Source organism: Centroberyx affinis, unplaced genomic scaffold (genome assembly GCF_046629955.1).
Source record: "Centroberyx affinis isolate AG114_WGS23_722 - 3 ecotype Tasmania unplaced genomic scaffold, CSIRO-AGI_Caff_v1 ptg000025l_1, whole genome shotgun sequence".
NCBI lineage: Eukaryota > Metazoa > Chordata > Actinopteri > Beryciformes > Berycidae > Centroberyx > Centroberyx affinis.
Window position 1 is genome coordinate 1 of NW_027278739.1, and position 56051 is coordinate 56051.

A 56051-nucleotide genomic window follows, 5' to 3' on the forward strand; every position below is an offset into this window, starting at 1 on the left:
TTCACTTCCACTTTACAGAAACAATCTACAAGAAAGAAGACAGGTGAGCTCCTGTCTTCTGATTGAAGTTGCTTTGCGTGCATTTTCATTTATCCTGTATTGTCAGGAAGTCTCATTGACATTGAGATCTCTTTTTCATAAGAGATCTGAGAACAAAAAACATTCATTAAAAATGACAAAGAATGCAAATCAGAAGTCTGATAATGCTCAGTCATTTGGTTTATGGAAGTCATATGTGGTCAACTATGCCAGTAACACTTAATACTTTTTTTTTTATTAATCGTTGTTGAATATTAACTCTAAAAGTGAAAATAGGTTTATATTTAATAGGAATAGAGGTTTGAGTAAGTCTGATGTAAATACAGGCTTTTGCCATCCAACATTCATCCATGAGTGAATGTCAGAATCTCACTGAAATGCCAAATACCTGTTTCAACATTTGATAAGAAATAGGCAATAAATTGAATCGCTACTGTATCTCTCTTTCAATCAATGGCCTTTTCAGAGAACCTAACACTGTACTGTCAATATGTGTGTGTGTGTGTGTGTGTGTGTGTGTGTGTGTGTGTGTGTGTGTGTGGATAAAGGGGGACATTACAGTGGATGTGGAGGAATGTGGTGGTGTATGGAGACTTGCCACAGGGCAGTTTGCCTTAATACCTCCAATCACAAGTTGGTAACGAGGAGCAGATACCACAGAGAGGACAGCACATGGAAGCCCTGCCAGAACATGCACACACACACACACACACACACACGCACACAGACACACGCACACACACACACACACACTTTAGAGTTATGGTATAAAAGCACTGTCCTGATGGAGAGTGCTTTTATTCCATACCTCTATCGATGGTTAAATCTCTCTTCATTTATTCTTTGAATGAAGAAGAATTTTGTAATATGCTTAAAAGGGTATTAAGTAATCTATGACCTTTATTGACCTTTATTGACCTCTATTGACCCCTATTGGCGACCAGTCGGAACTGCAACAACATTGATAACCCCCCCCCCCCCCCTTCTTCACGAGAGGAGCAAGCTGGCTAATTAGAGCAGAGATTGAAAGCTGTTGAAAATGCCAGTAGGTGCTGGAGGGGAGGGAGGGGGGGTGATTATGATTAGTCGAGTTGAGTATTGATCAACAATCCTATCAACCTCCTGCAGTTATATTACCATAATTTTGTGCTATGGGACAGTGAAAATATTACTTATTGCAGCTTTAAGCACAGTGGATTAATAGTATATATAGTAGCAGTGCAGTACCTACGTCCATGATCAGAGAAAAGAAACTTATTCTTCATGAGCATAATGACTCATGATAATGACACCAACAATGTCACCTGCCAGTGTTAATGTGACAAGAGAGATCTGTTGCATTTCAATAGGTGTTATAGTTTCATTTCAATGCAATGCAATGTGTATGGTCTTATATTCTGCTGCGTTAACTCAAACTCCAAACTCTGAAGCTTGCATAACTCTGAGGTTACATGGAGGACAAAAACATTGACTTTGATTGGCCTACTGTAGAAGAAACAAACAGAACGAGCCTGCCAGTAATAGGCCTGTCTCATTCTTTAATGTATTATGCCAGCGAGCGAGTCTCTGTATGTGCGCGTGTGTGTGTGTGTGTGTGTGTGTGAGACAGTCGTGATAGCCAGACCTGGATTAATGAATTTTTTGTTTGTCTTTCCTCTTGCAGAAAATTGGTGTGCAGTGTTCTCTTAAAGAGCTGCTTTAACCGAGGAGAGCAATTAATCATTCCTCCCAAATGGTGCAGTAAGGAATCATTCGGCACTATCGCAGGGTGATCTCACTCTCCAGATGGCACCTCGCGAAATGTGTGTCTGTCTGTGTGTGTGTGTGTGTGTGTGTGTGTGTGTGTGTGCTTGCAACCATGTGTGCGTTTGTGCATCTGTGTGTGTGCCTTTCTGCGTGACGCAGGGACAAAAAGCTTGTTGGGATGCTGAGGCCTTAATGGCTGCCACAATGCTTAATCCCCAAGGAGGCTGTATAATCACACTTACATCGGCTTGTTTACCTCCACTTTCTCAATATCACTGGTCACATCCATAAACCCCTACTGGGTCAGTGGTGCACCCAGTGGGTTTGCCACCCTGTGGCCATTTTAAACAGTGCAGCCACTTTCTGCTATTACATAATCACTGTGTGGTCCGCTGTAAAACAGCACTACCACCCTCTTTATTTTGCCCTATTGCGTCTAAAGTAAGCATATCCGTGTTTCATGTGTCTGCAGGTTGATAAATACACTGTGATGGGACAGATGGAAAGTGGCACAGTAATATTTCTTCATGGAGTCTGAGTTGAATTCTGCAGATGTAGGCACTCCTGTAGAGAGCAGACAGCCCTGTCAACACTGTATTCTCATTTCATCCAGTAAAGATGGATTATTTGCTTACTGGGTCTGGTGTGGTTGTGTTTACCCGTCGTAATTATACCTGAGGGAGCCAAGATACAGGTCCACTTCAAACAGCTGGTCAGCTAAATTCATGTTCCTTTCAGCTCCCCGGAGTGCATCAGCACTTTATTTTTGTGAAGACGCAGTCTTAAAACGCCCTATTATTGCAATGTGAACAGTATTGTCCGCCTCTCAAGTATGACCTTCAAAAGAATATGTATTTGTTGCAGAGAGCGGTTTCAAAAACTGCTTTCAAGCACTTATAGCCATCTTAAACATCACTGACCGTAAGTTTATCCTTCCCATGCAGGATTGTTCAACTTTTTCCTCCATACTGAGTCACAATAGTTTGGGTTGTTTGAGCTACGTGACGCATTCTCTCAGTTACAATGTGCTATTCCAGGCTTTATAATCAGTGTCTGGTCTCAGATGGCCTATGACACAGAGCAAAAACAAACGACAGCCTCCACCTTCACAATGACAACAAAGAGGTTGGTTTCCTCCTGATCCTCTCATATGTATTTTAATATAACTCAACCACAGCATATCAGAATGGCCAACTGGCCCTGTCATGTTCCTATAGTTTTTAACTGGCTCCCTGAGCTTAAGGCTGCAACATGTTTGACATTAAAATACCAATAAATAAAAAGGATATATTATACATTATCAGTATGTGTGCATGTCCTAAATCCCCCCGTTTGCCTGAAATGGCTTTTCAGGGATGTTGGTACGTTTCGGGGTGTACACCATTTGCTGTGAGCGTGTTGTATGGGTGTGGCCAGCAGTGAGCTGGTTGTGGCTATTAAGGTGAAGAATGGAGGAAAGCAGTAAGAAAAGAAAAGCCAGTGAAGCTAAACATGCAGCAGATAAGACCTGCTGAAAAACATGGTGAACATTACATAACATAAAACATTTTTTTAATGCAGATTGGCTGCGTTCTGTGGAGGCTTTACGGACGCCGGTTACCTCATCTTCAGGCTAGATGACACCTCATCAAGATGAGTGACAAGTGTTGGGGCGGGAACTTGACCAACTGAGGGTGGAGGAGGGCGGGACTCACGATACACTTCCTATCCCAAGGCAAAAAGTTGCATACTGTAACTTGGACGGTTGGATTGCTGACTAAACTGTTTCATTCATACGGTTTTCTTCTAACAGCCTGAACAAAGTGGAGTCAAAGTTTCTGCTGTGTCGTGAACTGGGTGGAATCTCTTGACTGCGATAAATACCCTGCGTGAAGTCACATTCTTAATCCGGCTGTATGGGGGGATGTGGTGCAGGATTAATGAAGCGCTGTTGTTGTGTGAAAGATGTATAGGCTGTCACAGAGGAAGTGGCAGCTGTGGCCTTTCTGTGGATGTTGTGGCTAAATGTTATTCCACGCCGCTCCCTGCTTCCCCATTTCTGTGTAGGATAAGGCTGCCGTTTCAGACAGCGCCACAGTAATGCTTCAGCGCAGGAGACGGTAAATCGACTGTCCGTTGCAGCATTGCCTCAGCTGCAGAAGAGGCTGTTAGACAGTTAAGATGGCATTTCCTCTTCACCTCGAGACAGGAGTGAAGGCCTCTGCTCATTTCATGGCCAAACGGCACAGTATATCGAGCCGAATGCGACGGTAAAGTTTCCTCGTTACGTAACTGCCGTTTTCGTGGCCTCGTTCAGCTATTCTTCCACTGCTCTTCTCAGCCTTTTTGTCTTTTTTTTTTATCTGCTATTGTCGCTTTTCTTCTCCTGTTTCTTCATTCCTAGCCCTCATCTTCCCACTCCCTACCTGCTAATAAAGAGATCTATGAGTGACTTATATTGCCGCTGGTGACAGTGTGCAGTGACAGGTAACATTTCAGAGTTATTGCTGCATACTGGTCTGGGGCCACAAAGCCCCCTGTCAATCACTGTTGTGAACACACACACACACACACACACACACACACACACACAAATGTGCACACACACATACACACATATCCATAGTGTGATGAATGCAAATTTGCTCTGTTGCAGGCAGAGCCCCACAGTTTTGCATAAAAATCTCGCACAATAATTCATATTCCAGAACATCATGCTCTATCTGGAAATCATTATCATGAGAAATCAGTCCATACATTCTTAATGTGATGCTACTATGTTTTTACCTGTTTATTCACAGATAGAAGAACAATGTTGATGACACACCAACTCATCTTTCCTATCTGAAAATAGAATATTGCAGGTCCATAGGTGTAATAATCTTAAATGTTATGATCTCCCACATATCCCAAATCTGTAAACAGTCATTCTCAGCTATAGTAGAGATAATGAGACATGTTATAATAAAGCTCAAAGAAATGATGTAGATGGAGAAAGACTGTTGATTATAAAAAAATAGTTTGAGTAATTAGTTGGATTACAGACTTTATAGACATTGTGATAGCACAGGATGATTAGGGATATCACAGATTAGAGCTTTGTGTTTATGTTTTCAAGGTTTGGGAGAGAGTGGTCATAAATATTGATATAGGAACGATATTGATAGGAATATGTGTATTCTGTCTTATGATGGTGTGGAACTGAGCAGTCCGCCAGTAGTCCATGGTTAAATCCAATGTTAATAAAATCGAGCAAACCGATCCCAGCTAACCAGCTAACGATCCAGGAGTTTGTCAACATTGGGCATTGGGTAGGCATCAAGCTTGACACCGTAATCACTTTGCAGGAGAACACACAGAACCAGATGGTGTCTTTATAATGGGACCACACTAGTCACTGTGAGACTCTTGCCTTCAATTCTACCAGAATTGTCTTTTCACATTTTTTGTGTTCAGACAAACAATTGAGTTGGCTCCTACTAGTTAGTGCAACCTGGCAGGCCTAAAAGCAATACAAGAACTTTATCTCTGGTGCAAACTCTCTCATTGGGGTTCCTCAGTTACACAGGCACTGTTGACCATATTACGCCTGAAGCAAATTCTCCAGTGCAATCTGACCCAGTGAATGGAATTTTGCTCACAGCTTCCAAATTTATCGAATTTTGTTTTTTCTGTTGTTCAGACCCTCCTCCCAGCTTTCCTTAATGTGGTCCACAGAGCCACAGAGTAGCTTAAAAGGGAGAACCGCTTGAAGGCCTCAGGCACCTCCTACAGTGCAACAGAGCATCCAATCATTTGTCCAATTCTGAATATGTTGGTGCACGAACAGTTCATTGCCTTCCGAGTTCTATGAAAGCCCTAACCAGCCCATCTCTCTGGGTATAGATCGAACTGACTTCATGCCCAGCAACCCGCTTAGTGTTTGTGACATAAAATACCTCAGAAGCTTTGGTCAGAATCTCTTCTGGGATTCCAACACATGAGACAGAGTCTTTGCAACAGATATGCAGACTGCAGCCTAGGGATATTATTTTACGTAACCTACCATGACCAACACAAAGCGATACCCTGTGCACTGCGGTCTACAGGTCAAAGAGGTCCTTGCCAAATCTTTCGAAGGGGGACCTTGATCAAAGGGAGAGGGTGCAAAGGTGCTTTCAGGGTGTTGGTTAATTGGCATTCGTAATGGGTAGTGCACCACCTACACCACATGAGCGTAAACGTCCGGTCAGTTTTCTAATTGCCAGCCATTGGGTATGATGAGCATTTCCTGATGACTTTTAGGAGCCATCCTCTTAATTTCTTGTGACTCACCTTGTACAGTCTGTATCTAATCACACACTAGTACAGGTAGGTTTGTGCAAGATTCAGGCTCACATATAAGACTGCTCAAGGATAAAATCCTCTTTGGAGAGTGTGGGAGGGATTGCCAGGATCTCCACATCACTGCTGGGCTCTGTGCAGATCAAACGCCACCCTGTCTGTCATGAACACTCCCCTGTGCAATCTCTAATTCATTTTTTGAACCCAGGCCAATCTGTACCTAATATCATAGGTGGAAAACCCTCGGCTGCAGCCACCGTCTACAGGAGTCAAGGAGCTGCTGCACGTAGGTGAAGGGGCAGCCAGCAGCCTCATCATCAATGCCTCTTGGTCATCTGTTGGCAATATCTATGACTGGCAAAGGTGAAGCATCCAGGGAGAGGTGCTGGATGGCTGCAGCAGACTCTTCAGCGGAGCTCAGCCTGCGCTTCCACCATTTCATGCAGTTCCTGATGCTGTTGAAGGCTGGTGAAGTGTTGTGGTCTCTGCCCTGTAGAGGAGACTACATTATCCCAGGATTGTTACGATTTTCTGGGATGAAAGCTGGGGATGGTAGGACACTAGAGCAGAGTCTTACAGTCTATACACAAACAGTCTTTTCTTTGCGCAGCTTTTATTCCAAGGTACTTTAGGTGATTCAGTCCAGCGGCCACTGCCACAGATTGGCTTTGGCCTTAACTCTCAGTCATGTCCAATTATGATATACCTTCAAGTACATAGCTGCACTACAGATGTAAGTTGCCATTTTTACTGCATTGGTTGAATGTAACCCTTAGACCAAACCTCCATCATATTGGAGGTGGACATTGACTGGCCAATATTTAATAAAAGCCCAATATCGGTGCAACATATTGGCAAAGTGATATATTGGTCTTGCCTGAACTGCATGCACTGTTGTTATGCCCCCAAAAGGTATTGCTCAGAAGCTTTTGTTCTGTTTCCCACAGTCAGAGGGCACAAAGAGGGGACTGGCAAACCAGTATTTTGAGAGAAACGAACTCAACATAATTTGAAAAAGAATTGGCTGCAGCGGCCGCTCTGGTACTAATGGAGGATACTGTATATGCATGATGGCTATGGCTTCCCCTATGCATGATTTCCGTGGTGCTTTCTGATTGATCTAAGAAAACAATTTATCAAGTTTGAAAACGTAATTTACTTCCTCATCTATCTGAGTGTGAATAAAGGCTGCTACAGGCTCCATCACACTTTTTAAGTGGGTCATTATTCAGTCGAGGTAGACCTCCTTCCCCGCATATATAAATCAAAGGAAAGAATAAGAATCATTATGTGCCTGTGTGGCTGAACAGAAGCAAGCGGGGCTAACAGTAACACTATGGTTATATAAGGGGAGTTTCCTCTGTTATTCATCAGTACAGAGGGGGAAGGACAGGGTGGAAGGCAGCTCCACTCTGTTTGGGTTGAACAGCCCTTTTCCACTGTCACTACAGTGAACCAAGCAGTGTCAAAGAGCCAGGCGGTTTATTTTCTGTACATGGAAGTCAGTTCTTTCAGTGACTCGGTTGTTGAAGTCTAGAATGTCTTGGACAAGCTTCCTCTCCATGGACAGCATGGCCAGTGCTTTGAGGTGATCCTGGTTGATGCTGATGCTTTTCCTCAGGATGTCCTTGATTCATCCGAGTGTTCAAAAGCACCTTCCAGATTCAGCTGTTGTCTCTGCAGTGGTGAGGATCTTCAGAGGAGTCACCGTGTCTGAGAAAGTTTCTTGAAGGTTGTTCTCCCTGGAGAGTTGGTACAGTGCCACTACGCCGCTGCAATGCATAAACTAATCATGGTATAGATGAGGAAGTTTAGTTTTCAGCTTGCTTTTGTTCAGCTTCGGGTAAACATCCAAAGTCCCTCTTCAGTGCTGCAGCAGGGAATGTCTGTCTGTGCTGATGGAACGTTTACTGACAGACAATGGGAGAATATACAGAGGAGGGTTTTTTTTTTTTTTGTTAGTGAGAAATATAAAGTGCATCACAATGACAGAAGATTCAGCAGCAAGAAAAGATCACAGACATAACAGGAAAAACAAAACAAAAAACCCTGCAGGAATATGAAAGAACAAACGAAGCAAAACATGAAAAAAAATTAGTTGAAAGTAGGATTTTTCATGCATTTATTAATTTTCCATCCGGCTTAGTGCTATTCAGGGTCACTAGCGGGTCTGGAGTCTATCCCAGCATTTTTCGTTCAAATTGTATCAGAAAAACATCAAGCTTTGGTAATGTCTTCAAAAATGTGTGTAGATAAAGTGGCAAGGATAATGAAATTAACACATTTTTCAATGGACTAGTAAAAAATTATATCTTTCAGCAAGAAATGCTATGAATTATTTCTAACATTTAAAAACATGAGTATTATGTTTTCCCCAGAAGACATAGACCACTTCATGATTATTTCCACAAAAGGAGCAGATTTTATTAATGTCTCAGTATCTGAAGACCATGGAGTTACAAGGCAGCAACTGATACTATAATAACTGCTGGATAATGTAATAACTCGTCAAAATGGAATAAAAACGTCTTTTAAATGAGTCAACAAATTTTATGAAACCTTAATAGATGATGTAATAACAATTTTATACTGATATTGTAATGTTTTTTTCCTGATAAAAAGATGGTGTTAAGATGTTTCTTACATTTTTGACCCATTTAGAGGGATCCTAAATACATATCCAATGCCCTCCAACCAAGTTAAAAAAAAAAAAAAGAGAAAGAGGGATTTGATGCTTGCCAGTATCTAAACAACAGAGTCTGAGGAAGCTGCTTAGTCGAAATGTCAGTCATCCTCCTGCAATAAACATGCAGACTTAAATGGCTGATCCAGTGTCTTATATTGGGTCGTTATGAAGTCCCCAGGTAAAATAGCTGTGTCCATTTAGAGGGATGTTTTATATATATTTTGAATTATTACATTATCCTTCTGTTATTACAGTATCAGCTGCTACACAAGAATGTACAGTATCTCACGCAGTATTGAAAAATGCACTTATTTGCATTTGTGTGGAATACAATACTTCTAAGGTATTAACAAGGTTTTTTGTTTTTGTTTTTTTTGTTTTTTTAAATTGGTACCTTAGATAAATGAATAAAAGTATTTCCCTCTAGGACAGATCTTGTTGTGGTAAAGCATTCCTCTAATATACTTGGTGTTACAAGATTCATGAAGCAATGAAACTCCCAAAACTCAGATAGGAGAGGCTTAATGGGGTTCAGGTGCCACCAACACTGGACAACAGTGAGTTACTGTGTATAACTGTGCAGTATAGCAGTGTAGTATACAGTAGATTGTGTTTCTGTGTGCTTGTGTCTATTTGTTTACATGTGTGCCCTTGTTTGTGTGTGATATCATATTGCCATGACTCTCCATCTCTGCTGCACCCTGGTGTTTTATCACTAAAAGCAATATCCAACACCCATTCCATCTTCATGACACAAATTGGTTTTTAATGTAATGCTAATGGGTCTTTGGTTAATATTACCTTGTTACCGTGCTCGGCTGTACTTTTCAACTGGCTGTTAAAGTATTATGTGGAGTGAACATCTCATCCTGTCTCCTATTAGTGCTGTGTATCTATGTGTATATCCATCCATGAGGACAGGACATCTATTAATAACTAATCCATTTTATGACAGTTATTTATAATGTAAATCTGTAAGTAGGTGTCCTGACAGGTTGAGGGGAAGTGGAAGGTGTGTACGGTTTGCAAAAAAAAGGAAATGACGGATGGCTGGATGTGGAACGTTACAGCCGCTACAGCATCTCATCTTGTCAGTGATCTGGTTTAATGTTGTGCTTTGATGAAAAACTAGATGCTGACGCCGAAGCTGTCATGCTTTTGCGTTTTTCATTCCAGCTGTAGCTTCTTCTCTCATGTCTAATAGTTTCAGCGTTATAGAAGACGGGGAGACGGCTGTCGCATAGATCTTTGGAGAGAACAAAGGTTAATAAGTTGGAAAAGAAATAAGCGTAATGGCGAATGAACACTGGTAACAGTGTGTGTGTGTGTGTGTGTGATTGCCTGGGGTTCTTATTAATAAATCCCATCAGTAGCCATGAAACCCTATTATTGCAACTCAGCAGAAGTCTCTCTGACACTGTGTGTGGGTGTGTGTGTGTGTGTGTGTGCATGCATGTGTGTGTGCCTTTTGCATGTGTGAGGACCCTCCCAAGGTGACTGTTCAATAGAGCTTTCATCCATCAGAGAGAGAAGAGGATCTCTCCTCTCAACATGCCTGATCTGAGGCCAGTTTATAGGGGGGAGGCGACCAGGAAGGGGAGGGGAGGAGTTGGCTGTGGAAGCTGTTCATACAGAGTGTGAAGATATCAGCAAATCTCTCGTCATCTGTAGTGCGCCATAATGTCACAGGCGCTGCTTGATTATGAGCTACAATCATAAAACTTTTTAAACTTTTCATCCTCAAGGTTTTAAGGGGTTTCTACACCTTCTGTTTCCCCTGTATGTCTTTGCTCTATTGTACCAAAGTCCCTGCATATAATATCATTTGACACCAAAGCCTGCTTATATACCAATTACATTTCTGGGGACAAAGTGAAGCAATGACTGATCACTGAGAAGACATTATATTATATTATATTATAATATATTATATGCGCCTTCCACTGTGACCTAGCCTAGTCTACGCTGTACCGCTGATAGATACTGGACCATAGAATACTATAGTTACTACTATTAAGATTAGCTTACAACCATGTTTATATTAGGGTTTATGATTTATACAGCAGTCATACCCCACATTGAATAATCACACACTATTATTGACATGAATCTAGATATGTTCACCAAATAAAAGCAGCAGAATTATGTGAGCATAATTGCCCTCCTGGCTTTTCTTGCAGCAAACTTAGAAACAATGTCTGTGTAATCCAATTTGGATACAAAGTCCTTTTGGATCGAGAGCATGGCGAGCCCACGCGGTCTCTCCTGGGAAGTGGTAGACCGTGAGTAGTTCTTTATAAGTTTTAACTTGGAGAAACTGCGCTCCCCAGACGCAAACCGTGACGGCTACTGCTGCCCTCCTCCGCCTCCGAATCATCTTCGCTCTCTCCCGACAATCTGGGCCGCTGATGCTAGTGTGAGCATTCCCCCATTTTTTTCCCCTCTCCATTATAATATTAAAAATTACAAGATCATATTTAGATTCACCAAGGCTAAGGTATTGTGGGTGCCACACCTTGCCATACACAACTGATATTCATCAATATTCCCATGAGAGGAGCATGTGTCTGTGTTTGAGTTCGGTTTGGGGGTGTGTGTGTGTGTGTGTGTGTGTGTGTGTGTGTGTGTGTGTCGGCAGCAGATGAAGGGAGATTTGTGAGGTGTCAAGGCTTCTGTGCAGGGAGAAATGAGAGGAGGAGCGCTGTTCATCAGCCTGAGTGGAGGATTGGTCATCGGCCTCAGGCGGGCTGGCAGCCCTGAGACTTCACTCTATGCTGATTGTGTCTTTACTCATGTTGGCCTGCTGACTCTGAACATCATTTCACTCACTTCCCCGCCTCCACTACCTCTGTCTCTTGTCTCTGTCTCTGTCAATTCAATTGAAAGCGTGTTTTATTGGCATTACATGGGGATCCCATACATTGCCAAAGCAGAGGGTGACAAATCTAAATTTTAACAGATTAGCTATCAACAGTATTATTCTTCATTCAGTGTTGTTGCCCCATTTACCTTACTGCGTGACAACAATCAACATATTTTGCAGCTAAAATCTTTTCACCACACAAATACAGAGTCCGTAACTCATATTTCTTGATATTTCTCACAGTGTAGTAAGAAGTGATGTTCAGCCTAGCCACCTGTCCTTCTGTTAGTCACGGTCATTAAATATTCTGCCAGCATTACTCTCTCTGTTTAGAACTATTGTTTCCTTTGAGATTTTGAAGTTTCTGTCCAGTATATGATGTAATTTTTTCTTTTTGTTTTGCGATAAGTTGGTTGGGCCAGATGGATGGATATTTGCCATTTGTGACCAGAGCCTCAGATGGACTCGTAGAGGGACTGGTAGAGTTTCAGAAAAAGCTGGGAGAGGGACTAGAGGAGGCATTGGCTGTGCTTTAGAACCATAGGTAGGGGATAGGTAGAACTTCATAAGCTAGTAGACAGACTGGTAGAAGGACTGGCAGAGCTTAAGAACGAGCTGGTAGAGCTTTAGTAGGGTAGAGCCTCAGAATCAGCATGTAGAGCTTTAAAACCAGCTGGTAGACGGACTGGCAGAGGGACTGGCAGAGCGTCAGAACCAGCTGGTTGAAGGACTAGGGTTTCAAAACCAGCTAGTAAAGGGGCTACTAGAGCTTCAGAATCAGCTGGTAAAGCTTTAAAACCAGCTGGTAGAGGGACTGGTAGAGCTTCAGAATCAGTTGTTAGAGGGACTGGTAGAGCTTCAGAACCAACTGGTAGAGGGAGTAGAGGGACCGGTAGAAAATGTGAGTAGAGCATCAGAACCAGCTTGTAGACTGACTGGTAGAGGTACCAGTCAGTCTAGGGCTTTGTAGTGATTGGAGTTGGGAGAAAGAATGTACAAATGTAGTGAAAAGTACCTTTCTAAGCACATCCAAAGGCTTAACCAGGTGCTTGGTATAAGTGGCCAGACAATGAAAAAGGACGATATCTGCACATGGGATTAATGCTGCCTCATTGGTTTATTTGACAAAATTGAAACCACCAGCAATTTTAAGCTTCTAAGTCTTGATGAGGTGAAGTGAAAACAGCGGAAGTTCTCAATGTGTCGTGCATACTGTATGTTTGTGAGAGTGCATTAATTGAGTGTGCGTCTCCGTGTGAATCTGTATGTGTTGGCATCCACTCCGCACAACAGGAGACCCAGAATCCATCTGGCAGACAAGCTGAACTTCCCCTCTTTTCCCCTTCACTACAGTACATCCGCAGCATCTACATCCTCCATACTGAATAGACCTATGCAAAGATCCAGACAGATAGATAGATATATAGACTTTCTGTGTCATTGCAGTCTAACATACTCTGTCTGTGCAAGTGAAATTATGAATGTAAACAAATCCATGTTGTTTGCATGGAACACTCTATTGTTCATCTTTAATTAGCCTAATTAATTACCTAATTATCATAACCTTTTTGTAATAACACTAATCATAATGCATAGTTCTGTAGAGTCCAATCTAGCTTTCCATACCTAACCAGTGTAGTACTGATCAATTATATAATAAATATGTAATTAAACAAACTGCATCATATCCATTATATTGGAGGTTGACAACACTGACCGGCCCATTAAACAAAAGGTCAATATCGGCTCCATATATCGGTCTAAACCGAGGCCCTAGATGTGAGGTGATTTTAAGATGAGCTACAGTCAGACGGTGACTCTTCCCCCCTCATCCCCTTCAAAGAGGGCTGCTAATGAACCATGGCCGGTCAGACAGACAGGAGGGACACCACTCCAAGTCTCTATTAGCATCCTAATGACTTGCCAGCAGGCAAATACTGAGAACCTGGACTGGCCTAAAACAACAGAGATTATTCCACCTCTCCGCTCCATCTGACATGTTTACAGAGGAGTTAGTCCACCCTGATCAGACTGATTTCCAACAGTGGAAGTAATGAATTACATTAACTCTCATTACTGTATTTGAGTAGCTTTTTTGTGTACTTGTAGTCAGTAATTTTATATAAGTATGTTTTAAATTAAGTGTTATACTTTGCTACATTTAAATCACATCCATTACAGAGTACACATTTTGTTGGCTCCCCTTCAGCATTGCAATTGGTTATTATAAATTGCATCTGTATCACAAGGTAACATCAAGTTAACTAACTGTAACATAAAACTTTCATTTTATGCTTAAAAGCCATCCACCAGCAACAGTATTATTAGTTTGCATTGCCTGGTTGTTGTCTAGCTATTTCGGTAGCCTTGTGAAGTTGGGCAGCTAGTAGCAAAAGAAACGGATGTGCATTTCCACCGAATTGATAATGACATGAATTTCAAAATCTTATTTTTCTTTATGCCTGTTTTATGCCAATTGTCTAGGTTGCTCTAGAAACCTAGGACACCCACCAGGAAATAATCCCTCAAAAACATCATTACACACTTTATTGTCACGTCCATGTCTTTTTATTTAGGCTGTCTATGTTAGCTAGGACAGCAGTTAATTTCAAACTAGGGTTGACACCATAAAGGTTGTATTTTAAAAAGAGCCAAATAATGTATAAATGTTAAAAAATCTAATTGCACACCCCATGCATTGCAAATGATTGGGCAAATGTAATATAGACATAGACAGTAGTAAATGAGCTATAACTCTAAATTACAGTATTCTCCGTTACGTAAAGTTTTAGCAAAGTAAGAGAACTATTCAGTAATCAGAGTAGGATAGTCTGATTACTCAAGTCTGTCCTTTGTTTGCTTAGTCTACCTGGTAAACAGCAATTCACACTGCATGCCACTAAAATCAGCACCAGTTGTGCCCCATATATATCATTTATTTTCTTTTTCCTTAACTACCACAGTTCTCCTTCATCAAGTGGAACTGAGAGACAAACATTCTGCTTTATTTACAGTGCTTAAGTTTTTCCCCGGTAGTACCTGATGTTTTGAAGTTAATTATACGGCTCTGTGCAGCAGCCTGCCATGAGTTTAACTGAATATGACTCTTTTTCAATCCCACCTTTTCATAGCTTTTATTTCTAAGGGGCTTATCACCAATAATGCATCTAAACTTTGTCCTTTCCTTTGGTGTAATTGATTGTGCAGAAGAGATGTTTGGCATTTTCTTTTGTTCATTACATTTTAGTTGGAATTCTGTTTCAGAGCATACAAAACAACTAGCTACCTTAAAAACAACTATATTTTCCATCCTTTATCCATCTTCAGTGAGGCTTGGGCTTGTTTATCCATTATCCATTATCATTTAATTGACCAGTATTTATCCCTGCATGGAAAGTTTTATCAGACGACATTATCCAAGAGCACAAATTCAAACTTTCAAAGTCAAAATCAAACGAATTTGTGCCAGACTGTGAACAGTATCGATATGTGTGTGAGATAATGAGATAAATAAGATAAATGAGATAAATCAATCCAATTAGCAGGACACTTAACAATGTGTTGCAGTGCTGCAGTATATTCTAACTCTCATGCTTACTGTTTTTATTAGTTTTTAGAGCCCAGGCAAACAGCCAATAACAGCAACATTATGCAGCCAAGCCCTCCTCCCAGGCTGGGCAGTGACCAGCATAGCAAGTGAATTACATTACATTGTATTATAATGATCTATAAGACTCTACTGCTGAAGCTCACCCTGTCTTTTAAATCCAGTAATTATGGTGCCAGATGACAGGACGGGTTGGTTTAATTAGTTAGTTGGTTTCTCCTGTTGTAAATGAAACAGACTGCAAAGCAAAATATAATTTCTCCTCTTCCTCAGTGATTTTTAAAGCAATGACATCTATGTTTCTGACTGCCTGACTGAACTGTGTTGTGCATTTTCTCTGTCATCTACTGCATATGAAAGTCATTTGTTCTCAGCTGCCTCTTGAAACAGAGATCTCCATCTCAATGAGTCCACCTCATTTAATAAAAGATAAGTGAGAAAATGAAATGTGTATTCCGCTCCGAGGCACACAGAGACCAGTCCCTTGAACATTAAAATTATCATTAACATTAATACTGTAGGCTGACTCTCCCCATTTGTCCTTGAGTGAGTGTGTGTGTGTGTTTGAGAGAGAGAGGAGGAGAGAGAGAGAGAGAGAGAGAGAGAGAGAGAGAGAGAGAGAGAGAGAGAGAGAGAGAGAGGGAGAGGGAGAGGGAGAGGGAGAGAGAGGGAGAGAGAGGGAGAGAGAGAGAGAGAGAGAGAGAGAGAGAGAGAGAGAGAGAGAGAGAGAGAGAGAGAGAGAGAGAGAGAGAGAGAGCAGATATTACAATTACTTAATGTCTGATATGCCCTTACTGGCTTTTGAATGATTTGCGTAACTACAGATCAACGTTCCCACTGGTCCTGGAATTTCTGGAATATAATGGAATTTTGAGAGGTGTATCCCAGACAGGGAAGGTCGGGGAATTTGACAAATTCTCTGGAGAAGTCATCGAATATCAGGGAACTCTGAGCTCCTCAGGCTACAGACTACAGGTGACCAGGCTTTTGCCATCAGGGCTCCAAGGCAGAGTCAGCATCATCTTTAAATCACTTCTCAAAAGTTACTTTGATCGTAAGCCATTTTAGAATCTGGGATCTGTTGATGTGCCTTGGCTCCGTAGTAGGGTTAGACCGATGTTTGCTGATATATTGACCATTATTGGTCTTTCTATGGAAAATCAGATACCAGCCAGTCAGTATTGTCCACCTCTGATGTTATGTTATGATGCAGTTTGTTTGATTTCATCAATACTACACTGGTTGTCTATGTGAAGCCCTTAACCTGAATTGATTCTAATGAGACATTTTGATCAGATTTCACACAAGTATGCATGAATATGTCTCGTTCTTATCTTTATTATTATTATTACTACAGGTTTCAGTGGAGAGCATTAGTGTCACTTTTCCATACAAGAATGAAATCCTGGAGAACCTCCTGAATATTGGCAATTTTGTAGCTTTTCTTGGCATGAAAATAGTCAAAAAGATGATGAATAGCAGCTCAAACTATTGGCTATTGAAAAATATCAGCATCGGCCTTCAAACCCATCCGTCAAACCCTACTCCCTGGTCCCCAGTGTCGGATTACAGTGTGTAATACTGTGACTTACCTAATGCATGGCGTATTCCATATATAGCCATATATAGTGCGCCATATCACTGCCTGCATCGACTGATAACCCCCCACCCCCCCACCCCCCATCCGCCCCCAATCAAACAGCCGCCCTAGAGACTGATGTAATGACAGCGGCTCCATGCAGTAGCATCAGCAGCCAGCCTCAGTGAACTCGGCAGGATCCCAGTGCAGATGGGAGCAATGACAAGAATATTGCCACTGCCATAGGGTTTGTTGTATAATTGATTCTACCAATATAACCTCTAAATGTTCTCAACTGTGCTTAATGAGCAGAATCAGCTGGGTTAGACCGAATGTGAAATATATGAAATTGTATTTTTTTTACATATTTCATTTATTTAGTTAATTTTTCAAATGTAGTTTTTGTAAATGAATTCTCCATTTAAAGGCAGCAATGTATCCCAGAGCTTCTCTAGAAAGAGCTGCTAACACTAAAATAATTTCATTAGTGTGAGTTTCAATGGAGAGTTTTAGTGTCCCATGATGGTCTCAATGCTGGTTCAGGGGACTTTTCCATCCTGACAATATAATTCTGAGAGGAAACACTGAATACTTGTCATTTTGTTGGCAAAGAAATTGAATCAGCACAAAATATCAGCTATCAGCAACTCCAGCCTAGGTTGCACAGGTTTATGTCTGCGTGTACATTAAAGTGCATGTGTGTTAATGCATGGCTGTGCATTTCTGCGTAAAGAATGTGTGTCTGTGGGCATGCGTATGTGCGGAGCAAGGGCTGAAAGACTGATTACAGCCGGCTGTTTGACATTTACTAGAGCCAAAGGTGTGATTAGATGGAAATAAAATACTGATATCAATTATTAACGCTGTCAAGGTGGTGTGGATAAACCTATTTCAACAGAATATTATCAATTATTATCCAGCATGCAGCTGTGTTCTGTGCAGAGAGGTTGTAGTGAGTTTTCTAGCGGTGTTCATCTACCTGCTACATGCTGCATGTCCATCGTCAACATTCATTACAGCTGTCGTTTTATGGCCAGCTTCCATAAAAAATGAATGGAGTCATTCTCCTCCTGAAGCCCCCTAAGGCTTCATGAGCGTATCTATTGGTTTCCCGAAGAATAGCCATGCATGATAATCACCTCCATAGTAAAGACTAAAATGCTCGCAATTAGAAAATCCCTCATACCAGGGCAAGGTGCAGTCTCATGTCCTTTATGTGAGCTGCTTCACTCTGCAACAGATGAGATCCCATCATACACAATGCTCTAATTGCAATTTTTTTCTCATTTGACTGCTAAATCTGCCTCGGATCTGATTAAAATAACCCGGCAGATGAGAGGAGGAAATATCACACACACATACACACACACACACACGGCCTCTCTCTCTCTTTAATCTCTTGCTTGCTCTTCTTCTGTTGTAAGTTCTCTTTCCAAATATGACGGCAGCCAAGATGTGCTGGTTCATTAAAGGCTTCATGCATGGCAAAATACAAACTTCTCCTCTTCATCACAGGAGGATGCTCGCTCTGGCTTCTCATTGTTTCCCAGCAGATAATTCATGACGCTCGGCGACTCAGCTGCCCTCTCAGGAGATATTCACGATCGGCCGGATGTGCGATCCAGTCGACCCCGGATCTTAAAACCTGCGCCGCGATTTAACTCCAGCGACTGTTTTAATGACCTTTTAATGACCGTTGCCTGCTGCTTCATCTGTCTTCATCTGTGTCGACTCACTGAGAAGGAAGGAATAAAAGATGCATACAGAAATATGAAGGGTTTGCTTTGGGGAGGAAAACCTCTTGTTCAACACAGATGGTTGGATGGTTGATTGATCAGCCTCTAAAGAAAATTAAGGTTTATTCAAACTCTGGAACATTAAACCTTTAGTTCAGTTCATTTGGCCAGGTGACAACAATGACATTCAAACAAATGTGAGTCTGTTTGTTAGGAGTGACAACATAATCTGAACAAACTAGGAAACAACCCCAAAAACGCAAGGGTTTGTGGGTATAAGGAGATGGATGTTGACATCTGATAGCCAGCAGTTCCTCATGCTTGGAAAGCCGAGCAGAACAAAATGAAGTCTGGACTGAACTGAACTGGACTCCAGCTATTTCTTCATGTGTTATTTGGTATGAACACCACGATGGTTTGCACCATATAAAACAAACTGTAGGTGTGATCTAACCATTAGTGACCATTGCAGTCTCCGTTTGTGCTCCACCACACACACACACACACACACACACACACACACACGACCACATGTACAGGTCGGTATAGATCCCATCACATTGACTGCCTTTCACATAGTGCTGATGCTGAGTGGGAAACTCCACACAAGCTAAACGTGTTGGTCAATAGCAATTAGCTCACGTCTCTCCATGGGCAGTGAGGGTTTTTGGAGGCTAATGGGGTCGACTAAGTGGTTGATATGCCATAGTGCGGGTCAGGAGGTTCGAGACGACTCACTAATTTTATGTATTTACTGATGATGTGCCATCTTGGTAAACATGGTAACCTGCGAGTTCCTCATGTTGCTGAATTATTACTTTAATTTCATTTACACAAAGAGGAATACAGCCATATATTTGTCTTGTCTGTCACATATCGCCCTGCCATGCTGCATGATACAGCCGTGCAGCAGTGATTACAGTGTGAATCTCCTCACATACTCTGCCATACTAAACTGTTCTCCTCCTAAACTCAGTGTGGGCTCCTCTGAGTCGATTCAGACCTCCACCTCCCATTCAGCCTTCCCTGCTTCTCCCCTCAGTCCAATTAAAGCCTGCTTATTCAGCCGGGAAATGAACAACTCCAGCCTAGATTTAGCGCAGCTTACTGATATTAACTAGCTTCCTTTATTCTTTTTCAGTCGGGGGAAAGTCAAACGTCAAACTGTTTGGGAATCGGGGGAAATGCCATGTATGGACTTGTTATGTATGTCGGAACTGTATGGAGAATTCCCTCTGCTGCACGGCAACTTTGCCGGTGACGAATTCATTAGGCTGCAGCAGTCCTTAGCCTTTTCTTGGTGTGATCATCACCTGAGGAAAGGGGTGCAAATAGGATCCATCAATCACATATCTCACAGGAAATTAAATTTCATTCACATCATTCATTCACTTCTCAGTCTTAATGTGCATTGGAGATTGTCTTAACAAAGAAACACTATAATATTCCTATAGGGACTGTAGTATTCAATAGTGACTTTTTTGTGACTTTATTGTACTTCATGGTAGTTCTCCTATGGTATCACTATAATATTACCATAATATTGCTTAGAAGACGCATAGTTTAAAGTTTTATAGTATCCTTCTATGTATTATGTAATTACCATAGTTGTTTTTCATAAGGGTTAGTCACCATAATGAGAGCTTACTGGAATAGCCTTTCCAGGACTTTTTCTTTTCCATAGCTACAGTATGTGTGCTATACATGCCAAAATTATACACATTTTACAAATATTAGTGGTGAGAGTGAAACCTATAATTAGAATAATCATTCTTATATATTGTCAAATTGGAATGTTTTCTAGTGATTTCAGTTACAGTGAAATTCGAGTATTCCTCATTTTGCTGGGGACCTCCTGGAACCCCTTCAAGGACCCCTGGAGGTCCCTGAACCCCACTTTGAGAACCACTGCATTAGAGTGTTAGTCTAACTGAAGTCAGCTTATTGGAAAAGCTTTTGCAGCATGTTGCCTCATCCATAGGTAAAGTGTGAATGCCATCTGTGTCAGTATCATGCAAAACCTCAAAATGCTAAATAATATATTCCATATATTGCATATATGGCATAGGACAGAATAAGATAATTCATATTTGCACAGTGTCCAGCAGTAGGTGTAGTTACGTCATTCGAAGTGGAAACAAAGACCTGCGTCGATTACACAATTTAACCAGGCATTTACCGGAAACTATACATTTTTCCTTCACAATAAAAGCACAAATCTGTCATTGAAAAGGAATAATCAGGTGTTGGGATGTACAAAACAACCAAAGTTGAGATCAAAAAATGGCAAGTGGAATCTTTACATTAAATAAGCTATGGAGGGAAAAACTATTTACAGTATGTGGCATCTAGCATAGACCCAAACAGCTATGAATATATGCTCTGAAAAGGTTTTTTTTTTTTTTTTAAAGAGCAAACAATTATATAGATAATCTGTCAATGTGAATATGATGCACGTTTTGCACATACAAGCTGTAAATTCGCATTTGTTTTCTTCATATTATCATATTCTCTATATGTATTTCATGATTTTATGTCTCAATCTCATACTGCATAACCATTTATTCAGACATATTTTAACTCATTCTTCTACATTTTCACTCAGCACACTCTCATCATGCTGTAAACTTTTTCATACCTGTCATTTATGCATTTCTACTTAATGTTTTGAAATGTTGGAATTGTCGGTTGAGTTATATTTGCTATAATAATATTTTTTTACAGCTTCAGCAACCCAATTTCCTGACTGTGATGGGATTATTAAAGTGTTATCTTATGTTATGTTATGTTATATTATGTTGCATTATGTTATGTTATGTTATGTTATGTTATGTTACAATACGGTATGGTACAGTATTTTATTTATTATCTTAATTGTATTTTCATTTAATACAGATTTATTTTCACCTCTGTAGTCCTACCTTTATTTGTCCAAAAAAAAGAACATTGCAACGCACACTCATCGGTAGGGCTATTATTTTGAAAGTAAGAACCGGAAGTGGTAATGTTTATTCTGTCTAACTTGACAGTGGTCGGTTTACAGCACCACATGCTGCTTCAATTCCCGGACAGCTGCTTCACAACAGCATCACAGGACTCCAGCAGAGAGAGAAAACCTCGGACAATGGAATGAAATATAAAGGAATGTACTGGGAAGGTGGATCGGTATTTCCAAGCAAAAGCAACTGGGACAAAAACATGTTTTTTGTTTTTTTCAGCACCTGCGCGCCTTCATGGTAATGCATTTTGCCTTTGGTTTCTTTTAGTAAATTGACGGATGAATGGATGGGGTAAACTTTGCCTCTGCTAATCTTATTTTCGCTGGTTTTGATGGAGGGGCGACTTCTCTGGAGCCTTTCCCAGATGATGCTGAATTACTCCGAGTTTATTTTCCCTTTTGTTGGATCTCTAATGAGAGACATGCTGTGCTGCACTGAGCTGATCAGATGATTTTCCTCTCTTTTCCCAACAACTCAGGGGTGAGTGATGGTATGCAAATACAGCTGACATAAGACTGAAATATGACTGTGCGCGCATCCTTCACTGTCGGCAGGATCTACAGCCGGTTTTACGGTCGGAATGTGTGCATAGTGTAAACTGTGATAAGGCTATGAGGAGGAGAATGAATTTCCTATAGAAAGGTATAATCTCAGTTGTTAATAGGAGTCCTGTTTTTTGTCTTTGATTGTTTGTTACATAAACCCAGCAAAGTATATTATATTTTGTAATTTGTCTTTATACACAGTCTAACCTGCATGGTTTGTATGAGTGAATGTCTGATGATGTGATCTATTACACTGTCACAGCAAATGACTGCAGAGAAGCATTGTGTATTAACATTCACATGTCTTGCTTCCAGCTGCAAAGCTTCTTCTAAGACAGGACCATCTCTCTAGGCTTGATCCAGCCTCCCAGCAGCCATGGACCCCCTCCCAGAGTACTCTCTGTTCCTGGTGCGCATCCTGGAGGAGCTGGACACCAAGCACAGCACCATGTCCTACCAGGACCTCTGCAAGTCTCTGTGCGCTCGCTTCGACCTGGTCCACCTCGCCAAGCTCCGCAGCCTGCTCTTCTACACGGCCTGCCTGGACCCCGCCTTCCCAGCCACCCTCTTCAAGGACAAGATGCGCTGCTCCGTGGAGGACCAGCAGTCCAAGAAGCTGATGGTGGCGGCGGACATCGTCACCATGTTCAACTTGATCCAGATGAACGGAGGCATAGCCAAAGACAAGCTCCCCGTGGTGCACAGAGCCAAGTTCCATAAGAACCTGTCGGTGGAGTCGTGCAGGTCCGAAAACGACGCCTATAAGTTTCAGGACTGCGAGAGGGGGGTGAGTTATGAGCACATGGATCACCCCAGGGAGGGACACCACCACCACCATCATCACCACCGCCCCCACCAGCACCCCATGACCCAGAACACCCCTCCCTGTCCTAAATCGGAGTGCAACAACTGCCAGCAGTTTATTCCCACGTCGGACCCTAACTTTCTTCTTGGCATCAGCAAGGACCTAAAATGTAGAGCAGCGTCTCTGGATAAGCTGCAGCATCTGCCCCAGTACTCCAGTGGCAGTCCACCCTCTCCACCCTGCGAGATGCAGAGCACCTACTTTCCCATGGACATCGACAGCGAGTCCAACACCGACCAGGACTCCCTGCAGCACATCAGCCACCCGGAGCCCTTCTCCGTTCATTCCTGCGTCCAGAAGAGGAACATCTTTAAGGAGGACTTCCACAATCTGCTGGCCTTCTCACCACAGGTCTGTCTTTGTAGGATGGGGATCTCTCTGTTTCTGTTCATTTGAAGTAATTAGCTGTGACAAATATAGATCCAAAGATAAATAGGATGCCTACGCATTTCACTTAGTGGTGGTGAGGATTCATTTCGCTGATTGTTAATGTAGCATTGCTGTTGTCAGGGTTGGGTAGGGAGAACCAATCCCAGTTCCCAGTCAATACAATTTGATTAATTTTACCAGTTTATCAGAGTTGACAGGGATCTGTGCAGTGTAAATATCCATTTCTGCTGTCACGCTATTCAGTACATAGTGAAATAAATTGGTGTTGCACGTCTTCATTTTGTGTGTCATAACATAAGCTCATGAAAACATATTTATTTAAGCAGCAAATACAGATGGGGAAAAATGTAAACAAGTGACTTTTTCTTTAACAAAATGATTGATAATAGTCTTTAAGGAACCCCAGCTTTAATTAAAAAAGTAACAGAAAAAATTAACAGTATAATTTTAACTGTAGCAAAAGAATAAACACTCTCAGTTGATTAATTACTTCCTGGTAATTGATGTACACCATGATATATAATTTATATGGAGCAAATTGCTTCCAGTCAAGTTTTTGTGATACTGTAGTTTTAATAAATAAATTGTCACGGGTGTAATTGCTGTGTTAGTGTAAGACCGACTCAGTCTTGTGTCTGGGTTACTGTTCTAGGTCGTCACCACTGAGGGCAAGCAAGGCAGCAAGGCCAGCGAAGGCTACCACCACAGGAGGGAGCTCCACAAGCCCGCCACCTTCTTCAACCACAGCTTCGAACTGCCCTACAACAACCCGTACTTTGAACCAGCTCTGAACTCCCCTATTCAGGAGAGACGGCGGGCGAAGCACGAGAGCCTGGATGACCTGCAAGCGTCCACATACTTTGGTCCAACCACGGTCTCTGAGTGCGTCAGCAGTCGGAAGCATAGTAATAAACCAGGGAAGCAGCCGCCTTGGCCAGTGAAGAGCCTCAGTCTCAATGCAGAGGAGGGGCCTCCGGATTTTGAGAGGTCATTTCTGAACAGCAAGCCGCTCAAAGAAAACCACCGTCATAATATCAGCATCATCAGCAACACCAACGAGCAGCATTTTCAGAGCCCTAAGGAAAAAGCGATGGCCTCTCCCTCAGGGTTTGCGAAGAAAACAAATGGATTAAAAAACAAGGATGTAGCATTGATGGCGTGCGGTCCTGGGGGTATGGACAAGAGAGAGGCAGCGAAAAGGTTTCGGGACAAAAATATGCACAGTTCATCTTTTCAGGGAGGGGACAGCTCCTCTAGTGTTGGGACTCAAACAGAGCAGGGGGAACAGAAGAAAGCGAAGGAATACGCTGCTAAGTACATTGAAAGAGAAAGACACGCCTTCAAACACTCTGACGAGGACTCTGAGATCGTCAGCGACGACATAAGTGACATATTTCGTTTTCTTGATGACATGAGTGTTTGCGACTCTCTGGGTGTCATCCAGTCATCGTGCTACAACAGCAACGGGTCCCTCTCTCAGGTAACGTTGAAGTCGGAAGGCGACAGCTCCCCTGAACGCAACACGGTCAAACTAGCCAAGTCCAAGCTGGACCGCCTCTTCCAGTCGCTCGAAAGCACCGACGACGAGCTGAAATCCAGCGTCTGCAAGCTGGTGATGAGGATCGGCGAGATCGAGAAGAAGCTGGAGTCTCTGTCGGGGGTCCGAGGCGAGATCTCCCAGGTGCTCTCCAAACTCAACAAGCTGGACGAGAAGATCCAGGAACCGGAGCCCAACGGGAGACACGGGGAGACGGCGTCAGCCTCGGGGTCCAACGCCACGCCCATCCACCCCCACCCCCACCCACACCCACACCCACACCCGCACCCCGACCCCAGCCTGTCACCCCACGTCTTCCAGTGCCACACTACTGGCCACAATGTCAAAGTGGACAACGGCGCCTCGGGGGAGTGGTGCTGCTCGGACGGGAGTAACAGCGAGAGCCTCCGGGTGAAGGCGTTGAAGAAGAGCATGTTCACCCGGAGGTCGTCCCGGTCACTCAACGAGGAGAGCAGCGCCACCGAGTCAAAGGTCGCCAGCATCACCAACTCCCCTCGGGACTGGAGGACGGTGTCCTACTCCTCCCATCCTGGAGATGAGGGCAAAGACAAGGACAGAGACAGAGACAGCAAGGACAGACACCGGAAAGCCAAAGAGGTAAGGACACCAGGTTTTATTCAGAGAAAGCTGACGTGTTTGGATAGTACTCGGTTTGTTTTGTTTCTTGTCTTTTTTGTTGGGATTGTTGCTATTGCATTTCATAGTTTGCATACATTAATCAGCAATGAAAGCTTCCACTATTTCTCCAATCACTTTTACCTTTGTCTCACATTGGATTACTGATACAGCTGAAGAAAAGAAACTGACTGTGAATATGGCACCTCTATATCTACAGTGTATATATAGAAGTCATTTTGTCCTGTTTCCATGCAGACTGTCATATACAGTATCAACTGTCATTGAAGGATCCTCTAGAGATAGAACATGGGGGGATTAAACAGGCTCTTTGTAACTATGCTATACTGCTTCCATCCTCAAATAGCACGGCGGCCTTGTTGAAAGACTTGCCTCAACAGCAGATTCTCATGTTATAGCCGGGCCACAGATGTCGAAGGAGCTAAATTAATAGAGCTTTGTCCCACACTTCAGCTCTCAGAGCCGATGGACAGGATGCCTCCGGGTGTTTAGGCACTCTCGAGGTTAGGATGCAGTAATATTTGGAACCTGTCAAGAGGTAAAACCTAGAGCTGTTTCAGCGAGACGGGAAAACATCTTCCATCCAAATATATCTCAGGGAATTGTGAATGATTTGGTAGGATTTACTGAGAAGAAGAAGTCTTTGTCTAGTAATACCAAGAAAGCAGCAAGGCAGATGTTTTGTGAATGCCTGTTTGGGTCACATGGTTCAAAAAAATGACAGTGCCACCTGGAAACCTGCAATCCAAGTACTTATGGTGAGGAAAACCGTCTCATGAGAAAACAATCTCACTCCAGAGAGACCCTCTGTGACTCCACATTCCTATTTTCAGGTCTATGAGTGGCAGGCATTCTCCGGTCTACATTGTATTGCCTCCCCCCACAAACATCCCCTCACTGGGTTTGAGAGGCTTTTAAAACAGCGTACTGAAATGTCAGTCTGCCTCAGCAGGTGTTCAACAGACTAGTCATTCCCAGTGACCTTTCTCTGGGAAGCCAAATGGAGCGGATGTTAATTGAAATGGGTCTTGACCCTGAGCTGTCTTTCTGCAGCCCTTTGCTGTGTAAGCACATCTCTCGGCGCGAGCAACCGCCTAACATGTCAATTCCATGAAAAAAAAAATGACCTATGTGTGATCGTCTATCTCCTTCTACATCGCTGCCTCTGTATCGCTTAACCTGTCCTCTCTGCACGTGCCTAACTTTGAACAGTCTCACCAGTATAGCTGTGCACTTGCTTCCTTTCAAATTCCTTTCAGTCCAGATTTAAAGCAGCACAAGGCAAGATTTTGATGTAAAAGTACATTCATCTACATCACAAAGTGGAGCTGCAACAGGGCAACAAAAGAGTGTCCCATCCCTCCTAATGGAGACGCCATAGACTCCTATTTGCCCACATTAGATGCTGGTGTCAGGTCTGGTCACTGGCGGGACGGGACATCTTCTCCACCCACATGAAGTGACATATCAAAGCTTAAGAGCAAAATACAACACTGTCTCCTAAACAGCAGAGAGTGAGCGCTCTTCCAGAGAAAGCTGGGCTGCGGTCGAATTGTCTTTTTTACTTAGGAAGGTTCCTAACTGAGTGAAATGACCCGGAAGTATCTAAGTGGCAGCCATGATAAGAACTGTTGGAATTCTCTAAACGCTAAGGAAAGGTGCTTCAATGCTTCCTTACTTAGCTCCTTTAGCAGACTCTTCTCTTCTGTGGTTCCCCGGTGGTGGAACGAGTTACCAAACTCCATTCGATCCGCAGAGTCCCTCTCAATCCTTAAGAAAAGGCTAAAGACCCAGCTCTTTAGCGAATACCTTCTCACCTAATGGCCCGGGTAACCAAACCAAAAAAAAAATAATAAAAAAATTTGCTTCTATGCATTGCCTCATAGCACTGCCTTGTAGCACTGCCTCGTAGCACCTATGTCCTGTTGGACCAGAACTTAGCTTTATAGCACTTACTCTTGTTGCTCTCTCCTAACTAGAACCTTGCTTGTGTTGTATGAAAATCTCATGTGTAAGTCGCTTTGGATAAAAGCATCTGGACCATCCTTTACGAAAGGAAAGGGAGATAATGCCGTCCCACAATTCCATGCGATGCACCATTCGGCCGTTCATGAAAACAAGCGATCATGGGACGCAGATCGTCATGCAAGTTACCGTTGCTTATTAAGCATTTTCCATCTGATGCCAGAACTTGCTAATATGCTTATATGTTTTGAACAATATGTTAAACCCATAGGCGAACTATGAACGTTATATGCTGCTGTTGTAAAATGATCACAGTGAAGTTAACGTTGTAGCGTAACCTATGCTCAGTTTGCATTAGTTAGTGTGTGTAGTTCTGAGCGTTGTTGTATTGCAGCCTTTAGGAATATCATTCATTAATTTTACTTCAGTCACAGATGCTGAAACCCTTGCCTTAATAAAGGCCTGTATCAGCCATAACAACTTCAAAGCACAATCAAGTCAACATTTCAAGGTGTTTACTGAGTTGTGTGGTGGTTCTTAAGCTATTATATGCATAGTCTTATAATCAGATCATAATCAGCATATTAACCATAACACAGAAGTCTGTCTTTCAAGAAAAAGGGATATGAGACGTTTTTAGCCAGATGATGTTTTTAATTCAACATGTTTGAAACTTAAGAATGATGATATGTACAGTAGTAGATTTGTAGGCCTAACATGTTATGCCTTTCTTGCATGAATTTAACAATTATTTCCATACAATCAAACCAATTGGGATTCATGTCGATAAATATGAGTGGACAGGAGGGTGAGCGTGAGCAACCATTCTCAATGTGACAACCATTTTGTTTCACTTTTGTGATTGGTAGCCTATATTCCTTTTTTATTTCAATTCCAACCTTGGTGATGAAGCAATATTTTTCACCGGGTTGTCCACGTTTATATAGCCTGCATGGAACAACACGGTAAGAACGCACAGGGCCAAGTATCTAAGATGCGCTTTTAGTAGTCCATCTTTGGAGCATTGTAGTTTCACACAGCAGACCCACGTCATTAACATCCGCCGTCGCATAATTACGTAGCCTAGTGTAAGTGCAGTCGGATTCTCTTAGCACCGCGGTTGTCTTTTCCTAAGTCCTTATGAATTCTCCCTCACATCTTTCCTTGACCTCGTGATGTTTTCCATCGAGGTCAAGGAAAAGTGGTTAGGAATAGGAGTTAGGACGTATTTTTTTGACTATTCGACCGCAGCCCTGGACTCACCAATGATGGCTGAAGCTCCACCCCACCAGATTGCATCTATGTAGTGCTCTCATGCCGCTACAAAGTTCTGAAAAGGCAAATCATGTTTTTTTCGCTGCTTGGGTATTGCCTTTCATAACATTACATCATTTTGATGAGTTCCCATAGTGGTAACTAGAAGGGCACTCGGAGAGCACAGACCTCCGCCAAGGTCCGTGCTATTATTGCTTGTTCGTGAGTCGGATCCGGATCCACTCCAAAATTTAATGGGTTCTTCCTTGGCCCATGCTACACCTTTCCCCAAAGTTTCATGAAAATCGGGCCAGTAGTTTTTCCGTAATCCTGCTAACAGACAAACAAACAAACAGCACCGAAAACATAACCTCCTTGGTGGAGGTAATTAGGTAGTATTTATCAAATTTATTGTTGCGAAAAATGACTTCAGAGCTTACCATCGACCCCAACGATGGATGCAACCGTTCTCCAAGCATCGTTTTTGAGACGTTTATTCCTGTAGTCTTTCAAATAGAAGTTGCAGAGAACTGGGAAGCATTTTGCACATGCCAGGTATATTGTTCATGAAACACATCAGTAGGGAAACAAGAAAGCATTGAGATCTGATTGGCTGTTGAGGTCAGTAAACATTTTGTTTACTGAATACTGATTACAGGATTTCTGGGGAATGACGTCCTTCAAACATGTTATGTGCCACTTGGGGCCAGCAAAGTGTGAAGTTGCCTAGAGCAGCTTTATTCACAGCCATAAGGCAAGTGCTGGATAGTGCTCCTTAGTATCAGTCAAGTCACGTATGGTAAGTGGCTACTGAGCGACCAGGGATGAGGATGGCATCCTTTTTAACAGTGCCCCGGCCATACCCCACAGTACTTCATGCAAACTCAGCAAATAACTAGCTATCAGCCCATTTTCTTCATTGGACGGCATCCAGGAAGAGAGTATGCGGGACCTTATTTCTCTCCTCATTATGTCATCAGCTTCAATCACAGCTATTATTTCCCAGTGCCAAGATGAGTAAAACCCCTCAGACAGTAAAGGAGTTTAAAATATCATTATGTCCTCAACTTCAATCACAGCCATTATTACTTACCCTCACACTTATGCAGTAGGATTCCTCCATCTCTGTCTGTCTGTGTGGTTCTCGACACTCTCAGCTCTTCTCTCTTTTACTCTCCTTACTCTCCTCACCCACTGTTGGAGTGTTGCCAAGATGGAGGGCAGCCAGACTCTTGTTCTATCTCTATGTCCCTATTTTTCTGTTTCCCCTTTCCACTGTAGCTACAATGCCTGTACACAGAGCCATAGCCTTTGCCTATATGTTAGACTACAAAATATACTCCTGTGGTTGGAATTTAATTTCAATCTTTTTCATTTAGATGCTTTGAAACCATGGGCATTATTCAACACAAACACTTGGAGCATGGTGGTAACTTTTAATATTACATGTGGCTGCAGTGCTGTGGCACCCATGTGTACAGATAGGGTTTCCAGTTTAATGACATAATGCAGAGCCAGTGAAGGTCAGCTTTGCAGATCAGTGGTCTTTGAAGCTCAGACAGCCTGGTGCACAACTGAAGCCAGTGGCTACCTTTGCATGCGCGCACTATTCCGGATACTGGCTCTTATTCAGGATAAGCTTTTTGCATGCACCTTTAATCACTCTCCAATATCCCAGTATTCATGCACCCACCAATTATCATAATTTCTACTTGTGTGCCATGATGTAAAGACACAATTCAGTTTCATTGTGAATAACCCAGGTACCTTATCCAGGTTTCTCATTTTCTGTAAATGCGATACAGTGTTTCCATGCACCAGATCATGAATGGAAAAGTTGAGTAGATTTTAAGGGAATATTAGTGTGCATGTAAACAAAGCCACTGAGCGTGTTTACCTACACAGCAATACTCCATTAGTATTCAGGATACTTGGGTAATCTGTGTATGATGTACAGTTGTCTATGTTAACTTCATATTGTGATCTTCAGGGTCTTCAGGTTCTATGGTAATATTCAAAAATATTCTGTTTATGTATATACAGGGATAGTAGTGATTGCTTTGTAAAGTATATGAACCATCATCACTGGAGGTGCACATGGAGGTTAACAGTGTTGCTTTGTGATCCCATTCGAGAGCTAAAGAAAGGCAATCAAAAACAATCATTTTTGAACAGGCGATATTTACAAAGTTGCTAAGCACTGACTCGTGGCAGCAGGGTGGCCATGTGGTTAGACCATGTGACCATGTGGTTAGACCATGTGACCATCCCATGGAGGAAAGGTCACAGGATCAAGCCAAGCAACTGTCATGTTGAAGCGTCCTTCAGCAAGACACCAAACCCCCTACCTGCTCTGTCATTGTAAGTCGCTCTGGCTAAGATAGGATATAATATGAAAATGTATGAGTCAAAAATGTAAAAAATGAATATAGTATGTGGTAAGACACAATAAGAGTGCCAGCTAAATGCCTAAAAAATGTAAAAAATGCATGGAAGATGATTGTCTCCTATCAGCTGGATCCTACTCCTGCCCTCCTCCCTCTGCACGCTATTTCCAGAACTTCACCTCCCTTCTTTTTTTAATTTCTGTTTCCACTCCCCCCCCCTCCCTCCCTCTCCCCTCTTCTGCCTCCTCCAATTCTTCTTATGTGTCTGGACTGTCAGTCAAACAGAAGCCAAGCTTTCCTCCACAACTCAGTGAGAGAAGTGTGAAGGCAACAGGGAACCTGTCATATCGCACCTCCATCTTGTGGCAAAGCAAGTCAATGGGTTTTTACTATGATGGCGTTGTTGCCTCGTCGGGGCTAGCTAATGACATTCATGTTGTTTTTTCGCGGCGTCGCTCACACCTTTTCAGCCTCCTCTCTCGACCCTCATCGGGGTGGGAGAAGGAGAAGATGGTGAAAATAGAAACCTTCCTGGATAAAGATGGTTGGGACTCAGCTGCCACAGCGGCGTCCTCTGCCAACGCACAATCCCACCAGCTGTATCGGCAAGATGAGCGCGCTATTTACGGTGTTTTTTAAACCTACAGTATGGCCTGTTTGCTTTGGTCTGAATCCGGGGTTTTTGTTTTGTTGAATTCACGCATTAGTTAGGTTTTGTTCAATGCAGCAAAATTTCATGCAAACCATAATTTATCAACAAAAGCCACAAAAGAGCAGTCATTTCCTTCACTGGTCAGAAACTTGGTGCAGGAGAGGACTGGACTTGTGTGTTTAACCCATAATGCACAGCGCTCCCAGGAATTGGGTGGGATCTTGTTGGATCGCATTCTCTTAACGAAGCTCCAGGGTCGGTTTGGAAACATACCAAGAAGCCTCCGTCTCAACAAGGTCTCAGTCTGATTGGTTTGGTCCGAACCGGAGTACAATTGCTGTGCTCTCATATGGCCAAACAATCCAAACTAAGAGAGAAACCACTCCAGGATTTGAAATAACTGCTGTAAACCACCTAGGTGTGAAAACATCCTTCTTAAATCTGTGTCTTAAAGACACTGCTGGTGTCATTTAGAGTTGTAGAGCATTTACTTCTGTCTATGTCTAGTTTACGGCATTTGTTTTGCAATGCATGCCGTAGGTAATTTGTTTTTTTAACAACTTCGCGGTGTCAATCCTAGCTTGAAATGAGCTGCTGTCCCTGCTAACAAAGACGTCCTAAATAAGGAGACATGGATGTGACAATAACGTTTGTGAGGCGACATGTTTTTGAGGGATTATTTCCTGGAGGAGACTTCCATATCTGTGGGTGTTAGGTGATTGACAGGAAACGGAGCATAATGTGACGCACATAGATATTAAAACACTCAGCACAATGAAAAAATAACAAAACAGAAACTGACAAAACCAAGGAGGCTTCATATTTACTGTGATGGATTATCTCTCTCTGTGGAAGTTGGTTTTCAGACTGTACAAGAATAAATGGCAGCAAAATGGCTTTTTCTGAAGGGAGGAAAACAAACCCTGATATCTTTAACTATGCTGACTGTGTGCAGACACCAGCAGGAAGAATGGAAAGGAGAGGGGCAACCTCGATGGTTGGCACAAACTTAGAAAAAAACACCTTTAAGGTATTTTCACACCTAGTTTGTTTAGAGCAGTCCAATCCCTGGAGTGGTTTCCCACTTAGTTCTTGCTCCAAACGAAACTCCAGGTTGGGTTTGGAAACATACCAAGAAATCTCCCTCTCAGCAAGGTGTGATCGGTTTGGTCCCAACTCAAGTGTAATCGCTGTGTTCTCATTTGCCAAAACAGAAGGGGAAACCACTCCAGGATTTGAAAAAACTGCTCTAAAAACAACAAGGTGTGAAAAAACCCTTAGACACCTCTGAGCTCAAAGCCAGACCAACGATGCCTGTTCACAGCTTGAATAACAGTTCCTCTTTGCGTTTCTTTTCTTTTTATCGAACAAATTGATTGTGAATCCATCCCCGATCGTTGCCAACAACACGGACAGCTAAGCTTGACTCAACAACAGAATGGCTGATCAGGAGCCGAGGCTGATTTGCATGGAGGGAAGGTGCAAGCGACAGCGATGACTGCTCATGAATCTAGATATGTTCTTCTATGCCAGGCTACCACAATATAATCTCCCCAAAGCCTCATATGCATAGCCATCCAATTAACACTGAATGCTGATCATCACTTGAAAGCCTCTTTGCTTTTCCTGATCAGCACACACACACACACACACACACACACACACACACACACACAGGTAATTAGACATAGCCAGCGATAGATTCACGTCACCTTGCCTGACCCTGGAGATGGCCGCTACTCATTGCGGTTGACATTGATAGCAGCTCCTTATAAGTGCTATGGGATCAATGCAATCAATACGCTGTGCTGAGGAATGGTTTAGGGAGGGATAATTCATGAGAAGGAATGTGTTATGACAAAAAAAAATTGGTCTCTGGGAATGAATTAAAGCTGCTAGGAAGATCTGTTTTTAATAAGCAGCGTCCTTGATCGTAGTATATTGGATTGTGATGGGCCTGTCTTTGCACTACACTCTTATGTGAGGGTTCATGCTGGGTGTAATGGAATAATTATAATGGAAACTTTTTACAAACGACGACAAATTGGATTGGTTGAGTTAGGAAGGCTTATCCAGTTACTGTATATGTCGTTGCATACTTCATACGCTCATCACAGCAGCCCAGGTTTAGAGCACAGATTGGATCCATTTGTCTCAGAAAATTGCACAGTAGCATTTTACCTCCTCTCCCTGAGGGTCGGTATCAGCAGGCCAGATGATATTAAAAACAAATCCTTTGCTCTGTAATAGATTTTGTGCTCCTTGTCTTACAGATTACCTGTTATATAGGCAGGAGGATTGTGAGGATGTTTTAGGGCCTTTCGCATTTAAACCTTTATAATCATGGCAAATAGCATTATAAAAGCAATAGCGCAGTGTAGGACTCAGACCTCTATCAAATGGAATTGTCATTTAGCTCCTTCATACTCCACCGTATCCTCTTTTCAGGTGCAGAGTCAAAACATGTTTTTTCCTGGAGTGTACATTTGCAAATAGAACACATTTGGCAGAACACTATTACTGTCCCGATCCGTGTTCACACTTTTCTGCTTTTTTTTTTGTAGGAGAGTGCTGCCTCAACCACATTTTGTTCTGATAATGAAAAGTGACGTGCACTTGGTTTCCATGAGGAGCAGCTGCAGCAGCTGCCACTATCAGCAATAGTGATGTGCAACTGTCAAACGCTTAGATCAGGGACAGGCAGCCATGTGCCGTGGAGGGCCGAGAGTCTGCAGGGTTTCATTCCAGCCAAACACGACAGCAGCTCATTTCACTGGTTAGTTCCTCCTCTCTGGCTGAAGGTGTGTCAATCAGTGAAATCAGCTGCTGGTTGGAATGAAAACCTGCAGACTCTTGGCTCTCTATGGCACATGGCTGCCCATTCCTGACTTACTACTATCAACTTTATTACTGGTAATTTCTCAATTTTTATTGTGGTTGTTGTTGTTTTTGCCCTAAACTGTCATTTTCCCAACCAGTGTTGCCAACTCTACTCCAAAGAAAGTGTGGCTGATCAAAATGGGAAGCACTGATCCAATGGTTGAATAAAGTAGCTACATTTGTTGCTATTTACTTTTGAGAAATAATGTTGCCAGGGGTCTAAGAAGTCACCAAATCTAGAGACAAAGTTGCCAAGTTGGCAACAGAACAAACTCTGCCTCCCCTTCGTTTTGTTTTTTGTTTTTTTTGACCAGGTCAAAGTCAATTGAGAACCAATTCTCATTTACAATGACGACCTGGCCAAGAGGCAATAACAGCATACAAGTCTATACAAATAGTAAAAACATAACCACAGTCAGTTTAAATTATCACAATATATACACAAAATATACAACAACAGAAATCTATCTATAGTAGCAGGGCCAGAAGAAGCAAAATTCAAAAGCAGGTGCAGTAAACAGAAACTATGTCTTCTAATGAGTTGTTAAAGGAAGGCAGTGGAATGAAGGTGTGACCTGTTCCAGTAACTAGAGGCAGCATACTGAAATGAGTGGCGGCCAAAGAGGTGCAGACTTTGGGGATGATCATAGTTATGAGTTTGCCGGAGCATAGATTACAGTTGTTGGTGGAGATGTTGAGTATGTGGGATTTTTACCAATGATGGATTTATAAATGAACCGATACCAGTGGATTTACTGTGATAGGTAACTTGCCTCATCTTTGTTGTGACTGGTCCGTCCAAATCATGTGTGCTCCTCTAAAAAGTTGAACCTTTTCTTGGCCTAAAGAGAAGCCAGGTGCAGTGTCTTTTTCCAAAGCAGCCGCTCCCCATTAGCTCTAAAAAGGAGCTGGCAGTTTGAAACAAGTGGACTAGTGTGAACTCTCTCTCTCTCCTTTCTGTCCTCTAATCTTTGGAATCCTGTCTCCGTCTCCAGGCAGAGCGAGAGCGTCAATACGAGCTCCCCCAGGCCCACCGCCCCCCCAAGCCGCCCAAGGACTCCTACCTGATCGAACAGGTTTTCTCGCCACACCCCTTCCCCCCCTCTGTCAAGGCCCACGTGAAGGGCAGCCCCCTGTACACCGACCTGCGGCTCGCCGGCCTGTCGGACGCCAAGCGCAGCCAGCCCTCCTGGACCATCGAGGAATATAAACGCAACTCAGGAGAGAAGGGCAAGCAGCTCACAGCTCTGGACCTGCAGGTACTGGACTGGCTGTCCCTTAACTTTTACGCATTACACACACTACCTGCTTGTGTCTGTTTTGGTGCATTCCTATTGTCCTCTTCCTTGTCAAGATAATTTAGTGATATTCTTATCCAGAGGGTTTTCTGACCCGCCACACACACACACACACACACATACACCCCACCCCCCTCCTCACCTGCCTTTCCCACCTTAGTATTGATTTTCACAAGTCTGATCGTAGATAAATGGCTTCTCGGCGTGTGCGTGTGTTTCTGGCGTGGCGTAGATTGCGTAAGATGCTGCAGGAACCGGGGGAGTGAAGCGACCCTGTTAAGCCTTGACCTATTCAGAGCGTCAAATTATTGATGGCCACCGCATGGGCCCGAGAGTCACCAGAGAGAGCCGCAGATCAATTCCTCTTTCTAACATGCCTCTGGCTCTAGGTGACTGTGCTGGATGCTATTGAGTCACAGCAACCCCTTGACTGCCTTTTTTCAAATATCTTTATGGCTTCAGTCAGTGGCAGCAAGACAGCAGTCACTTATCTACTTACAGACTGGGCTTTTAGGGAACTGTGCTCTCGCTGACGGATTTCTTTTCTGGTGAGTGGCTATCCTCATCCAATTCTGTCTTCATGTGAACATGCGTGAGTGGGAAGTCTCTTTAGGAAATATGAGTGCGAGTTAAAAGGGAAATGATGCGATGAAGAGATTTAAATGACGGTAAATGACAGGTTTTGGTGTCAGTCCCTCAGAATCACCATTTTGCACTGACGCTCAGCAACCATACAGCGAGAAATCCATCATAGAAGAGGCAGAGAGGCCAATTTCTCCACTGACAGTAGCTTCAATAGACCAGAATGCAATGCAGCCACAAGACATGTTGTTTTGAGTAAGGGGGGGCGTGGCCACGATTACAGAAACATATAACCGACAGCTGAATGATCACACTTTCAAGATATTCATACGCCCATATGCCCACATTTGATTGAAAGCAACAAATTCACAACACTTCTCTGGGGGTTGTTGAAAGGCATTCTGGGAAATGTGGGATATCACTAACTTCAGTAGAAGTAGGGGGCAGGTTGAGGGAAAGGTAAATGACATCACTTCATCACAAAATAACTCCTGGAACGGACTGAGCATCACAGATTGATGGGATCTAACAGTGAAAGAGGATCCAGGGGGGATTTTTCCTTTAATGAAAAGACTGCCATATGGCAAGTGCACTCACACACTTTTACATAGCAGGACATACATAAAAAGGAGAAGCCATCTGAAGATCAGAGAAATGAGAGAAACAGTGAGAGAGAGCAGAGAGACAGAGGGAGTGAAGGGGGGAGGAGGGGAGAAGGAGGGAGGGAGGGCAGTCACCTAAAAAGTGAAATTGCACGCTGCTGTAAATAGCACCACAAACAGGGAAGTTATGAAGTCATTGTGCGTCATCGCTGAACTATATTCCTCCACAATAACACCAAGTTCAAAACAGAGAAGCGATACACCACACACAATAAATGACCCAATTAGGCGCCAGTGGGTTTTCCGTTCAGGGGACTAATTATGTGTGTCATAACGAGGAACGAAGACTTTGTTGTGCATCGGTGTAATGACTTCCTGCGAAACCTGGATTCTGATTGACTGCAGCATCTGTGTTGATTACATTGGATTGAGTCTAATTAGGCATCAAACCGACATATTTAACATTTAAATTATGGAGCTTTTCAATACTACTGGCAACAAGGGATGTAGTGGAGGGTAAACCGATCTAAACTCACTTCACCCACTGTTTCAGCCTGACACAAATCTTGATTCATGATGTAAATTCGTCGTTCATCATAGTCACTAGTATCAAACTGATTATGTGAGGACAGGGTTTTTTAAGGGAAAAAGGCATTAACAAAAGCTGAAAATGTAATTGTTTTTTGTTCATATTGATAGATGTTTATCAGCCACTGGAGGTGATAGTTTACCTTTTTATTTACCACTGCATCACTGCTGCCAACAGTGAGTGAGAGTGAAAAACTAGTCTGTTAATTTAGATCTGACGGTGTTCAAGACTGAGTCCATTATGCCACCTGTCCATTTAACAGACAAAACCGACCTAGGTGCACTTGCTTTACACATTCACAGTGATTCAATTAGCTTGGAGCTGAGCCAGTGATAGACACACGTCCAACTCCTCAGCAACCAAAACTGACCTTCAAAATCATTGATTTCTAATTTTCTGATGATCAGTTTGGAGAGTTTTCCAAGAAGGGAGCGATAGCATTAACCTTGGCTGTGAGCTTCTTTCAAAGACACAGGATTACTGCCTCATCAGGGTAGAAGGGAGAGGAATATAGAAGAGGGAACTATAAGTCAGTGTGCGTGCAAAATCAACGACAAACAGTGAGAAAATTATTTCACTGATGTGGATTTTTGAAAGCAGATCGCTGATATTTTTTGCTGATATTCAAAATCTTTAAATCTGACCGTTTTCAATGCAAAAAAAAATCCCCAAAAAGACAAGGATTCAGTGTTTCCCCCAACATTCCTGAGAGGGTGATAATAGTACTACTAATAATAATAAATATTCATGCATAGCTAGAATCTAATCAAAATGTCCCATTAGAATCAATTTAGGTTGACAACCAGTGTAGTATTGAAACTTATTTAAACTAGTTGAAATCCCAAATAGAAAACTCAAACTCATTTCTCAACCCCAAGTCTTCTGAGATGGATGTCATTGTGTCAGGAGGGACTTCAGAGATATGGTCCAAAGGCAACAAACTTTACTGCAGGACTAACGTTTCGACGCCAAGTGTGTCTTCATCAGAGTCAAACAGTACAAAGGCTTGTATTCTCTTAAATAACCTCCCCTAATTAGGGACTAATCCAGCACAGGCTGGAAGAATGGGGAGGGGACAACAAGCTGCATGCAGGGTTCCCAACTATGCAACAAAAAAGAGCAGTAAATACATAAATAGATACATAAATATGATATTTCATCAGTAACCACATCCGATAAGCTGTATCAAGATATCAGTAACCATAATAAATAACTTGTATCGAAACGATATATATATGTCCATTAAATATCTTAAACAAAACTCCCCTCATCAGAAATTACTACAGCATAGGCTGGAAGAGGGAGAAAAAGGGGAGGGGACAATAAGCTGCATGAAAACAAAGTTCTCTCTTATGCAATATTAAAAAAGAGAAAAGAGAAAGTAAATATGAAAAAAGAAAATATCTATTCACAACAGTAACCACAGACTGCATCAAAACGATGCATCTTAGTCCATTGAATATCAAAACCAACACTCTCCTCATAAAGAATTACTACAGCAAAAGCTGGAAAAGTGAAGAGGGGTCAGTAGGCTGTATATAAATAGGGTTCTTGATTAATAAATAATAAAGAACAGGACACATAAAAAAGATACTTGACCTTACATCCACCCATAAATTGTAACCACGCATCGTATTGTATCAATAATTATCATATATAGCCTGTCTCAGTATGGCTACATCAATAAGTAGGGCTTGGCTTAGGGCTATAAAAAACAAGACTTAGCTCCTCGTTACGTCCTGATGGTTCAACAGTGTTAAGTTCAGTGATCCAGAAAGCTTCTCTGCACAGCAATGTATTAATAATATCTCCACCTCTAGGGGATGGTGTAGTTTTTTCGATCCCCCAGAATTTAAGCGAAGCAGGAGAGCCATGATTAAATTGAATATAATGGCGTGCGATTGCATAGTCCGTATTTTTAGTGCGGATAGCAGTCTTGTTCAGCTATTGTTTGTTTTAGAGGGCGTTTAGTCTGACCTCTTCCTTCATATCTGACGTCATGTTAACATGGCGGCATACACTGTAAACTCTACCCAGCATTACTTTTAACATGTTCATGATCCTCAAAATACACTTCATCATTCGATTTTCAGCATTTCGTGACCTTAAATCCATCAACACATCTTATCTGTGTGGTAAACAGTTAAACATATTTGAAATGTAAATGTATGTTGCACTTACAACATGCTGCGCTAACTAGCTGGCTAATGTTGCCAAATGCTCTTCCAACTGTGAATTTCTGACTTCCAGCTTTGAATGGAACGCAGCATAATGTATCAGTCTAACTGTTAACATAACTCAAAATGTGTTATGTAAATGGAGTAAAAAAAAAATCCCTTTTCTCTTACCCTTAAAGTCTAGCCTTGCATTCCTCCCCTTTTTATGCATCTAAAGTCTTTATTCTTTTACTCCTCAGTCATTAGCAGTTTGTAGCCTTGACAGTCGACAAGTGCTAATTACATTGCTATATTTACTGAAGAGCCTTTCATTGTCTCTCCCTCGCAGTCTTTCTCTCTCTCTCTCTCTCCAGACCCAAAGGCACCATTAAACCCTATCATTTATTCCCACTTCTCTTAGCAGCTCGATCGATGAAACAGCCCCGTTTCGTCTCCCGGCCTCCAGCCTATAAGGCTCTCAGACAGACAGCGGTGTCTAGAGGCAGCGCTAAACTGTATGATACAGTGCGAGTCTCGGTCGCACTGCCCCCCCACGCTTCTCCCGGGGACTCCATGGGAAACAAGCGTTCACATGGACAGGGATTACACTCGGCCTGTCATTGATTGTTGCCCCCGCTGTCCTTGTTTATCTCTGGGAGCATTTCGGGGATAAGAGGAACTGAAACCAGCAGAGAGACAGGCAGCTGGGTACTTTTTCGAGGTCAAATCCAGCCTGAAGCTCCAAACTGTGTAATGTTTCACATATCGCGAACACTTAATCCTTGGTTCATCAAAATGAGCAACTCTTTAAGATGTGTTAAGTAATCTATGACCTGTATCGGCCTCTATCGGCAACCAGTGGGAATTGCATCAACACTGATAGAACTGATCTCCTCCTACACAAGTCTGGGCCACAGTCTTGGGAGAGTCTTTAAATTCCAATGGGTGAGGACTTTTGGTTCTATAACAGTAACCCCTGGCAGATATATTATGGTCATTTTGTGCGACGAGGCTGTAAAAATCGTACCTATTGCCGCTTTAAGAGGAAAGAGAAAAGATACTAGGAGTCCTGCAGGTACACCCTGGAGGCCAGGAATTGTACTGGAAATAAAAAAGGAAGGAATGACCAATGTGTTCTTGTGGCAGGACGGCTGTGTTCCCCAACACCCAGATGAAGGCATGGGCCGATTCGCATAGGTGTTTTAATGTCTTAGCCCCCTCCAGTTCAAGGACTTTTAACGTTCAAACCTACATGGGGGCCTGGACTTGGATTTTTCTATGCCATGAGAACACATTTGTGGTGATAATTCTTCTTTTCTTCTTTCATTCATGAACAAGACTTGTTGACAATCTAATCTAAATGGAAAACCTGGGTTAGGGTTAGCTAACTGTTAGCAGTCTCCAGTTTATTGTCAATGGGTCAGCTTGGTTGGTCTCCAGATGTTATTCTCCGGTTTCCAGGTTTGTTCACCTTGGACAAATTTAACTTGGTCCCTCCAGGGAGCGTAGAAATAGTAGCTGTGAATTATTTTACAGGGTGGATTTCCCTGTAGGTCAGTGGGCCTGCAGGACACAGGGTATGTTCTAGCTAGCTGCTGCCCCTGGGCACAGATCGGACCGCTTGACCCTCGCTAAATATAAAGCTCCGAACCCAAACCCAAACCCAGTGCACATGCCTAAAGGCAAGGATTTCAGCATCTAGAGGAAGGGTGCACATGGTGCTGGTGCAACCTTCCAACTCCCGGCTTGCCTTTCTACTGTGCCTACATCGTGTGGGTGATGAATGGGTGTCACAAAGGACAGAGCAGTGGAAAATACCTGGAAGAAATAGGTCCAGCAACCATATCTGGACAAATCTGGACAATAAAGCTGCACTAGGCAAGATGTTTATGTAAAAATCCAGCTGCCTTATCAGCCTAAAACCAAAGCAGGGCTGCAACAGAGAAGAGCGTCCCGTCCTGTAGATTCACCCTATATGCCAAAATTAAATTCTAATGTCAGGTATGGTCCAATCCAAACTGTCTCCTAAACAACAGTAAGCAAGGATCCATCCAGAGAAAGCTGGACTCACCCATGTTAGATCTTTTCCTCTCTAGTCCCTTTGATATAATTTGGTATGAAGCATCACACGCCGGCCAGGTTGGTAAACATGAGCGTGCTGTGTGCAGTTTACTGATGTCACATTACAGGATTTCTGGGTATTGAAGTCCTCAAAATTCAAACAGTTACCTCTCGCTGCCATTTGGGGCCGTCAGCATGTGAAATTGCCAAGTGCAGCTTTAAGGAATGAATACAAATGTGGACAAATTAAGGACGTTAATCCTCCCTAAACTACACCATTTCACCTGCCACCAACGAGATTATGGCAGGAATGGAAATAAGGAGGCTATAATAAAAGGAACACAGTGTTGCAGAGCAGTGGAAAATACACTTCTTTCCAGCTGTTTCATTCTTGCTTTATACTCTTTAGCAGATTATTTTGGTCCTTCTCTCTTGTCCGTCCCTCTCTCTCTCTCCCTCTCTCTCGCCTTCTGTCTTTGTCAATTTCAAAGTCTCTCTTTGAAATGTGAGAATCAGATAAAATATCAATAGGCTGTTGCTTGGAATCCCATCTATGAAGAATGCCTCTCCCGTACTGTACTCACCAAGGCCATTAGAGAGCAGATGAGGAAAACAAAATCAATCTCGCCGTTGCAGAGCCCGTTTCTTGCGGTTATCAATGGACTCTTGCAGTATCTGCTTTCATCACAGCCGGGCTCCGAAGACATTTTCCTCCACTCTCCATCTAAAGAATAAAATGGTTGATTGGCTTGGATATGGGATAGCTTAGCCCAAGTAATTGACTATATGCGGATGAGAAGCCTTTGATATAGAAGTAAGGTTTGAAAAGAAACGTATAATTAGAAATTCTGTATTCACATAGTCTCCTCTAGACTCGAAAAGCACCCACATCTAAATACAATCTTGCATAAACTGAGCATCTTTTCTCCTCAAACTCCGCCTCCTTTAACTCTTTGACGCCCTTTGTTCCCTCAGACCCAGGAGTCCCTAAACCCCAACAACCTGGAGTACTGGATGGAGGACATCTACACGCCGGGCTACGATTCGCTGCTCAAGAGGAAAGAGGCGGAGTTCCGCAGGGCAAAAGTGTGTAAGATCGGCGCGCTGATCGCCGCCGCCACCTGCACTGTGATCCTGGTTATCGTGGTTCCCATTTGCACCATGAAAACATGAACATGCACTAGGACGGAGTGATAATAAATCTCACTGCTTTCCTGTCTATTACTGGACTGGACAGGTGGGCAGCAGTTACCGTAGCTCCAGTTTGTGGCCTGTAGGGTGGAGGATTACCGACAGTTTGAAAGTGTTGGGGCCTTGAATGTGTCAATTGAAAGTGTTTCTTTCAGGCAGTCTCTTCTCTTCTGGTCGTTTTTGTTTGCTATATTCATGATTAGGACAGCTATTGTACAATAGAAATGGATTCAGCAAGTGCATAATATATATCTATTGATTTAACAGTTGTAGTCTATTGTATTGTTCTAAACTGTGCTGGGAAGTTCAGAGTTCACTGACTTGATTTTCTGCCTTAATCAACTGCGGCAGATGATCAGTAAAGGAAATTGGTCAACAACTGGATTTGTTTTTGTAGCCAGTGTATGATATTTTTATTTTTTAGTATAATTACTGTATAATGTATTTTGATGAAAGTTATTTTTGATGAATTATCTGGTTGAATGTGATCTTTATCAATAACAGCAAGCGTTTTAAGTAATGGGATTTGTGCAACACATTTTTCTAAATAGAAATATATTGAAGTACTTTAGTTGAAATAGAGGTATAACAGTACATAGATTGCAAAAACAGTATGACTACACAGCCAACCTGAATGTAACATTAGCCTACTCACTAGGAAAGGAAAACAATTATTATTACTTGAGAATTGACTTGAATGTTGCTGCCCTCTCCTTCTCCTGAAATATAACCAGCCAACAGTACATACCTGCTGCTTTTCCTGAAATAGGGGATCTGTTCTTTGCTTTGCGAGAGTGTTTGATCGGTAAATACTTGAAATTTTTTGCCGCATTGTAGACTACCGAGGCTCGCCTGGGAGTCTTATATGGACTCAGCAGTATTGATTGGACCGGCTTCCCAGGCTAACGCTAACTAAACAGAGAGAAATCCCTCCTCTCCAATCAGCTTCACCCATCCAGTCACTGCTGCAGTCTCCTTAAAGGCCTTAGAAACACAGAATGCAAACGTACCTACAGCCCATACAGCCCAGCAGCCCTTCGTTTAGTCTTTATCTCCCTTTCTTCCATATCAGTCTTGCTGCTGATGAAATGGTAGGGTTTACGGAAGATTAACTTCCTTAATTTGTCCAGATTTGTATTCGTTCCTCGGTTTGCCCAGATTTATTTCCCAGGCCAATCGCTGTGGAATGAAAAAGGATACGGTCCAAGCAGATCCTCCTGACCGCCTGACCCCTCTCATGTTGGTTTACCATTCAGTCAATAACTGGAACCAGTTTACACACCAAATCAGTCTCTACTAAATAAATAGTTACAGTTTAGACTGTAAATCCAAACTATACCCATCTCCTGTCTTTAATGAGGAGAGTCTCTGAACCCCGTGGTACCCAGTGAGACATTGTTAGCGTCTGAGGTCACGGTGTCTCTTAACTTTGAACCGTCCAGTCCGGTGGATTTGCCTTCAGCACAGGAACTGTGAGCCGCAGCACACTGTAGTAGTCTGTAAATAGTTTCAGGTTCAAGGCACATTGTGTGAGCAGGTGTTAACTGGAATATTACTATAATAAAAGCTTATTGTTCTGACTGTTATTGGGTCTGAGTCACTGTGTGTTTCTTACATTGCCAATTTGTGTTACTGTAGCTCGGCTGAACTGGGACGGTTGGGAGAATTTCATCAGTGACAGAAGGCATTTTTACCGATTTCACACAAATGCATTTTTCGTTACCTTTGGATTACTTATTATCAATGGAAGCACTACATTTTCAAGGTCCTTAAAAAACTTAGGTTATATATAGGCTGAATATTAGGTTAAATTCATCACCTTTTGGGCCAGCCGTGTCTAGTTTCGGTCATCTGAATATACTTGGTGACAGCTGCTTGATGCTCCTGGTAGCCTAAATACTGACATGTTAAAGTGGGACACAGACACAACACAGAGTAAATATTGAGGAGAACTGGATGTGGGATCTGTAATGGATATGTATAGCATTTTAAGTTTGAGTTTAAAAAGTGCTTTAACAAACAGACAAAAGCAAAAATCATACTCTTATTTAAAACAAGTAAAAAAACATGAAAGCAGTACATGATAAAAGGATAAAAACAGAGTAACAACAATATAATAGTACAAGTAATAGAATTAAAGCTTGCAGCTATATTCATTATTATTATTATTACTACTATTATTGTTACTACTACATATAGTGGTCAGTAAACAATGGACCCAGTCTGAGAAGCAGCTGAAGGACTTCACATAAAACCAAGCCAACAGAAATAAGTAGTGATTTAAAATACTATACTGAAATCACCTTACATGAGCGCGAGCCAGGTTCATTGCTAAGCCACGAGTATGAAACCAAACTATTTTGAGTCATAGATTGCCTATCAATTATGCATTTCAGTTTGACTGACAGAACTGCTCACCTGCCAAAAAGAAACCATTAGAAAACCACATCAGAAAATGTGTTTTCAGCTCATTGCAGTTTTGTTATTTCGCTGTTTCTCTGACAGCCCATTCTGCGTTTTTGCCCCCACTGTCAACCCCAAGGAGCTACAAACCCAATCAGTGTGGCTTTTTGATGCTGTGGCTACGAGCAGCAGGGGAGGCCAGACATGACCGGCCCTGCAATCTGCTGAAAAAAGTTACACCTCCCAAGACCTAAACGCAATTACAGCAAGCTGGGTGGGAAAGGGAGGGCAAACCGCACCTCCGTCGCCGCATTAGCTGGAGGCGACCAGTCTAGACACTTCCGAGACATTTCAGAAACCTTTCGAGGAAGTACAAACTGGCATGACAATTAGCCCGGCCTGCAACACTGAGGAGAGCCCCGGAACATAATTCACCTGCGTCGCTTTCGTGCAAGAAATCAGCATTGTATGATAGATGTCTCTTGTGTTTCCATCGTCCATTAAACTTGTTGATGACATGCTAATTTGTCTAACGATTAACTCCATTAAGCAGGCTGGTAGTTGTCAACGTTTTGGCAGTACATGGATGTCTAAATAGACCGGATCATTGCCGTCAGTGTGGAGTCCATGTGTTGTTGCTGCACAGAGCGATTTTATTTTGAAAAGCATCTGCAGATTCATCAGTATGCAGAAATAGTTTTGGCATGTTTTCACTATGTGCACAAATGTGAAGAAAAGCTGAGCTGAGACAAACTGCAATACAGCCACAATCTAAGGAAAGACATAGTAGTATATAGTATGTTAAACTGATCTGTTTTTTGGAGTACGTTTGCCACTTTGAAAAATGTATGGGCCTTTTTTTAATTGAACATCACAGCCTATGTGGATTGCCATTCATTTAGATATTTATGTGAGTCATTACACCAGAGAGCGGTCAATATCAACTTAATTTCTCATTACTTCAGTGCACTGTATGAAGATGAATGTGCATGTCAGTCATTGAACTGAATCTCAGGAAGCCGTCGGACGCAAACACAATGCCAACAAAACACCAACACAGTGCCAACTCCACTGCTTCAGCAAAGGCAGCCCTTCCCTCCATGGCTGATGTGCTGTATGCTCTTCAGCCCACTGACTGTAGAAAATGAACATTTTGGTCTCTGTCTGGGTGGACAGAAGGTAATTCACAGTAAAAATATGTTGCATTTAAACAACAGGCCTTGTTCCATCAGCCAGCAGCCTCTCTCAGCCAAAACAATCCACCTGAGACAGGACTGCTAACCTTGACTGCTGCTCACTTACTGAACAAGGGCAGAAACTCAAAATGCCTCCCTGCCCCGCTGTGTGTGGGTGGGTGTGTGTGTGTGTGTGTGTGTGTGTGTGTGTGTGTGTGTGTGTGTCAATGTGTGTGCGTTTGTTTGTGTGCCTCGACTGCTGCTCACTTACCGAACAAGGGCAGAAAATCAAAATCCCCTTCCTTCTCACTGTGTATATGTGTGTGAATGTGTCTGTGTGTCTGTGTGTGTGTGTGCAGAGATGGGCAAAAGTACATCTTGTTATAAATAACAAATACTCTTTCAACAAATTTATTGAAATAAATAATGGCAGGAAAAGATGTATTAAATGAATACATGTGGGGTTTATTTTACTTTTATCAAAACACTGGAAATACATCTTTGGAGCAGTGATTTTATGAACCAAGAAGTCTCTAACCAGTGTTTCAAGCCCAGTTGAATTTGATGGACAAAAGAAAGGAACAAAACTAGAATGTTATTCAAACTGTCAAGTGTGTTATTTCACAGTCATGTGTGTCTGCTTAGTTGGGAAATGCTGTTTAACCTCATTTTTTTTGGGTTAAGACCTAAACAGCTGAATGATATAAGGGTAATGGATGTAGAGTAGATGATAAAAAACCGGACGCCCTGTATGAGCCCCTGAAGTCTGGCTGGTATCATTCCACTGATCTAATCAGAGGCCTTATGATCTGATCATACGCTTGTTTTTGGTCACTGCATACTTTCAGCAGCCTGCTATTAAAGGAATTCACTGAGTTTTCAGGTGGATTGCACAGTTGGCCAAAAGTGATGAGAACGTAGACACCAAAATCATCCATGTGTCCCTGGTAGATTGCTGGCTCCAATGCTCAATGTTGAGTGATGGACAGCTAGAATTATCTCAAAAAGGGAGAAAATAATACTTTACAGCAGCTCTATATGGCCAAGTCTGGCAGTCGTGAGTGTAGGAGACGAAAGTAAAATTTACACAAAATATGACACTGTGCAGGGGATAAATACATGGTTGTTCACCTGGCTACATCAGCTATATTGAGTCAGTGATCTACTGGGGACACTTGGATGATTTTGGTGTCTATGTTCTCATCATGTAATGGTGTCGACCAACAGGACAATCGACCAAAAACGTGGTGTATTCCTTTAAAGCATGAAATTATTCAAGTAACTCTGCGAGGGTAAGAATGATATTTTTAGTCATCAAAAATGTTTGCATTTGCAAGGAAGTGTTTAACTAGAGGCATCTCACAAATTATGGGGTATGTTTTTTGACGCATGCAAATCACAAATGAATCGCAAACGAAAAACAAAAGAAATTTGATGCATATTTCTGGAAACACTGCCCATATGTGTGTGCGTTTGTGTGTGTGTGTGTGTGTGTGCTGTCTCCATAAGGCTGAAATCATTTCCAGGCCTCTTGTTCCTTATCTAGAGTCCTCACTGCATTAAAACGCCAGCCGTGACAATGCAGCAGAATAGACTTCCCGACGCGGTAAGCTTAGAAGCGATGTGCCGCTCGGTAAAAAATATTGAATATACTTCTGCTGAATCATCCCTGGTCCTGCCTGCATGCATCAAATTAATATTTAGACAAGTATTAGTTTGTCTGCCGCAGCGGTGTGACCTTTCGTGCGCCGTAAACCAATTGGTAGACTGTGAAGGCGACACAATGGTTTTAACTAACCAAGGAATACGTGTGTGGGCGAGTGTGGGCGCATGCTGTTTCTGTATATTAAACAACAGTTAAATCGGTAAAGGTCTTGAGCCGGAAGGGAGGGTGTCTCTCCTTGCTGTCGGGACATTTGAAACCAAGCCCAACTCCCATCATCCTGACGCCCGCGTAGCTGCCAAACACACTCAGACACCCAGGCAGATTTATTCTGCCCGACGTGTTAAACAACCTGTTATTCCTTTGTCTTTGTCAGGGATTTTCTGACTGGAGGCTCCAGATTGGGGTTGGACCGATATAGATTTTGAAGGCCAATACTATAAGCAATATTTTGAATATTGAAGCTGCCGATAGCCAATATTTTGAGCTGATATTTGACCGTTTTCATACAAAAAAGAATAGCATTCAGTATTTCCAGCCACAATTTTTTTTCTTGTCAGGGTGTAAAAGCCTCTGAAACAGCATTTAGACCATCATGGGACACTAACACTCTCCACTGAAAGCCAGACTAATGAAATTCTTTTAGGTGTGTTAGCAGCTGCTTAAGGCAGGGTGAAGCAGGTTATTGCACATTTTACAGCTGTTACGTTAAAAAAAAAAAAAGAGGAACCTCCATTATATCAGAGATGGACAACATTGACTGGCTGATATCCCATTTGTAATAAAAGGCCAATATTGGTCTGCTCCATATTGCCCATATCACATAGCAGACTATAAATCTATGGGAAACATACTGTACACACACACACACACACACACACACAGCTGCTCAGACAATTTGTTAAACGAGGAAAGATGGCCTTCTGTCATGCATGGAGGTCAGGCTTCTCACTGACTCATGTAAATGGTTGTAAAAGTGATTGCTTTCGATTTGAAATTGTCAATAGATTGTCTATGTTGTGCCCATATGTTATGTTAGCGGAGGCAGGTGATATTGCAGATGAAATATTGAGATTGTAATGGAAAATTAACACGAGAGAGGGAAAAAATCAAACATATGTATCTGCAACAGCGTGTCACCCTCATGATCTCTACCACATAGCTTGACTGTTAATGAGTGCGTCTGCTGTTCAGGCCAGTGATCTAATTGGATCTCCGACCCAGCTCCAAACCAATGATGGCAGGCAAAATACAGAGAGCCACTTCCCTGTTATTACGTTGCCAACCTTTGACTCCTCGGCTTAATGAGAATTTCAAGACCCTCGTTTACGATCAGCTAATCACATAATGGACTAATGTGGAATAATGTAATGTCTCTGCATCTACGAGGCTCACGCTCTCAAAAAAGTTTGTAGGAAAGTGACTTCTCCCTCTGAGTCGAACCCTCTAGTAAAGCCCTGGAAATCAGAAATGACTCACAGCATGCAGCGGAGTCGGTGTCACAAAAATGAACCGGAGCCCTGCCTTATAAGAGGGATATAAAAATAGAAAAATCCTCAACAGCAGAGCAGATTATTCTCTCCCTTCTCCTCCCGTTTAAGAGTTTTTGTACTCGGTGTCAAGTCTTCACATCATAAGGATTTAGCCTCTCTCCCTCTCTCTATCTCTTCCTCTCTCTCACCTTCAATTTACCTCCACCCTCCCATCCCCCAGGCCTCACTGCATGGCAGGCTTTCGTTTTTTTTTTTTTTTTTCCCCTGCGTATCTGCATATGAGATGGATATCAGAGCTCCGCTATTCGTGGCTTTCGCTCTCGGCTCACGGGGCAAAGTGCGCCGCATAACCTCCGATTTTAGTTCTGCGGTGACAGGAGAGCGAGTTTTTGGAGGAGGAGACGAGACTTAAGAGGAAGATATCTGGAAGGCAGAGGCTAAATAAATCAAAGCTTTTCTGATTTCATATGCTATTAACGTCGGCAGCCGTTTTCCTTACTCTGTAGCCCCTGTGACGGATATTCACTCCTCAGGTTTCTGCTTAACAGTCCATATGTTAATAGGGTTACACTGATATATGGGGCTGATGTTGGCCTTTTTATTAAAAATCAGATATCAGCCAGTCAGTGTCGTCCACCTCACTGATACGATGGGGGTTTTATCAGATAGAAATCATTCCAGTGTGGTGTGGGAGGATTTCACTCAACAGTCTGTAAAACCTGACATGAAACCGGCTTCACTCTGGCTGCCTTAATAGGAATAGTTCACCCCAAATTGAAAATTCAGTCATTAACTATTCTGTTTTGGAAGCGGTGCACGCCGGAACAGCAGCAAGCACAGTCCTCAGGCTTCAGGGGGAAGGCGTGCACAAAAGTGGAGATATTTCACATTTTTGCCTTGTTTTAGAGCTGTAAAAAGATAGATGGCCCTTTTAACTTTAATAGTGTGGAACTTCAATGGGAAACTCGCTGTGTGTTTGATGGTCGTACAAACGTCAATGCAGTTTCAGCTGGCATGGCAGCGAGGAGATGATGGCAATTTTCATTTTGGAGTGAACTATTCCTTTGAGGAGCTGCTAGCCCACTTTAAAAACCCGTATCAGTCAAATCTACAGAACAAATCAGCTTATTTCCCTCTGACACTAATTTCCAAAGCATTCAGGACGTCCACTTTCTTCCCTAACTGTGCAGTCAAGTGGAAGAGATGTCACATCAGGTAGGAAAGTTAATCTAGCGGCCATTAGAAACAGTGATGAGAGATTTTATATCTAGGCTCCTTTTGTATGACGCTGTTCGTCAATGAACTTGCAAATTGCTCTGATCTTAAAACACGAAGCGCCCTCTCACTCCCTTTACAGCTTCAGGAGCGGCAGTCTGTAAAACCTGCAATGCAACAATGAAAGTTTATTTTCTGAAATTCATTCTTCAGTGAGGGATCTCAGAATTTCCCCTGCCAAAAAGTGAGGCGGGTCAGGAACTGCTCCCTCAAAAAAAATTTCATCTATATGGGGGTCAGTGGTAGTAGTTTTAGTGCCCCATGATGGTCTAAATGCTGTTTCAGAGGTTTTTCCACCCTGGCAAGAATACAATTCTGGGGGAAACACTGCATTCTTGTAAATGTTTTGGAAGTTTTTTGGCATTAAAACGGTCAAAAATGGCTTTCAGAAAGTATCAAAGAATTGGCATCAGCCTTAAAAAAAACTCCTGTCGGTCGAACATTACTGTAAACTTATACCATAGATCATTATATAAGCCCCTGCTGTACATCTTCATTCACTGTGTTGTTCCGTATTCTCTGCATGGTTACATACATTTGCTCACCATGAGTCATAGAAAACATAATTTCATCACACAGTCAATTATACGCGTGTGTGACTCTGGTCTGTTAAGAGGCCAGGAAACTGTACCGGACTGGTTATTCATCAGCAAAGACATCATAGCAAAGCCTGGGCAGTACACATTTCTTCTTTACATAGCCAGTGCGTATTAAATGGGCTGCAGGAAGAACATATTAGAACAGCTAATGGAAAGAAATAAAACACACTGTACATGCAAAAACGAATAACCCTAAGCCTAACTCTACCATAAAAAGCACAATCACAATGGTAATATAGATAATACAATACAGACTGGACTGGTACAGTACATTGCATCGAGCACTCATAAAACAATGTACACACACACACACACACACACACACACACACACACAGGCGGGAGATGCAGCAGAGTTGATAGGCAGGGTTGAAGGCAATAAAACCCTGTGTGCTCAGGACGGTTTTATTGCTTTTTTCATGTGACTGTGGCCAGAGCAGCAGCCTGCAGCCCACCACTTTACACCATGCCTGGACCTTATGAGAGCAGCTTTGCCTCCACAGACAGTCAACAGCATCTGATACTGACACGAGGAACGCAACAGAAAACATACATAAGCATAATCAGAAGTAGAACAAAAGACAGAACAGTCAAAACTAGCAAGGGGCCGATATTGGCCTTTTATTAAAAATCAGATCTGGTCCAGTCAGTGTTGTTCATATCATGGCTATGACGCAATTTGATTGATTTCATATTTATTGTAGAATTGATCAATACTGCACTAGTTGTGTATGGGAAGACCTTAATGTGATCTGATTCTAATGAGATATTTTGATTGGATTCCACAAAAGTATGCATGACCTTTTCAGTTTGGTCTAAATGCTGTTGCAGAGGCTTTTTCCACTTTGACAAGAATAAAATAAGCATAGAACATGTGAAGATCCCCAGACGAGGAGGAGATGTAGCTAAATAAACAAGAAATGAAAGAATTTCCTGTAATTCTGCACACGAGTTGTAGATTTAGAGTTATTTAGGGTATTTGTACCATTTCTGTGCAGTATATATATTTATGGTACAAATTAATGGATTGACCTGCATATTGTAGATATTTTTCTATGTAATTGTGTATAAACATGCATTCGGTCATCCACTACTCCTTATCTATTGCCAATGACCCATTTCATTCAAACCTATCATGTGTTACCTTCCCCATGACCTTCTCTGCTTACTGTATACATATGGGTGTGGCTCGAAACGTTAATAAACGGTGTGTTGGAGCATTTCAGCATGCGTACTCTATGTTGTTTTCAAGCCAAACACCATATGAAGTCATATGAGTATTCTTTGACGCGGCACTTGGAGTGGAGGAGCAGGCTGCTGCTGCTGGCCTCTCACAGCCAAGCTGCTTTTCTCTTGCTGTTGCTGCTTCCTTTCTGGCAACGTCAGCTCTACTTTTTCAAGCCTGTCCTCTTTCAATGATCTGCCTTCAAATATTTCTGTGAACTGACTAAGCTTTCAGCAGAGAGCCGGGAAGTGAATTCATCCAGCTTTCTGTGGTGCAGCACCTCTGTCTCATGGAGCCCAGCAGTGGCTGTATTCTGTGATAACAAAGTATTAACCTGTCCTCGCGACACGCTATTGTGTGTAAAAAATGTGTCAATCTTTTGTTGACCTCCAGTCTGCTTGTTGACGATAGTAGAGCCCATTAGCTCTCAAAAGGTCAGTTGTTTTCTACTAATAATACCACCTTGTTTCACAGAGCTGTCATTAGGTAATGCCTTGATAACAGCAAATCTATCCACTACACTTTATCAAAAGCCTCATTCAACTAAATGTATCTGTTTCAACAAAATATCTGTTCAATTAAACTAAATAAATCAATGCAATTAAGTAAATGAGACTAATTATGGCAAGTGAATGAAATCAGATTTATAACATGCTGAAGGAGCTTTAAAAATGTGTACATTTTAATTTGTGGGCATGTGTTAATTTGTTCACTCCAATTATGAAATTGGGCGCACAAAATAATGAAAATGAGGGAAGGAATTAACGGAATGAGGGAACAATATGTATCAGGTGCACTCGAATGAATCAAAACAAGAGCGTGCAATACCATTTCCTTCCCAATACAGTTGTTGCAGGGGATCCTATGAACACATCATCTGACATGTGTTGGTCCATAATACAGAACTTGAATGGACAGAACGGTCTTTCCCATTCAAATCAACGTTCCTGGCAGTCAACATGGTTGGAGTAGCGGCCATTTTTATGTGTACCGTTAGGCTAGCTACCATATAAACCGACTTACGGCAAGTCGCTGAGGCGAGAGGTTGAGTAATCTGTTTCTGCTGTTAGTGAATGCTAACTTTTCTTCTCCACTAAAGGTAGGCTAAACTATGTTAGTTTATAGCTGTATTAAATTAAAGGAACCTGTTTTATGATGCTTACCAGCTAGGCTTGCTAATGCTAATGTTGACTAGAAGAGCTAGCGAGAGAAGCATAATCTTTGATAAAGCTACATTAACCTTGTTGTAAACAGCAGCTTTCAGTAGAGTTTTGACAGTTTGCTAACAGACACATCTGTACAGTTCTCAAGCAGGTGTGACATGCTTTTACGGCCTTAATGCCCGGACTTAAAAATTTAAATTCCATAGTCGCCATCATAGATGACGCAGCAAAAAGGCCACACCTGCAAAGTGCGGTACAAGTGCAAAACCCTATTTAATTTCTATGAGCAAAACAGTAAATCGACATTTTCTGTGGTTGCTGTGGTTGTTCTAATAATTCATGTGAAATGTATATGGTGTAAATAATTTGATGGGTTTTCAAACAACAACATGATCATTAATGTTTTTTCTTTAAGTCTCAAAATGCTAACATGACCCCTCTCTTGAACGGAAGTTTGCGCGGAAGTTTGCTAGCTTGTTAGAATTTTGTGACTTCCAGAAAATAAACATTTTAATGATAATGCAGTTCTTTGATAACCGTGAAAAGGTAACGATAGATTATTTACACCATATACATGTCACATAAATTAGCAGAACACAGAAAAATAGAGATAGAAAATAGCCCATAGAGATAGAACGGGTCATATCACTTGTACAGCACTTCGTGGGTGTGGCCCATTTGAGATGTCTCGCCATTCTTATCTATGCTGTACTAGCCAAATTACCATGACAAACAGTGGAAGGACCGTTCTATCCATTAAAGTTCTATGGTCTGTACATTTGGTCTGACCTGGACACTGAGTCTGCGAAAGGGGAAGCAGTGCACTGCTGAAAGACCTTACATCTCCACTTCATACCTCCTGCAGCACTGAGGAGGAAGTGGAGCCGCAGTGTGGCCCCAGAGAGCTGCTCCAGATGTACTTTTTTAATTGAACCCAATAAATCCGACTGTGTAACATGTTGTCTTGGAGAGAGTTGTGTGGAAACTCATGCATTTCCTTTTCTCCAGGCTAATCAATGATGCACCAAATCTCCTTAAATTCTCAAAGAAAATGTCTCAGCTGTAGCGCTATGAGGCGATTCATCACTCCGGATCGCTCCATTGCTACATTACCACATACGATGCAGCCGCCTGCGTTTAATGCCTCAGCCCCTCTCTCCTTTATTCCCTCTTAATCTCCTCCCACCCTGTCTTGCCTGTAAAAGGTAACGTTCAATTTAAATGCAGCGTGCTGCGTTATGTCTCTGCGCTGCTGGCGTTTCTATTCAGGTTCTCTCAAAGCTACAGCAGCCGGCGGATGATGGTGCTCCATCTTTATTCATGTTCCTCGCTGCCAATTTCACTCTCCTACTGCGCTGCCACCCGCCCTCCTCCATCCCCGTCTCCTCCTACAGCCTGTTATGTGTCTGAATCAAAAGGTCACAACCTTTCCAAATCATTAAGACCTCCTGTGGGCCTGTTTTTATGGCTCATCAGACTGCACAATATAGAGATCACTTTCCCTCTCACCGCGCTTGATGGAATGGATACGTCTATCTGGGTGCTGGAGATTCTTTTGTAACCGAGTCCAACGGATGACGTCAAAACAGATATTTGCGCGCCCTTGAGAGGCTATAATTCCTCGAAAGCATTTCCCTGTAAATTACCAATGATCAATTAAGCATGTTGGTGATAAAACTGCCATTGTTGCTTGGTTAACCCTTTCAGGCTTCAGTGGAGTTCAGTAAATCATCATAAAACCCTCCCATACTGAACCAGCCTTCCCCTCCATCTGTCTATGTTATATAAAAGCATCATTTGCTGTAAGACCACCTTAGTCCAAGAGGGACTTCAGAGATATGGTCCAAAGTATACTGGAGCACACGGATTAAAGGCAACAAACTTTATT

The 56051-nt window shown here is 42.3% G+C and overlaps 1 protein-coding gene across 1 annotated transcript; it reads left to right on the plus strand.

The window, feature by feature from the left end:
- Positions 1-22478: 22478 nt before the first annotated feature.
- minar1 (membrane integral NOTCH2 associated receptor 1) lies at positions 22479-43150 on the plus strand. The gene is made up of 4 exons (XM_071515147.1): positions 22479-23318; positions 24010-25512; positions 35685-35948; positions 42953-43150. The coding sequence occupies exons 1-4, from the start codon at positions 22479-22481 to the stop codon at positions 43148-43150; spliced, it is 2805 nt and encodes a 934-aa protein (XP_071371248.1).
- The last annotated feature ends 12901 nt before the right edge of the window (positions 43151-56051 follow it).

What these genes read in the sequence shown, in the direction of transcription:
- minar1 (XM_071515147.1), top strand. Translation starts at nt 22,479, where the DNA reads ATGGACCCCCTCCCAGAGTACTCTCTGTTCCTGGTGCGCATCCTGGAG. An exon ending in TGCTGGCCTTCTCACCACAG is followed by an intron (nt 23,319 to 24,009) that starts GTCTGTCTTTGT and finishes TTACTGTTCTAG; the next exon opens with GTCGTCACCACTGAGGGCAA. An exon ending in GACACCGGAAAGCCAAAGAG is followed by an intron (nt 25,513 to 35,684) that starts GTAAGGACACCA and finishes CTCCGTCTCCAG; the next exon opens with GCAGAGCGAGAGCGTCAATA.